This window comes from Juglans regia, chromosome 7 (genome assembly GCF_001411555.2).
Source record: "Juglans regia cultivar Chandler chromosome 7, Walnut 2.0, whole genome shotgun sequence".
NCBI classification, from domain to species: Eukaryota; Viridiplantae; Streptophyta; class Magnoliopsida; order Fagales; family Juglandaceae; genus Juglans; species Juglans regia.
In genome coordinates, this window is record NC_049907.1 from 38,149,093 (window position 1) to 38,220,859 (window position 71,767).

General features: G+C 36.4%; 6 protein-coding genes and 1 long non-coding RNA gene across 9 annotated transcripts; 5 read left to right on the forward strand and 2 right to left on the reverse strand.

Moving 5' to 3' along the window:
- The first annotated feature begins 446 nt into the window (after positions 1-446).
- Positions 447-2,177, forward strand: LOC108980693 (E3 ubiquitin-protein ligase BRE1A-like). Its single transcript, XM_018951695.2, has 2 exons — positions 447-1,198; positions 1,825-2,177. Exons 1-2 carry the CDS (start codon positions 760-762, stop codon positions 2,049-2,051), a joined length of 666 nt encoding a protein of 221 aa, XP_018807240.1. The 5' UTR covers positions 447-759; the 3' UTR covers positions 2,052-2,177.
- A 2,054-nt stretch (positions 2,178-4,231) lies between these two features.
- LOC118348984 lies at positions 4,232-8,079 on the reverse strand. Of its 2 annotated transcripts, none has more exons than XM_035691740.1 (5): positions 7,964-8,079; positions 7,246-7,606; positions 6,289-6,394; positions 5,662-5,752; positions 4,232-4,387 (listed from the first exon to the last, which is right to left on the reverse strand). In XM_035691740.1, exons 3-5 carry the CDS (start codon positions 6,382-6,384, stop codon positions 4,266-4,268), a joined length of 309 nt encoding a protein of 102 aa, XP_035547633.1. In that variant the 5' UTR covers positions 6,385-6,394; positions 7,246-7,606; positions 7,964-8,079; the 3' UTR covers positions 4,232-4,265. The 2 variants fall into 2 exon arrangements, with proteins under 2 accessions (XP_035547633.1, XP_035547632.1); XM_035691739.1 differs by having other exon boundaries at positions 6,289-6,402.
- Positions 8,080-8,119: 40 nt separating this feature from the next.
- Positions 8,120-11,904, reverse strand: LOC108980694. 2 transcript variants are annotated; one of them, XR_004801904.1, is made up of 6 exons: positions 11,661-11,904; positions 10,828-11,025; positions 10,520-10,673; positions 9,622-9,707; positions 9,427-9,494; positions 8,120-9,119 (listed from the first exon to the last, which is right to left on the reverse strand). It is a non-coding gene; the product is annotated as an uncharacterized LOC108980694 (long non-coding RNA). The 2 variants fall into 2 exon arrangements; XR_004801903.1 differs by having other exon boundaries at positions 9,601-9,707.
- Positions 11,905-21,266: 9,362 nt separating this feature from the next.
- On the forward strand, positions 21,267-23,700 carry LOC118348940. Its single transcript, XM_035691533.1, has 5 exons — positions 21,267-22,248; positions 22,399-22,594; positions 22,706-22,793; positions 22,903-23,302; positions 23,498-23,700. The coding sequence occupies exons 1-5, from the start codon at positions 21,267-21,269 to the stop codon at positions 23,698-23,700; spliced, it is 1,869 nt and encodes a 622-aa protein (XP_035547426.1).
- A 26,996-nt stretch (positions 23,701-50,696) lies between these two features.
- On the forward strand, positions 50,697-54,296 carry LOC108984567 (beta-amylase 1, chloroplastic-like). The gene is made up of 4 exons (XM_018956573.2): positions 50,697-51,475; positions 52,563-52,773; positions 53,000-53,110; positions 53,192-54,296. The coding sequence occupies exons 1-4, from the start codon at positions 50,865-50,867 to the stop codon at positions 53,996-53,998; spliced, it is 1,740 nt and encodes a 579-aa protein (XP_018812118.2). The 5' UTR covers positions 50,697-50,864; the 3' UTR covers positions 53,999-54,296.
- Positions 54,297-55,421: 1,125 nt separating this feature from the next.
- On the forward strand, positions 55,422-56,354 carry LOC109016336 (late embryogenesis abundant protein 2-like). The gene is made up of 3 exons (XM_018961952.2): positions 55,422-55,564; positions 55,701-55,835; positions 56,091-56,354. Exons 1-3 carry the CDS (start codon positions 55,511-55,513, stop codon positions 56,169-56,171), a joined length of 270 nt encoding a protein of 89 aa, XP_018817497.1. The 5' UTR covers positions 55,422-55,510; the 3' UTR covers positions 56,172-56,354.
- Positions 56,355-65,151: 8,797 nt separating this feature from the next.
- LOC108988635 (late embryogenesis abundant protein 2-like) lies at positions 65,152-65,901 on the forward strand. The gene is made up of 3 exons (XM_018961951.2): positions 65,152-65,294; positions 65,431-65,565; positions 65,820-65,901. The coding sequence occupies exons 1-3, from the start codon at positions 65,241-65,243 to the stop codon at positions 65,898-65,900; spliced, it is 270 nt and encodes an 89-aa protein (XP_018817496.1). The 5' UTR covers positions 65,152-65,240; the 3' UTR covers position 65,901.
- The last annotated feature ends 5,866 nt before the right edge of the window (positions 65,902-71,767 follow it).

Genomic DNA, 71,767 nt, shown 5'->3' on the forward strand with positions numbered 1-71,767 from the left:
AAGTTTGGCAAAGAATGAATTGTGAAAATTAATAATTTTTTTAGGTTGTACCTCGTTTTAAGGTTATGTTTGGATGTTGAACTGAGTTGAATTGAGTTGAGATGATAAAATATTATTAGAATATTATTTTTTAATATTATTATTATTTTAAAATTTAAAAAAATTAAATTTTTTATTATATTTTGTATTAAAATTTTAAAAAATTATAATAATAAATTAAGATGAATTGAGAGATGTTTAATAAGTAAACTCAACCTAAATCAGCAGTTGGAGGGTGATTTTCATTAGGAATGTGTACTGTCACATCCACGAGAGTGCAACTGTGGAAGGATGCTTTTAAGTACAAATCGCCATGATGAAATTGCAAGGAAAATAAAACTCGCAGGACCCCCCGGCCGGGGCCTCCTTTGGGAGCAGGCAATAATTGGAGGTGATCTCTACCCCACGCTCCTAGACAAAAATCGCATGTGACTCAGGATGTCTCCATTTATATTTGCTTACAGGTCATTTAAGTTTCCAATCTATCGAAGACAGTCGTCTTCACGAGCCTCATTGATGCTTCCATTAATGATTAAGCAACAGTGACTGGAGATACCTGAGGTCGAGTAGAGTATATATTAGGCGGAGTTCTAAGTTCAGGTCTATTAATGGAGGGAGCCTTAGGGGAAGATCATGAATTTATGTCATCCACACTTCTATTCTAGTTTTCTGTAAGATTAAAAGAACAAGTGATCCCATCGCCGAGTTAAAGTAACTGAGATGGGTGTGCATGCGAGCAAGAACAAGAACAAGAATTTGTTTGACAAAGACGTTAGCGGGTTGATGGAGAAGACAGGGTTTCTGCAGAAAGAAATGAGGGAGATGATTTGTGAGAGGGAGAAAGAGAGCAAGGGTTATGAGCGAGACATGATGATTTTTGCATTCAAGGAGGCGGAGTGGAAGCAAGAGAGGAAGAGGCTAAGAGGAGAGGTGAAGAGCTTGAGGAAGATGGTGGAAGAGAAAGAGGATAAGATCAGAGGGATGGGGGAGAAGAAGAGTGATCAGATCAAAGAGTGGGAAATGTTGGGAACCAGCTTCATGATGGAGCAAATGAGGGAGGAGAGAGCTCGGCGAGATGAGACTGTGGAGAAGTGGAAGCAGCTATATCTTGCCATTAAGATGGAGCTTGATGATCTCATTCAGAGAACACATGATCATGGTACGTACACTCTCTCTCTCTCTCTTTCTAATGTATATGTATATATGTGCTCACACACTATTCAGAAATTCTAATTCATGATTCAGTTGCTGTTGTTCATGTATTGGGATAGGGGTGAAGAGAATGTTTTTCGGTTACCCCGCATGAAAGAATGCCTCAATTATTCAGCTAAAAAAAAAGGAAATTAAGAATGTCTCAGTTTATGTCTTTCCTTCAGAATATTCACTCTTTAAACCCTTCTAAGCATATGAAACGTGCTTTAAGGAAAGAAGAATGTGAATGAAATTGTACTTACAGTAATGCAATGGCCTTGGTTAATCTATATAGAATAATATTCATCCTGTCTATACCCAAAGTCTAATAAATATTGGTGAGATCATTGGCCACATAATCATGGTTTCAGTGAAACTGAAATGCAGAAAACATGATATAATTCACTGCATATGCACTTTAACGACAAACAAAGTGGGACACTGGGTGCATATTTCTTAGTTGGATCTGTCAAAACTTGGGTCCCAATCTTCTGCAAGAACCCACATGAGAGAATAGGTTTTGAAGAAAAAGAAAAAAAGTACTCCCAAGATCATGATGAATGATTACGGGTAACTTGCTGCTTTGTACTGCAGGGGATGTGCAGAATTGGAGAGCAGAAGAGGAAGAAGAGATGATGATAGAAGAGTTACAGAGGGAACTCAATGCCAAGGAAGAGACCATCAAAGCACTGAAAGCGAGAGTAGCTTCTATGGAGCATGAAGAATACAAGAAAGAGCGAGAGATTGACATATTGAGGCAAAGTTTACGAATCATGAGCAGCCAGAAGACGGCTTCGCGTGTCACCAAGAATCTTCCCTAAAGTAGGATTGTACTTTGGCAATAAAAAAAAGTTATAACATTGTCGGTGCGGGTGCTAACAGTACATTTATGCTTTGAAACAATTTTCTAAGTGAAATTTACCAAAAAGATGTTGGATTATTTCTAATATTTCCTTCAATTATTTGATTTTGACTTCTTTTGAAGTTTTCTTTCAATGTGATTTTTTATTAATCCCACGTCTAAAAGACAAGCAAATTTTAGTGATTTACAAGTAAATAAATTTCACAATATATAAATTGGAATGTAAAGATAGACACAAAATGGTAGTGTCATCCAGTGCAAAGCACTAACCGCACGCCGAGACACGGAAGTATTGATGTTTTAGACGCACTTAGGACTTGTCGAAATGGTTTTAATTCAAACAAAAAATATATTTTTTCATCTTTTTTGACAGTTACTTCATACATTTATAATAGAAATTATTTTATTTAAATTCAAATTAAAGATTACAACTGCTGCTATTACATATATTCATTCTAAAATTAGTATTCAGAATTTACAATCTGCACACTATATAAACACTGTTTTATAATGAGAACAAAATTGTTAAATTCTCTTTTACAGAACTCAATTCTTGAGTAGGAGGTAATATTTGTCTAAAAAACAGATTAATAATCGTCTCACTATTTCCTATTTTCAATCTCTGTTTGCTCTTTTTTTTTTTTTTTTCTAACAAAAAATTAGAAATCCAAAAGAACAGTTTTTTTTTTGCTCGAAAAAGAACAGTTGAACGTGGTGGGGGACGGTAGTTGCGCATACGAGAACAAATTCTATGCGGGAAGCCTAAAAGAGGGGAGAATGAGTGCTATTTTTTAAAAAAAATAAAAATAAAAATAAAAATCTATTGCAAATATACATTGATATGACGCAGAATCATGTTATTTTGTGGTTAATTGGACTCAAAAAGTATGAGGAAGTACAAGAAAATCACCATATTACATAGAACAAATTAGTAGAAGATATGAGTCTATGACGTTGCTTGGGTTAAGAAATAGACATGTTTGGGTAACTACAAAATTTTTTATAACTTCTCAAGCATTACTTAAATACAAAAAAATATATATATTTCAAATTGTAAATTTTTCATCTAATTATTATCTAATTATTAATTAAACACAAAAATCGATAATAATTTTACAAATTAAAAAACAAAAATTATATTGAAACAAATTTTTAACTTTATCTATTATATCTTTTTCAAAAATTCGAATATAATATTTATTTTTAAATTTTTTTTTACTTATTTATAAAAAAAAAATTATTCAACTTTTTTGCTTTCATTTTTCAAAACCTAATATCAAACAAATTTTTATAATTCTCAAATATTTTCAAACATTATTGGTATCCAAACATTCCCGATTCATCTAATGCTCATGAACATGATAAAGTACATTAAATAATTTTTTAAAACAACATTTGGATCTCTCTTTTTTTTTTTTTTTAATTTCCATTCAAATCAAGGAAGTTCTATTTTTGACCGAAACCAGTCCCAGCTATATCCTAAACATTCCGTATTGCCAAGGTATATATCATACCACGTGCCAAGGGATCTTACCTTTAAATTCAACTTTAAACTCATGGACACATGTTGGTATATTATCTGGCCATGTTCGAGTCGTATTATTATCTGACACGATAATGTAATTGCACCGGATATGGATGCTTTAAGCTGTGGTTCCTAAGTTTGAGAGGTGACATGCAAAGAAAACCACATGATACACCTCATTATCTATGTACGTCAAATATGGGTGACAGCCTTTACAAAAGTACTACTGATCTCTAAGATCATAAAATGACAAAGATTCATTTCCTTCTTTATGTCATATCGATAAACGAGTGCACCCTTCTTTTTCAAACACAAGGTCCACTTACTCACGAGAAAAGCTACATCCGCTATGGCTTTGGGATGCTACTTAATTTTGTCCATCCAAATATAAGTAGGTTCTTTATAATTTCCCCGAAGCACCCAAGTAATTAAACATTATCCTTTTTCAAGTACTTCGTGATCAGGCATGCCTAGATGATCACTCCCAAATCTAAAAGATTTCTCGTTTGTATTCACAGTCCATCTCAATTTATATCAAATCATCTCATTACTATTCACTATTATTTAACAACTTTTACTTATAAATCTTATTACTATTTATAACTCATCTTACTATTATTCACAACCTATCTCAACTCATTTTCGAATCTAAACGAATTCAAAAAATAAAAGGAAGACAAGTTCGGACCTTCCCAAGGAGTGAATCAGCTCACTGTGGGACAAAATCTGCAGCTGGAGACCATCTCCAATTCGAGCCGCCTCGTTATTTCCTGTGGAAATATAATATACCATCGCATTTATTTATAACTGAGAGAGTACAAAAGAGAGCTAGTTATATCTGTTTATTGTCTGTCACCTCAGGCTCAAGTAACTGCTAAACTACGGTCTGGGCGCTTTATACGCCAATGAAATAGTTGTGTTATTTTCTTTTATTTATTTTTTTGTTTTGCAAACAATTACAGGCTAGAAATCCATGTTTCGTAATCGAAGAAACTTTAAATTATAGTTGTATCGTTCGTCTGTAAATTTCTTTTGCCCATCGGGCCATCACTCATCAGCATTCTAAGGATGTACCATGTGGGATCCAATTAGTTCATCCACATAGAGAGCGACTTCTTCAATCGCCCTTCAAATGAAGGTCACGAGTTTCTCTTAGGTCACTCGTTCAAAAAGTTGAAGATTCATCCCTTGAATGAAAGTTTAAAGGAAGCTCATGGCTCAAGTATCTAACTGGAGATCAATCCCTTGCATCTCAACAGAGGTCAATCCCCGGCTCGCATACATAAAAGTAAACATGCATGTGGATGCAAGCACATGAGAAAGGCTTCCTGTAATTTTACAAGCTCAAAGAATGTGGTCTGTTGGTAAAATCGGTGGAAACATGTTACAATCACGAAGAATGGCCCATTTTTCTTGGCGGATAAATATTCAAATAAAAAAACAAGAAGAGTTTATGATGAAGGTCCATATCATAGACAGACTAGTTTAATCCATGACATGTGAATCAACTGCATTGAGCAAAGTTAACAAATTCATGCACACTGGCAATGGACTTGGCATGCCTTCATGCCTTCGCTAAATAAAGTGCTCACAAAGTTTTGCTTCAAAGCTTCATGTGAATGCTACCAAAAAACATTCGACAGTTTTCATATAAAGCTACTATTTTTTGTTCCCTTATCAACAACAACAAAAGCAAAATAAAAAGAAAAGAATAGAACAACGAGTCCCTAGCAATGAGTCAAAAGCAACTATCAGTTTTACAAACATCATTTTAGGAAAGGAAAAAGTTAAACATGCAACCAACAAACAAGCAGCATCATTCAGGCTGCAAAACCTATGTTTGAGGCAAATAATACTAATCTATCAAACACATCAGTATTCTATTTTTTTATAAGTCATCGATATTTGTTAAAAGGTACTAGGGACGCAACCCATGTAAACTGAGAGTATACATAGGAGAATGCCTTGTTAAAAATGCATAAATCTACACAGGAGTAAAAGCTTCTAAGGAGGAACACCATCATACTTAAACAGTTAAACCTACCTTGAGCATTTTTTTCAGCAAGAAAACGAGATGCTGCACAATTTGTGGTGTGAGAACAATCATGCTGGAGGATCCCAATTAGTTTCCCTTCCTGCATTTACACCAAAACAAATTTTAAAAGAAAAATGGAATTTGGTCAATAAAAAAGTTTAACTTGTTATGAACCATAAGAGAAAAAGTAAAGCAAAAACAAAATCAATCACACATGAATGCAAGATTTACGTGGCTCGGTGCACAGAGCTTCAGAGGATTTTATTTAGATGACAAATCAAAGATACAGTGTGGCCGTACAAGGGTTTAATACAATTTATAGCAAACCCTATTTAGTGGGTAAGGTCGGATTAATAAACCCTAGTCTGCAGGTTGGGTCGGAGCAAGGGCCAAAACAGGTCAAATTCCCCCCCCCCCCTCCCCTCCCATCGGCCCAAGCCAAAGCCAATATGGCCCAAGCCTAAAAGACTACAACGAATTATTGTCAAGTCGGTCCATCAAATTGGGCCACACACAAACAGAACCAGGCTCCACACAAACAAGCCCAACATAACTTGCCTATTAAAAAAAATGAAAAATGAAGTATTAAGCTATAGATACCCAAATACAAAGATGCACATGCCAAGTCTTGTTTACCTTAGTCCCATAGATCAGGGCACCTCCAACTGATGGATGAAAGCAGGCTACGTTGACCTCATCCTCAGCACTAGGAAGAACTCTCACAAGTTCCATATCAGAAACTCTGTAAACCTAATTGGTGAAAATTAGTTTTTCAATGAAGACTACTCATAAAGCAGAGTGATGTACATGGCTAGACAAGACACAAATCATAGTCTTGGGTAGCGAAGTTCTGTAAACATACATGTCCAAGAATAACCCCTCCATCACCACCCCCACTCTTGAGAAGTGAACTATTGCGTCGACCGTAAGCAAGTAACAAGTGCTCCAATGTAGGAGAGAAGTAAGGACATAAAAATGAACGTTTTTAATACAAGACAGGCACAGCTTCCAGTTTATAAATACAATTGATGAATCTTTAATGCTTGTAAAAATAGGTATTTATTGTGTCACAACACCAGTTTAAATTATAGCATTGCCATTAGATGCAAAAAAGATAAATCAAATGTAAAATCTGCGGGCTTACACACCTCACTTCTTACTAAAACAACTAAATCTTCACCAAGCAGAAAAAGTTGCCAAAAATTTTAGGGACAGTTAATATTCATTTACACATGCCATTTGATTGTGAAGAAAAAACTGCTAAATATATGCAATTCAAAATTTTAATAACAAAGGAAAAAATTCAAGGTTGATATAACTGAGCAAAATTTCTTGCACACCAAAAGATACCTTTCAAGAGTACAAAGAATATTTCTTACCGTTGACATTACCAACTCATATAATTATAAACTATTTCTGTTTTTATTTTCCATAAGAATGCATGCATTCATTTGTTAGAGAAGGCTGACCCGTATCATGTGAGACAAATGAAACTATATATCCAATCATTAGAGATTATCCAATCTCCCAAAAGCATATCACCCCCTCCAACAAAAAAAGAAAAAGAAAAAGAGGCACCAGAAAGCAACTGACCTGAATTGAAGTTAATCAATGGGCAGCCAGTATTGCCCGTGATGCAAGCACTGAACCAAATCTAGATAAACAAGCATAAATTATCAGGCAGAAGTAAAAGGAAAAGCATAAATCAAAACCCGAAAAAGACATGACACATGAGTAGGTTTAAGCTTTACGTTGCCTCTTTGAGGGAATATATCCGAAACTCATATAGAACTTCGCGAGCTGAAATTGGATGCCGTGGGGATGTTGCAGCCACTGTAATTTTGTTGTGGACCTGGCCTTGCAATCCTGGATCAGCTTCCAGATGAGACAGCACACATGCCAAACACAGGCTGCTAAAAATCTCCCACAAGGTGAAAAATGAGCACCCATTTCACTGCAAACATATCTGGACAAGTAAACATCCCTCTGATGTATGTATCGTGTATCATACACATTATATATATATATATATATAGTTTGATAAGTTAGTCTACACATTAATGTTACTAAAAGAAGAAAGGCAGAAAAGGTATCTAGTTCCATAATGGGGGAAACAAGGATAGTTGGAATAATATCAATATCTCTATCTTCAAGCTAAATGTTACTCCAAGAAAGAACTACGTTCAGATAAGTAGAATTACCAAAAAGTCCTACTTCCATCTACAGATTTCTGAATGTTTATGGTAGCAACAAGCTCAAAACAGAGTTTAAAAGATAAAAATAGAAGAACTCTATTATTTAATGGTTATACCTACAAAGTACAGCATGCGGTATAATTAAGCGACACTTTTCTGCTTCAAGAAGAACACATGGATCTTTAACATCATGCGGCCATATTCTTAGCTTCACAGTGCAAGGTAACTCCGCAACAGCCATTGAGGTTGCAAGTTCAGATTGGATTCTGCTTGTAGGGAGCTGAGGATCACTTCCATCACATGGAATGTGATTGAAGTTAAAACCTTCATTGGATCCAATCTGGACCTTATGCGAGAATGTAAAGAATGCTGATGGGAACTAGATCTTCCAGTAACTCTAGATTGGCTGACACTGATCGGCATAACTGAAGGAGCCATAAGATTTTTCATTTCACTAAATGTTGATAAACTCTCATGGGCTGAAGCATTGACTGAGCCCATGGTGCATTCCGCAGCTTGACTCTGTCCAATTAACCACCCCGGCAAGGAAGGTAGCTCCCAATACATTTTTTTTAAATGGCAAGGGAACCACCCCACGGCAGAGCCCTTAGGACTCACCCATGAAACCTAAACTCCCGGGGAGCTAGCACAACAACCCACCGCTATGACCTCCCACTTAAATCACAATTTGATCCCAGGGGGAATCGAACCTGTGACATGGGGCTTGTGCATAATAGTTCACCCTTACCACTTGGGCTACCCGTGGGTGGGTAGGTAGCTCCCAATACATTGCATCACCAAAAGGAAAGAAGTGATCATTTCTCTCTTTCGGATGCACTTCCACCATCTCCATGGCATCCATAGCAGATTGAGGAATTGCATCATCTGTTTCACTCATTAAAGAATCATTTCCCGTATCCTCTGGCACAGGTGATGAGTTATTAGGATCAATAGGAGACAATAAAAGTTCATACTGGCCTGATAGAGTGGAATATCTCAGAGGCCGCACTGAAGCAGAAGGATCCACTCTCTGTTGCACACTAGCCAAACCTGCATCCCCCCATATGTAGGCTGCAAAGATGTTCTCCCATAATCTTTAGCAAATGAAGGCCACACCAAAAAGTGTGAAGACATAAGAGGAAGTTCATCTTCCAAACAAGGAAGACCACTGGAATGAACATCAGCCAAGTATACAGTGGGTGGAGGATAATGCAAGTAACCTGGAGAAGTTGCAAGTGTCTTTGAGCAATCTGATGAGTCAAGGTCATTGACCTGCAAATCAGCACAATATCAGAACCAAAAAGAGAGAACATGAAAGGCCAAAAGGCATATAGTGGTCTGATACCGCAAAGAGAGGTTACTTTGGCAGTTAAAACATTAAAACAAAAGGGGCTGCATGTGGGTGCAAATGCACACCCGAAGAGACCGGGGTGTTTTCAGTACAATGGCTGGTGTAGATGTCTCTGCTCTCCAGCCATAATACCATATATATAGCTAATAAAGAAATTATAAACTATTGTAATTAAAGAATAAGTCAACATTAGACACTATGTAAAATCCAAAGCTAAAAAATCTTCACCTTGTGACCTGAAGCCACAGCAAGAAGCTCCCCCCATGCATGGAACTCAATAGAAGCGATAGGACGATCTGTGAGGAGAAAAGGAAATTAACTGTCATATCCATATGTAAATTATACAATTTCAACATGATATTCTTCTCCAAATGCTATATAAAAACCCATAGAAGAAATTACAAAGATCATGTGATCCTATACACTGCAGTATTAGCATCCCACAAACGAACTTCATGATCCAAGCTTCCACTCACAAGTATTTCAGGATATAAGGGATGAAACCTAACCTGCAAAAGTTCCACCGGAATATGAGAATGAGAGAAGCATAGCACGCAGAAAATTCATAGAATAGGTTTATGTTATGTAACACATTGTATCTAACGGTGTGCATGCATTCTTGTAATGAGCATGAAAAGGAGCTCATTTGACAGGCTTGTTTGAAGAGTGAGATTAGATGAGAATTTTGTAAATAGTAATAAGAAAGTTTGTAAATAGTAGTGAGATAGTTTGAGTTTAGTATTTTTTGGGTTATGGGAAATGAGAGAGAAAAAGTTGAATTAAAAATATTATAAAGTTAAAATATTGTTATAATATAGTTTTATAATATTATTTTTGTTTGAAAATTTGAAAAAGTTGAATTGTTTTTTATTTTTTGTTTGAAGGTTTGGAAAAGTTGTAATGATTAGGTTGAAAAATTTGTAATGATTAGTTTGAAAATGTTTGTATTTGAATTATGTTTGGGAAGGAGATGAGATGAGATAAGATGAAAATTTTGAGATGAGATCTATTTCCAAATAAGCCAATTTTTTCTAACAGGCAATCACCATATGATAGATTCCCATATGGCATACATGATAGAAAATCATATTACTAGTTTAAATAATAATTCTTTCCTTCAAAAGCCAAATACAGTGTCACGACAGCAAGACTTTAGTATGTATCATGGAACAGACAACGTTTATAGCATATTCTACCCGCCTAACTATGAACAATAAGAATAGAGCCTATAATAATCTTCACGGTATGGTCTCCACTGGAGGAATAAAAACACAAGACTATTTTAAAAATTAAGCATCTATACGCAAATCTTTGTCCCAACCTTTATAAGGTATAAGATAGACTATAATGGAATCTCACTGCATAGAAGCAACCGTTCTTCCATCGGAGCTGAAGGTTGCTGCAATAGTTGACCTTGGAGGAGGTAATAGTGGACAATATTTGGCTGATAAATGCCACAACATTCTGCCTCCACCCTGAAGATATACAACGGCTCAATAAGATTAAACAGATATCCTTATACGAAATACCCAAACCAATAACAGATATATTGTGCGTGTGAGTGAATGAGTGTGCGTGCGTGTATGTGTATATATATCAGACGAGCACAATAAAGAATGCGGACCATACCATGAGACAAAACCTTGCTATACACGAGCACAACAAATAATGTAGACAATACGACCTTGCCTTGCATCTTGTACTGCATGCCTTGACCCAAAGGAATCACATCGAGGTTTAGAAGCTTCTCCCCATAATACTTTTAGTGAGTGCTTCGTTCAAGGTGAAACCTCTCTTCGTGCCAGGAGTTGAAACACATTGCCGCCACTAGCAAAACAAACAATACGGATTAGCAAAAGCAACACCCAACATATTTGGATTTATTGTGACTGATACTAGTCCCGACACATACAAACAAGCTCATTTATAATTTTTTTTTATAGAAAAAAAAAAAGCGAATAATAAATACATCTGCCACCGCCACCTCAATCAAACACCCTGGCCTAATTTAACTACAACAGATTTAAAAATGCTATGCTACGTTTTCCCAGACTTAATGAGTTTCAAGCAGGAATTTCGGTAATATGCACAGAACAATAATCCATGGTGTACTAACCTAGAGATCGACAACTATCGGCCTATCGGTTTTTGCAATTTCAGCCAGACTGAACAAAATCTGGCTGCAACTGATATATGCGGGAATTCGGGTCAATTTGGAAGCAATTGCAAGAAACGAATATCTAACAATTCAGAATAATAATAATTATAATGTTCAATTAAGAGAAAAACATTAAAATTTCCCAAAAAAAACTCCAACAGTACGTCGAAATGAAAACCACTTCTTCGAATCTGATCGAAACTTAAGATCTTCGCCAAGAGCGGAGCATTTTAGGAATGCGAATTCAGAGGACAACCGACAAACGTAAGGAATAAAAATGAGCTCAAATTGTCAATCATTTCACCTGTTACTTTGACTTCGGGCGGCTCGGCGCAGGCAGAGGAGAACGAGTCTGTGCAATTAAGTTCAAAAGTAAGGGACAGAGAGTTGTGAGAGCAGTGACGGCTTGGGACTTCAGTGAAAAAAAAACCCGTTGGTCTCGCTACTTATCTTTCTTTCTTTCTTTTTTCCTTCTCTTATTTTTTCCCGCTCTGGAATACTGTGAATGATTCGCCGTTGGACAGAAATGCTCCGGCTTGAAGCATCAAGTTACGGACACCATGCTATTGCAGTGACTAGCCGCCAAATGGCCTCGTACCGACATAGTTATTTTACCGACACGTTTCAAATTTTCAGACTCCTCGATTAATGTAACAAAATCCATCAAAATTAGTGCTAATTACTTATAATTTTACTAACGGTACAAGATTTATTTCATTAATTTTATTTTAAAATTTAAAATTTTTAACATATTAATAAATAATATGTGTAGAATAAAAAATTATCTATATATATATTATTTAACGTTTCTCTTAAAAAAATTCGCATAAATTTCAAAATTTACATCATCACTTTTCATTTTATTAATGATCATGAAAACAGTCAGAGAAATGATATTTATAATTATGGAATACGTAAATACCACTCAATTTTTTTTTTTAAAAAAATATGAGATCAATAAAAAAAATTAATTTTTTAATAATAAATTTCACTATTTTTTAAAATGATTATATAATATTTATACTCTATAACTATACGTAATATTTCTCAATAATTATCATAATAAAAAATATATTCATGAAACAAAACCTTTTTAAACATGAGATTTTCGCTGAATGATGTTTATAAGAATAAGATCTCAATCCAAAGTTAATAGGAGAGTCGGGGGTTGATACGAGAAAAATAATCCGCCTTATAAAGAGAAAAAAGAAAAGAAAAGAAAAGAAAAAAAAAAAAGATATCAACGACCCTCAATTATCTTGTCTTGTCAAGACAAATAAGTTAACAAGATTTAATGGATTTTTTTTTTCCTTTTAGGCATGTTCATTGATCAATAATTTAATATATAGTCATATTTAGAGTGTAACTCGGACCGGAGCCCGCTCTGGTCCGAGAGAGTGATAGATCAAAATTTTTTTATCCATTATTTTCTTTGTATCGGACTGGACCAAACATTCATAGAGACTGGATCAGACCGTTAGTTATCGGTCTAGTCTAATTATTTTTATTTTATTTTATATTTTAAAAAAATTAATACAAATATAATTATTTAAATTACTAAATTAAAATTAAGTGAATTATTAATATAAATTATGTAATTAACTAATTAAGAAATATTTTGCTATAATTATATTTATGATATTAATAGTTACTACTTATTAATTTAGATTTTACTCCTTAGTATGCATAATTATTAAAAATGTCATACATTTTATATATGGTTAATGAATATCAAATAATTTTATTATACATAGATTATTCATATTTACTTACAACTTAGATATTTTAAAAAAATTATGTAGTTATTTTAATTAAGTATAAAAAGATTATTTTTATCACAGTCCACAGATGGAGACTACTTTGCAGGCCTAAATGAAACAGCAGTGTTTCATTAATAAATGAAACGGAGCATTTCACTAACTAAGGACGTGAAAATAATCCCAGAAAACCCTTCCCTCAAGAGAGAAAATTCTCTTCCTTCCTCCCTTAGATGAACTTGCCCCATCGTCCTCACAATCACTACAAGAAAATCGCTCTATTGCGGTGATTTTTGGTCTGCTGCAATAAATGTCGCCGCAATAAATCATTATTTACGGCGATACATTTGGTCGACGCGGCTTCCAACCGGTGCCAATAATTGTCCTTTTTTTGCGGCGAGTTTATACTTTTTTGAGGCGAAAATTGTCGCCGTAGAAAATATCCTTAATTTTACAGCGATTTTAACGTTAATTACGGCGAATTAACGTGCCGCAAAATCCCAAAATCTTCTGCCGACGCATAAGTTCGCTGCGAATCTGATTTTAATGTAAACGCGCGCGCCAATACCCATATCGATTTTCAGACTTCCCCCCAAATCCCTATTTCCCCCCAAATCCCGATTTCCTTCGTCCCCATTTTGGCCTACGCCAGAGCTCTCTCGCCCCTGTTCGCGCCCGTCGATTCTGGAGCAAAAATTCATCCCAGGCCCCTCATTCCAGACTTGAAGCAGCAGCGGAGTCAGTGCCTCCCCGCGGTCCGTTTCCGAGTGATTGTTTTGGGAGGGCCAGTATCGGCGGTCCAGATCGTCCATCGACACTTGTAAGTGGTTCCCTTTAAGAAATTGCTCTCCCCCTTCATCCTCGCATGAGCTGCTTATTGCAAAAATTATGCATTTTGGATAATACTGATTAAGAGTGTGTCGAACATTGTGGTCAAGTCTTAATGGATTTGTTGATCTCTAGCTTATGCATTCTGGTTTCTAAGTGATAATTTTTTTTTGTTGATCTGTAGCTTATGGATTTTGAGTTCTGATTGGTTTATTCATCAACCCTTCACTGGTGCATTGTTTGTGTTTGTGTTTTAGTCGACTGTCTTTGAAGTTCCAAACTATTATATGTAAACTTTATCTGTTGTAAATTTTATCTTACTATTTCCTACAAATATATTCCCCAACTGAGATATAATTTAATCTCTTGTAAATATGTAAACTATTTCCAGAACTATTTCACCATCAAGAAACGGAATGGGAGAAATATACAAAACCTCCTCCAACTATCATCAAATTTAAAATCACCTCTCAAACTATTATATTAATTTCAGACAATCATACTGCAAACTATTCAAAAATTATAGTGTATTCCCTTTTCCCTCAAATGAAGATATTGCCTTTAGAACGAATAAAGTCAGGGTGATGCTACACCCACTGATAAGTCTCCCCGAACAGCCTATTTCTTTTTTAGACCTCTTAAATATTTTTAAAAGTAAAAATATTATCAAGTCATTAAAAAACACTTCTTTAACTATTAAGCAAAAACAAATACTAATAGATAAGAATCCTCGATAGCACTCATTAAATTAGAACATATTCTCCTAATGCACTCTATTAAATTCCAAAATTGATTTTGGCATTTGAAAAAAAAAAACCCTATATATATTATCTCCCATCTAATCTCCAACAATATTTATAGCACTCATTTCATGGAAAGGTCACCATAGATCATGAAAATCAAACATATAGATCATTGTGAAAAGATGTACTGCCCAAGAAATCTGGGCAAACTTACTTTCTTTGCCCTACATCAAGCGCAAGCTGGGCAACTGCCCAAACTGTAGATGCTATATAAATGTATATATATATATATATAATATATCATATATGAGGGTTTTAGTAGACATCGATGTGACGTCCCGTTCGCAAATCTTCTCTCCATGAGGTTATTCCCTAGAAAGTCATATATACCTAACCATAATGTAATGTGTGTAATTACGTATATACCACCTTCTTTTAGTCTATGATCGATCGGTTCATTATCAACGACCCGGCCCTTGTATAATTTTTAAAAGGGTAATCTATATTTTTCTGGCCTAGCTAGATAGTAGTAGTACTATAAGATCACCGTATGTAATTTCTTACTGATGAGTTTAAATTATATATATTGATCAGCTATATATATATATATGTATGTACATATATAATTGCTTATAAAGTTCATGATCAGAGACAGATCAATCGACATGCATAAACACTTCACAACCTATATATCTAGCTTATTTGGGTTTGAATAGGAACTAGATAATAGATATATAATATATGACATGATTTCACTGTTTAATTAATATTTGATCATTAACATTAAAGTACTCCAAAATCTTGATGAACTACATATAAACTGGTGGAGTAATGGCTAGTGGAGTAGGCGGTGTAATATCGATCGATCTTATTGCTTCGGACAGCATATCAAATCAGAAGTGATTTTTCATGCAAGTAGTACTAGGATATATGATCATGATCAGCAGTACTGAGCTGATCACGTACTTAGACATGAACACATGGGAAAAAAAAAATATATCGATATATATATATATATATATAGTAGTACTTAATATATACTGAAGCCATAGGGAATTTGAGACGTAAGAAAGCTAGATAACTATGCTTGGACTTACGTCATATTATATATATATAATATATTCCGTCTATTCTTCCCATGAATATCCATTTCTGTGCATACACATCCATATATGATGTGTATATATCCATATATGATTAAAGCATATATGATGTGTATATACTGAAGCCATAGGGAATTTTACTGGCTAGCTGGCTTGTGAATTGATTAAAGCATATATGATGTGTATATATGCAAAATATAATGATGACCTATATAAATTTTTGGCCCTGCATGCACAGCAGCAGTTTGTCTTCCCGGCACCACCCATTACAGACCAATAAAAATTACAAAAAAATTATTAGAAAAGTGCCATGGATTACAAGCATACCAAGCTTTAATCAATTCACAAGCCAGCTAGCCAGTACTTATATTGGTGGTTGGGACAATTTTACTCAATTGCTTTCTGCTTAGTGTTGCAGAAAGGAAAAAAATTTGAAAAAAAAAAATCACAGAAAAGCTGAGTAGTACTATTACTGGACCTGCATTATGCATGCTCCCACACCTTTCTCATGAAATCTTCTATGCCATTAATATACATATACATGTATTTCTGGCCTTTCCCTTATACAATATAATAATATATTGTGCTGGATAATGCATTTTGGATTGTTTTAGTATTAAATATCTGAAGCAACTACAAACCCACTACCCTCTCTCACTCTCTCTCTCTCTCTCTCTATATATATATATTTATATATATACACACACACACACAGGACCTAATCACAAAGTTGCATCTGTTGCTTCATATAAGTAAAATGGAAGAGGCAAAGTCATGAGGAAACACGTGGTGCTTGATTTTAGGGTGAAAAAAAAATTGTTATCCCATAAACAAAGAACAAGGAGATTGTATAAAAGTGTTTTGGCCTGTTTAAATCACATATTCTCAGCCTTTGTGCTGAAATTGATGTTTGTGGTCTAATGCTTTAAATATTTGTTTTATGAGATTTATAGTTGAAAATAGTGTTTTTATATTGAAATTTTGAGGGAATCGAGCAATAGATATATATATATATATATATATATCTATTGCTGTAAAACTAATCATGAGACATCATTTTGTAATATTTGAAATGGATCTTGATTATTATTTTCATAATTGTAATCACACGTAAAAACATCCATACCAGTTTTGTTCTTACCATTATCAACTAATTATTATTGGAAAAATAATGTTACATTTTGTCATGATTTATGCAAGCATCTCGTCCTCATTTTGAACATAAAAGTGAAATCCTCCATTAAACGAGGTAATTAAGTATGTAGCTTTAGAACAATAAAAGTCAAATAAAATAAATTTGTACTTTTTACTTGGTGGCTTAATCATATCTTATAGATAGTGAGTCACTAAGTGATTGCATTAATTAATATGAATCTCTTTTGTATTTTGGACTCTAGCAACTCTAGGGATAACCAAAATAGCATGTTTTTGCTTTCTCAAGCTTTTTGGATATTTTGTTTTGATGTTCTTAGCTTTTGGAAAACCAACTAAAATTAACTAATATTTTCTGCCATGAAAATCCTGAGAAGGTGCAACCAACTATAAATCACTTCTTTAACCATACAGGTTCGGCTTCAATGGTTGAGGCAATTTCTAAATAGGCTTGTGTGAATCTTGATATGGATAAGCTTGAAGTTGATGGATGCATGGTAGCAGTTAAATGGTGGCTTTTGTTTTTCTAGTATGTATTTTAAGGGTCAACAAGCCTAGTGGTTTGGGGGTTTTGAACGTCCAACCTTGAATCCTATGGTCCCAAAAGATCAAGGATAGTGCCATTCGACCATAACAAGTGTATGCAACATTTAAATAGTACTTGTCTGATATATGAAAGCCAATGACTTTGTAGATAACATTGCAAAGGAATTTCCTATATATGATCAATTTGGATGAATTTTTCACTCTCATTAAACTTCTTGCTATTACTACATTTTATGGAAATCTACAAAGAAGGTTCTTGGGTACTTGCAAAGCACTGCATGCTTCTATGCTGACGTCTATCCAATGGGACCTTCTACAACCTGTCAAAACAGGGTGGTTTTGCCTGCCAATTCTAGTGCACAAGTCTAGAGCATAAATGTGGGTAGGTATATGTATATATATAGGTATATATATAGAAGAGGAGAAAAAAAGATAGAAAAGATATGAGAAAAGAGAATCACATAAGTCAGCATAAATGTGGGAAGGTATTTAAATATCTATATATATGGTTTTATATGTATATATATATATATATATAGGAGGCGAAAAAAGATAGGAAAGAGAATTTCAATTTGAAATTAGATTAATGGTCCATTAGTGTATTGTAAAAATAAAGTCAAGATCCCTCCACTAACTATATTAGAAAAGTAAAAAAACAGCCACACAAATATACTGGAAAATGATATTATTTACTCCCTTATAATGAGATAAATGTGACATAATTCTTGTCATTTGGGAGTTTTTCATTTTCATTTTCATTTTCATCGATCTTTAATCATATATGGGAGTTTGATTTCATGTAATATTTTGATTAGCAGTCCTAAATGTGCCGTACGAACTTTAACACTTTTATAAGACTGAGATAAATAAATACATATATTTATTTACATGGTTCATACAACATTTATTACTCTAGCTGTCTGTATGAATTACTGATCAGCCAACATTATGTGTTCAAGAAATTAGTTAGGTATAATATGTTTATATATCTCCTGCAAAAAACCTTTTTAATCACCAACATTCTTATTGCACTATTAATATATAGAAATATGCAAATGAAATACTTATGATGCAAACAAATTGATCATCATCAAAAGCATGAAGCACTAACATAAATTTATGGTCGGTTTGATTGATATTTGTTTGGTTGGTAGCTGCTTGTTAGTGCAGATGAACCCTAAATCAAATGTTTATTATACATGCAAGGTAAGTAGGCAATCTAGGAAAACTGTTCCTTTTGTTCAGCTCAAACTTGATATCCTAAAACTGCATCCAACCCAAAATGATCTGTACTTGTAGCACTATTTCCTATTTTTTTAAAATATTTAAAAATAGGAAAAAAATGGTTAAAAAAACAGGAAAAATATAACTAGTGTCTTTGCACTTATCAATTTGAATTCTTCAATTGATCATCAGTACTTGTAGCACTATTTCCCCTTTTCTTAACAATGCAATACTTATTTTAAAAATGATTTTTATTCAAAATGATTTTTATTTTGAATTTTCCAACGTCTAATCTCAAACAAAATTTCAAAATTCTAATATATTTTCAAACATTTTTTTACAACCAATCACGGCCTAAATAAAAAAGTACTCCCCAAAAATGCCATCATGCCTTAATATCTAACAAGTGTAATGCTTTTCTTCCTTCCTCTCGTTTGCTTTTGTCCTTTCTCTATAAGTTTTTTTTGGGTGCTTTAACTCTTTTGTTTATACGTTTTTTTTATAAAAAGAATTGAATTAAAAAAAATCATAGGTTATTGTAATTCACTAGTTGGTTTCGATTTTAAAGGGTTACAAGTCCCTTTTTTTCATCGTGATATTCTCCAATGGTCATCAATTATCAAGTTTATAGCAGTTTTTTCCTTTATTGTATACTTGTTTGGATCTTTTGAACTCCCAGAACTTGAAGTACATATCACCTGTTACTGATAATTGATGACCTTGCCTTTTAAGTACGCGAATTTTTCTCAGCGCTTGGGTGCCTTCTTTTTTTTTTATCAACGCTTATAACTGTCTTCCATGGGGTTGACAATTAAATGCCTTGGGAAGGGGGACGAATTGGGTGGTTTGGCATGGGATCATACTGGTCATGTTTTTTTCACTTAATCTCCTAATTTTTTTGCATTTACATCGTAACAACTTGTAACTAACACACACTAACTGAGTTCGATTGCCTTTCAGTTTTAGGTCCTGCATATTAATCTTGGAGGTTATATATATGTATCTATCAACTTATATGTCATGCTGAGTTTGATAAGTTTCTACTACTTCATCATGATCATGTTAGGTTACAAGACTGTTAAACAAATTACATGATTTTGTTATTTGTGGCATATCATAAATTATTATTAATATGTATTGATATTAAGTTTGAAATCCACATGCATGATCACTTCCTCGTGCTAAATCCTTTGTGAGGTGATTTTTTCTCACCTCATAAATCTCTCTTTACACTTTCTTATTCCATATGTATATAGAACATCGTAATAACCTTTTCCATATCATCGTTCACCGAGACGAATAAAGAATTTGACGAGTCTTGACTTATTTTTAGATGGACAAAAGCTGGATGAATTTGGGTGATAGACTTGTATCACCTGCATATGCTGAAGGGGTTAAAAATTTCCTCACAATGGCACGAAACCATTGTGAGGGGAGTGATCGCATTCGGTGTCCCTGCCGTATATGTTCTAATAACCTCTTCTTGCCTATATTTGAGGTGGAGTCTCACTTGTTCATAAAAGGGATCAATCCAAATTACACACAGTGGATATTTCATGGGGAGGAGGACACACTCCCCATCATTGACGATGACACCGCTCCCGGGGTTGGAGTTGAAGACAACTACATTGATGACATCGACCGTATGTTAGATGACATCCGGGCAGGCACATTCGGAGATGCTCCTGAAGACAACACTACAACGCCAACTCAACCATCAATGCCACATCCCTCCCCAAGCTCAACTTTTGACCAACTACTAGAGGATGCTCGACGTCCTCTATTCGACGGCTGCACTAAATTCTCAAAACTCTCATTCATTGTGAAGTTGTTACATATTAAAACGCTCGGTGGGTGGTCAATCAAGTCTTTCGATATGCTCATAAGCCTTCTGCGGTCTGCCTTTCCTGATGCTAAATTGCCTAGTTCATATGAGGAGGCAAGGTCATTGGAGCGAGGGTTGGATTTCAAGTACCACAAAATACACGCATGCCCCAACGACTGCATTTTATTTTGGAAGGAATATGCTAATCTTAATGAGTGCCCTATATGTAAGGCTTCGCGTTGGATGCCAAATACACATGGGTCACGAGTGATCCCACAAAAAGTGCTTTGGCATTTTCCTTTGAAGCCAAGATTGCAGCATCTCTTTGTGACAGACAAGATAGTATGTGATATGAGATGGCATAAAGAGCAGCGGGTACCCGATGAGGGTAGTATGAGACATCCTGCTGACTCTCAGTCCTGACAGACATTTGATCAAGCCCATTGTTGGTTTGCTAGGGATGCTCGCAATGTTAGGCTCGGTCTAGCAAGCGACGGCTTCAATCCCTTCAACAACCTAGCAAAACCGTATAGCATTTGGCCAGTGATTCTTGTCCCGTATAACTTGCCGCCGTGGTTATGCATGAAAGACCAGTTCTTCATGACATCGCTCATTATCCCTGGCCCAAAATCACCAGAGAATGACATTGATGTGTATTTGTAACCGTTAATTGATGAGTTGCTTGAACTCTGGGAACATGGGGTACCTACATATGATGCTTCCACAAAGGAAATGTTCATGTTGCATGCTGCATTATTGTGGACAATTAATGACTTCCCTGCTTATGGAAATCTTTCTGGGTGGTCAACAAAAGGGAAATTGGCATGTCCTTCTTGCAATGCAAGCACAGATTCTAATTGGTTGAAGTATGGCAGAAAACAGTGTTATATGGGACATCGACGTCTATTACCTGCAGGTCACGTGTGGCGGACAAGAAAAGGGTTGTTCAACGGTAAAGAAGATCATCGCATGCCACCAAATTGGGTTGACGGACATGGTCTCTTAACTCAACTACAAATGCTTGGAGATGTCCAATTTGAAAAATCTTGTAGGAAGAGAAAACGCACTGCAGAACAGTTGAACTGGACAAAGAAAAGCATATTCTTCAAACTACCTTATTGGTCAATGTTGCGGCTTCGACATAATCTAGATGTTATGCATATTGAGAATAACATTTCCGATAGCATATTGGGCACTTTAATGGACATGCCTGGCAAAAAAAAAGATAATATAAACTCTCGGCGTGATATGGAGAACTTGGGCTTCAGAAAAGAATTGCATCTTAAGTCTGAAGGTGGACGTGTTACAATGCCACGTGCATTGTACACATTACATGGAGATGAAAGGCATAAATTATGTGAGTGGCTTGCTGGGGTTAAATTTCCAGATGGGTTTGCCTCCAATGTCACGCATTGTGTATCTGTACGTGATTGCAAAATCACTGGCCTCAAAAGCCATGACCATCATGTTTTCTTGCAACGACTGCTTCCTATTGCTGGTGGGGGGTTCTTAAGGAGTGATATTGCATTGGCGTTGACTGAACTTAGCAGTTTCTTCAAAGAGTTGTGCGCCCGAACCCTAGATGTGAATCGCTTATCCCAGCTTCAACTTGATATCGTCACCATTCTATGCAAATTAGAGATGATATTTCCTCCTTTTTTCGATATTATGGTCCACCTAGCTGTCCATTTACCGGGTGAGGCCATACTCGGAGGTCCAGTTCAATATCGGTGGATGTATCCGTTCGAAAGGTATCTCGGAAAATTCAAGCGGTATGTTAAGAATAAAGCTCGTCCAGAAGGTTCAATAGCGGAAGCCTACATTCACATCGAGTGTTTGACATTTTGCTCCATGTATCTCCAAGATGTTGAGACGAAGTTTAATCGAGCGGACCGCAACATTGATGGTGGAGAAGATGGTACGATAGATGGTTTCAAAGTTTTCAACCAAAGACTTCGTCCATTGGGTATAGCTCGTAATGTGCAATTACAAGATAAACTCCGCACCTCGGCCATATGGTATGTGCTGAACAACTGTATCGAGATTGGACCTTATCTCGAGTAAGCAATCATGACTTCCTTTGTGCTTTTCCGCAATGACCTACTACTATCTTGTAGACTTTACGTAACTGGGGTTAATATTGATTGGCCGATTGTGTTCTCCAAATGCAGGGAGCACTATGACAAATGTAGGGAGTCAAACCCAAATTCTGTTGATCGCACGCATCAAAATGAGTTTCCAAGTTGGTTCAAGCAACGTGTAAGTTAGCAATGGCGTATATTCTATCTACTTAACATTAACCCGACCTTGCTTTTGAGTATGTATTTCAAAGTATAAGTTCAAAACTTAGCCCGATCGATATGTGTAGGTTCAAGACCAACGTACAGGAAACCCACCACGAGTGTCTGCTGATTTGTATGCGTTAGCTTGTGGTCCAGACCCTTGGGTTGCATCATATGCTGCCTGCATTATAAATGGTAAACGGTTCCATACGAAGCAGCTTGAACTTCGCCGACGATCACAAAATTCAGGGGTGTTGGTAACTGGTGACGAAGATACTAATAACGTAGACTTTTATGGTGTTCTTAATGATGTTGTGGAGTTACACTACATGGGAGGTCGTCGAGTGTACTTGTTCAGTTGTGATTGGTTTGATGTTGGTGATAAGAAGCGTGGGGTACGAGTAGACGATCATATAACTAGTGTCAACATGGACAGAACTTGGTACAAGAACGAACCATTTGTGTTGGCATGCCAGGCTTCCCAGTGTTTTTACATTAGAGATATAAGGTCGAAGGGAAACTGGTATGTTGTGCAGAAGTATAATAATAGGAATGTGTATGACATTCCAGCAGTGCCAAGGGTTCCAGATGATATTGATGATGAATCAAGTGAGGATGATGTATATCAAGAAAATGAGCCATCATTTGATTATCCACTTTTACATTGTGATGCATATCCAGTATCAACTCCACTTAGTAGGACTGATATAGAACCTATCCACATTGATGCACGAGGCCATATGGCGGTTGGTGGTGAATGCATCAATTCAACAGACTTTATTGATGATGGAATGGTTCCATCTTGTTCCGGAGATGGTTATGGTGATTGGGAATATTCGGATGAAGATGACCTATCCACCGATGAAGAATCGGAGTCAGAATAGGCATCTGCCAACCATTGGAAACCAGGTGAACACCGCATCATCAAAAAGAGTCAACCTTCATGGTTGATTGGTGAATTATTAAGTAAAAAAATAAATTAGAAAAGTTCAAAATATCTAATTGTAACAAGGAATAGTATTTTCCTTGTCAATTGATTATTGAAATGTTCTGCACCTCAGTTGTGAGATATAGTTTCTCATGGTTGATTGGTGACCTTTTCAAGTTATAATGCACTTGCCGATTGTGATATGTGTACAGTTTGGGTTTTACTGATAAAAAAAGCCTAATATCTAATTGGATATTAGAATGAACTCTCTGAAATTCTATTGCAAATACAATTGGATGCATCTCATCTGTCTGTCTATTACTGAAGAGGTAAAGAATGTTCTGCTGTTGTTTATGACCTTTCACTGGACAGAGTTCGTACCATTTTCTGTTTTTAATTACTGCATTTGTTAAAGCGTTGTGTATCAAATATAATATTATTTACATTGAATTTTCTGATTATAAAGAATTAAAGGTGCAATGAGAGTACCCAAGTTAAGCAGTATTGCATTTTTTAATGTTCTAATATATATAAATGGTTTTTTTATACGTTAGTAACTGTTTATTATTCCATTATCAGCATTTGCCTTGAATCCTTCTCATGTGATAGTGATCCTTCGACAGTATTATATACATATTGCATTTCTGTACCTATCTTCTCTTGAGTTAGTATTCATATATATGGTTGTCGTGGTTATGTTTCCTCTAAATAATTTCATGTAATTAACGTTTGCTATTGTTTAATCTCAGGTGGACGTAAATAGGAGACATTTGGTTTGAGTGTTCAAGGGAAAATCCATATTAATCTCATCTCAACCCATGGAGTTAACGAGGAGCATAAACGGTCCTTGTAGATCCTTGCCTAGTGTACGAGGAGCCCGTCCCCGGAAATATGTGCCGTATAGATGTAGTGCACGTAGGCCACGTGGAGTCCGCATTGGAGACGCTAGTTCAGATGATGAAACGCAACCTCCAAGCCATCCATTGGAGACTCCTTGTGCGAACCCATGCCTAGAGACCGAGGCAAACAGAGAACCCTCCCCGAGGGGAGAACCGGATTCTGTTCAACATATTCAGATCGGTCTAGTTGACAATGATGCACAAGGTGATTTAAGGATACTATATCATTGTCATCTACACTTGCTTTAAACAAATGAGACCCCTAACGCACCCTTATTGTTTTCATGTTATACAGGTGAGGATGTCTCGTCTGTGCCTGGAGATCAGCAAGCACAGACAAGACGTGGTCGCGGGCCAGCGAAGTGTACTGAATTTGAAAAACTACGTAAGCATGGGAAAGTGCTGTTGAAGATAAATTGTGGAGAAACAGCACCATGTTGCGAGAATGCGAACATGTTTACAACACGTTTAAGCTGGATCATTAAACATCACTGCAACATGAGTTACCCAAGATGGAGTGATGTACCCCAAGAGCATAAAGATGAATTGATCGATCGTGTTCGGGTAAGACTTTTATACACTTTGATGTTGATCATTAAAGATTTATACCATATCTAATTAACGCCATATCACCCTAAATTTTAATGGGCTATGTAGGGTGATTTTGAATTGGATTGGGACTTAGAGAACCATCAATTGGCTGTGACTAAACAGCTTCGTAAGCGCTTTAATGCCTTCCACCACCAACTGCATCAGATATATATGTCATATGGCAGCCATGACGAGGCATTGGCGACTGGGACTAGTTTGGTCACCCCCCTAGTATGGTTTAAGCTATGTGAACCATTGTTTTTAATTTCGTACCGTACCGGCCGGTACGGCCGAAATTTTTCGTTTCGGCCGTCCGGCCGGTACAGGTACTAGATATATACCGTACCGGCCAAAATACCGGCCGTTTCGGCCTAAATTTCGGCCTGTACCGGCCTATATTTCGTCCGGTACCGGCCGATATTTCGGCCTGTGTTTTTTTTTTTTCGTTTTTTCAAACTACAAGTTTATTTTTTGACCCCCAATTTTGGATTAGACTATTTATAATTTATATGTATGTATGTATTTATATATAATTTATTCATATATAAACTATTATTTTAGAATATAATTGTTATATATATTTATATATATAATTTATTCATATATCGACTATCCCGAAACGGTACACGAAACGGTACCGGTACCGAAATATTTCGTTCCAGTGTCTTGACCGGTACGCCATCCGGTACGGTATTCAAAACATTGATGTGAACGATGGGGTAGTGAGGCCTTCCAGGTATGCATTCTGCATGTTCAATCCAAACCCTCGCGTTGGATGAGATATTTATTACTCTATTTACATTTGATTAAAATGATGGTTTTTCATGACAGAAAATAGCAAGTCAAAATCGGGACAATAGAAGGATGCTGAAAATTAACCATACAACTGGTCGGAAATCCTTTGTGAGGATGCTAGAACAAAAGGTATAAAATTTGAAAGCTCATATCATGCCAATCATGGCAACCACACACTAACATAATGTTTAATATAGGACGTAGATTTTCGCGAAATATATATATATATATATATATATCCCCATGCTTTCTCTGATATATGATTGCATTTGCATTTTGTTTAGCATTTGTTTGGTTAGTCATGTTATTAGTGATTAAGCTATACATGCCATATGTAATATAGTATTGATTGAATATGTTACATGCACACTTACCACACACATGTAGCGTGCTGAAAATGCAAATTTGGTGGACTTCTACAAGGAAACCCACTGGTCCAAGAAGAAAGAAAAATTTGTTACACCTGCCACCGAAGACATTTATGTGAGTATATTCTACCTTGATATTTTGTATGTTAAATGCAATGATGGTTCAATTTATTTGACTACTATCTTAAAAATGCATTATTAGGACATAAAAGTCCATAATCGGTTCATTATGTCCAATTGCAGAAGGATATGGTAGGAAAGCTGGATAATCTAGAACCAGCTAAACGAACTGACGAAGCAGCTGCGGGTGTCTTTAGAGAGGTGCTTGGGCATCGACCGGGATATGCAAGAGGCTTGGGAGAGATGGTGATCCCCGAGTCTACAAGACAGCGGTCATTAGCACGAGAGAAAGAGTATATTGCTTTGATTGAAAAACATAAAAAAGAGGCTGAAGCATCCAAGAGTGAGATGGAGTCAATGAAGGCAAACATGGAGGTTATGATGGAGAAACAAAATGAAACCGATCGTATGTTGAGGGCCATCTTAGCTGCGAACCCGTCCCTCAGTGAGTCTCTTGAGGAGATTTTTTGTGGGAAAATATGGGAAGGTTTTTTGTAGTATTTTGTGGTGCATTTTTGGACATTGATGGTGGATTGACAAGCATTATATATATAGAATATCTATCCAATGGGAGGTTATATATATATATATATATATATATATTTTGTGGGAGCAAGCTGGGTTGGGAAAGCACATGTTTTGGCACATTAGATAGGTATGATAATATCAAGTGCAAATTATCAGATGATGTTAGGCCTCATTGAACATGAGTCAAACATGTAAGTAAATAACTTGCCACCGCCTTCACTATACATATCGATTGGGTGTATACGAATGCTGAACAACATTTGGTTGCTTGTTGTACAGGCTAATTCATACCATATTGTATGTACATGGATGTGAATGGGAGGGGTCGGCCTACGCCAGAGCCTAAGACGTGTCCTAGAATTTTGTAATCCTCTTCAACTTATATGTTATGTACTGATGGTAAGTGGATAAGTATTTTGTCTAATGCTTGACTGGACAAAAGCATCTTGCCCAAATTCACGGAAGGGCTACAAGTAGGTGATGTCTTCATTCCCCTATGCGATTTACTTCTACTATGGTTTCTACTTTTTGAATGCGTTTCTTTCTAAACATTATGTACATTGACCATAGTTTGGTTTTGCAAACTGGATTATGCAATTATGGAAAATGAATCATTTTGATGTTCGGTTAGTGTCTTAACTTGATAGACCTTGAGGGGCTGAGTTCATAAAAGTTTAAACTTTTATGATTATTGATTCTTTAACATTTGATTAGCAGTTTGTCTTCCCTATGAAACATCTATTTTGAGTCCTAGGAAACTCAAAACATTTGTTTCAGTTTTTGGGCTCCATGTGCAGATTTTGGCTGCACATTTAAAGGCAAGGTGGTGCCAATTTGTGTTAGCTTGATAACAAGTGTAATATTTGTGTTTTTAAGTTTAAGTTCGTAGAATTATGAGACATCCTTTGGACACCTGTACCTTTTCTATTTTAACCTTCTCTGGGATGAGTATTGATATGTCCATTTGATTGCAAACTTTGTGTACAAAATTATGTTATAGTTTTCAAGAGTTGGGAACTTTATGATGGATGTATAAGTGTGGTGGGTGTCGAACTTAACTTTCTTTATGTTTAATAGGATGTTCGTAGAAGTGATGGAGAAATGGCTTCAAAAGCATGAAGTAACTTCAGATCATACGAGGCTTCTGGACAGGTAAAAAAACACTAAGTGTAGTCTGGTTTCTTGTACAATTTAGTTATGTTGAGTTGTTTTAGAGTAGAGCTTGATAGTTTTTATTACTCTCAGCAGCTTGATAGTTGATCCACCTTCATTGTTAGAAGAAAAGAAATTGTGGAATGAAACATTAGAGGCCAGTTAATTAATGGAATTAAATGGATGAGATGTCTTTCTTTAATCGTCGTACTGACAGAAAAGTAGCTTGTAGATCTGGATTCTAGTTAATTATCATAGATTGGAGGTACAAGTTCTAAGCAATTTAGTATCAAATCATAACTTGCCATTCACATTCATTGATTAATGCAATGGCTCTTAATCGATCCCATTGAGGTAGCTAGAGTCTCTCCCAAATAACAAGTGTCTGTAATTCTAAAAGAAACTGCCACATGCAGACACATTGATGATCATGAAACTGCAACAACAAGATCAGCATGCATATTCAATATCTAAACTCAAATTTGTTTTGAGTTCTAGCTTTTTTTGCAGTCAGTAGTACTAGTGCCGTTGAAACATGATAAAGAGCAGGATTAATTAGCTGGTACTTATAATTTCACTCAAATCTAGGCCTGCATGCATCTAGGGCTTCGCATAAATTTACTTACTGATGATTGAGGGCCGGGGGCGACTAATGACTATATAAAAGCCAACATTATCTTGGGCTTGATGCTCAATATTATTGATCACTCATCCCTAGCTAGCTAGCCTCTTAATTAGCTTCAGCAAACCACCATATATATATATATATATATATATATATATATAACAACAAATTACAAACATGCATATGTTTTGAGCTACTGATCATAAATATGGAAAACGCTATAAATATGTTTTGATAATTCTATGATTGGGAAGGTGGAAAGTTAGGCGAAGGAAAACTTCATAGAAAGAAATTATTTTTCGAAATGAATCAGAACAAGTGCAAGAATTTCCAGAACAGCAGTGAGAGATTAGGTTCACAAAGATTCAAAACAAATAAAAAAACTGAAAAAAAAAACAAAAAAACATGCAGCTTGTGATCAGTAGAGAACGAATGTCGTGTTTAGCTGAAATATCTATATATCTAGCTGCTAGAGCTAATACTTTGAAGTTCCAAAGTCAACATGAGCTAGCCATATATACATTTGATACCAGTTTATTTTTTATGCATGTGGTATATGCAAATATAATGTACCACATGATCTAATACAGATCATGTGGATCTTGAATACATATATATACTTCCATTTTAATACCTTTGTTAATTAGATTAACAATAAAATCCACTATTAGGTAGCTAGCTAGGTAGAAAAGAAATCATGGTTCATGTACATGATTTCTTTTCCTCTTTTGGTTTTCAATTGTATTAATAGGTTTTACATAATTTCTACCAAGAAATCGTGAGTTTTATGTATTTATATAGAACTATATGAAGTAGAAGGCAGTGTACTCCACTGCAGATTTCCTATTAATTGCCCCATTATTTGTTCATGTACACCATTTGTTTTTATATTAATAGCAGATTTTCATTTTATGGATATTTCTTTTGTGCAACGAATGTAGAAGGCAGTGTAAAAATTTGCGGCGATAACCCTATTCTTTGCATTTTCATCGATCTTTGCCCCTCAATATACAAGTCATCGCAAATCATCAACGATCGATATCTCAAAGTTGCGGATGAACACCACCCAAGCAAGCATATTTTTTATATTTGTTTATACTTGTATCACTTGGATTGTGGATGTTTGATCTGTACTTTAAAGTTGTAAGAGACATGCATTAGCTGCTCCCATTTGTAAGACTTTATTGCCTTCCATTAATGCACCATATGCCAGTTTATAGTAACCTTAAAGGGTATGATGTATTGCTGATGTATTGGATGAGAATTTGAATTTATATTAATGTACAACATTTTATGCATACAAGACTTGGATTAAAGTACTATTTGGTAATGTTGTGAATCAGTTGGAGCAGGGAATTAGGTACCCACTACAAATTTTGCATTCTGTACGTATACTGCATAATTTAGGATCAAAAAACTATTTTCGGCGATTTCAAATTCGCCGCTATTGACATTTTCAAATGTTTTTGCGGCGAAAAAACAAGGACGCCAAAGCAATCAGACCAGCGTGTCCCTTTTTGCGGCGATTAAAACTTCGTTGCCGAAAACATAATATTCATTTTGCGGCGAACATAATTGGACGCCAAAAACAAAGTCATATAACGAGGTTTTTGCGGCGCCTTAAAGTCGCCGCAAATAAGCTTGGGGCCGCACTTTGCGGCGAAACAAGTCGCCGCAAATAAGCTTGGGGCCGCGACTTGCGGCGAAATAAGTCGCCGCAAATAAGCTTGGGGCCGCGACTTGCGGCGTGAAGAATATCGCTGCCATAAATTATGAACTATTTACGGCGATTGTTTGGATATTTGCAACAATCTAAACTGCTGCAAATACTTTTTCGCAGCAATAGAAGAGCGAAATATCATCATTATTTACGGCGAAATTAAATTTATTTGCGGGGGAAACAATCGCTGCAAATAAAAATTTGTCGCGACGAATTTTTCATTTCGCTGGCGAATTTTTTAAAAGGCGCAACAACTGCGACGGACAGCCGACGCAGTACAAATCGCTGCAAATACTTATTTGCAGCGATTTTGTGCATTATTAGCAGCGAGTTTAGGCGCTGGGAAAGGCGCTGTTTCTTGTAGTGAATAAGAATTAGAGAAATGCTTGAGATCCCGAAAATGGGTCCCAAAAATTTATCTCGAAACATTTTTTTTTACTTAATGATTAAGGAATTTTTTTTAATGATGTTGTGAATTTTTTATTTTTTTTAAAATGTTTAGAATGATTAAAAAAATACATAAAAAAAAAAAAAAAAAGAAAAAAGAAAAAAGAAAAACTGAAATACTATTCGGGACATCTTCGGGACACTCATTTCGGTGACTATAGCACCACTCTAAAAACTATTCTAGTTCAATTCCCATTCAACGGAATGCTCTGCTAAAATGTGCCATTCTGCGTGACTCTCACTCTCTCAAATCTCTCTCTGTGAGAACACGAAATCCAGTTGAAGCGAAACTGCCATGACGAATTGGATCTCGTCCAAACTCAAAGCCGTTGACAGTATTCTCCAACATGCAATTATTTTGCCTTATTCTCTCTTCGTTTCGAAACGTTTCTTATTTTTTCTTTGTTTTCTGTGTCTAATTCTAAAGAAGACAGAAAAATAAAAGCAGTTTAATTGATAGTGTCTAACATTTTTGATCCAATGCAAAATCTCTTGAGAGGACTAAGCTGTTGTCAAATGAGTAAATGAGAAATCTGCACTCTACTTGTTTGTGAAAATTTGTAAGTGGGTTCCATGCGGTTATTCATGCTTACAGTGTATGTGTTTGAATAACTTTTTTATTATGCAAATTGGTGTTATATCATCAAGTTGATGGCCAAATGGCCAAAAGTAGGAGTGTAATCGATCCGGTCTGATTTTAGATAAAATTTAGGACCGAACTGGTATGTACCGGTTTTATATTTTTCAAAACCGATTACGCATCGGTTACCCTCATAAACCAGTACTTCCGATTTTATCGATTTTCGGTCCAATTTTCTGATTTTTTTTTAAATATAAGTTTGACATTTTGTCATTAAAAATCTGTTTATAAAAATTTAAAAAAAAAAAATTTGATTTAAAAAAATCTGTTTTAACTTTTAACTTTTACTAAAAAAGCCTACTTTACTACAAAAAAATATGATTAACTAAAATCTGTTTTACTAAAAAGTAAAAACTGTTTTCCAAAAAATTGTTTTACTAAAAAAAATCTGTTATAAGCTTATAAATATAACTATTACAAAAACTAAAAAAAAGTTTATAAATATAACTACTACAAGCTTAGTACTTACACATATTTTTTAAAGCAGTCACAAGAAACTCGAGAATGAACATCAACAAGCCTATAAGACTATGGAATAAAATAAGTTTAAAAGTCTAAATTAGAAATCCAAAAATCCAACAAATTACAAGTTCAAAAAATTACAAGTCCAAACACTTGAAAGTTTGAATTACAAATAAAAAAGTCCAACAAATTTTAAGTCCAAATTAGAAGTCCAAATTACAATAACTTAGAACATAAATAAAATAAAAAAAAAAAAAACCTTCAACTAGAACCAATAGCTATGCACCAAGCCACCAACTCCAATAGTCCATTCAACAATCTTTGCAATTGTATGAAAATAAATGAAGCAATTAATTCCAATAAAAGTTAGTAATTACATTAAATAATAAAAAAAAATTAAGGAAATATGTTATATAAGTTGACATACCTTAAATTTAATTATCTCTAACGAAAGAAGTAGATCTTGAAGAACTCTCTAGGTCTTCCATGAGCTCTACACAAAAGGGAAAAAAATAAATATAATAATTAAAACAAATTACTAATATGATTTACACTTTAGAGATAGTTAAAGAAAATGTGAATTATGCTATATACATGTATCAATTTTCTCAAACTCCTCAACATCATCCATTAAAGTGCAAATGTTATCGAGACAGAAGAACAGAGCCAATTTTGTGTACAAATAAGGGCTTCTACCATAAGTGGAGATAGGCTACTGCAGAAAGGATCAAGTACTCAACCTGTTGTGCTAAAGAGGCCACTGTAGATATCGGAACTACAAGAACATCCCACGCAACTCTTGAAAGCATGCGATATCTAATGGAGTTGACCTTCCACCAAGTCAACAAGTCGAATTTCACATCATCTTCTTCACATTTTTCACATAAATATCTCTCCAATTCATATTTAGTCTCCAAAGAGTTCTCCGACTCCAAACACTTCTTAATTTGTGCATGAATTAATGATTTGAAATCACCTTGACCTACCCCAGCAGTTGAACTTGTACTACTAGTCCTTCTCTCGCTTGATTGGCTCATAGTTTGATCTCTCAACATTACTTCCATCATTTTCACAATAACTATCATATAAACACATTTTGAACTATTATCCTCATATATTCCTTCAAAAATATTTGTTAGACAATGCATTTTATATCGAGAATCAAGAACCAACCCAACATACAACAAAAAGATTCATTTTTTCAATATTTTCCCAATACTTCTCACTTTTAAATTTCATACTAAATGCTATTGTCCTCAAATTATGAGGCCCTTCCACACACTCCAAATTAATTGCAGCTTAAATTGTTGCTAGCTTAAATACAAAACTGTTGCAAGTGACATAATTGGTCCTCGAGAAACGCAAGATTGCATCGCAAAAAAGTTTTAAAAATTTTACAAACAACCTACTCTTATCTCAATCATCCATGGTTAGAGGCCCTAACTTGGATGCCCCTCATTTACCCAACTCACTAACACCATCATCATCCTCACTATCATTCTCCCCAACACTCTTAACATATCCCAGATCTTCATCCTCTAGTCGTTGAAATGTTTTTTAAAACTTTTCAGCCCTATCCAACATCATATAAGTGGAGTTCCAACGGGTTGCTACATCTAAGCATATACTACTTTTACAAGTAATATTCTCACTGTCACAACATTACTTAAATGTGTTCCACCTTTGTGGAGATGATTTCACATACTTCACAACTCTTCTAATTTTTGCAATTGATTGATCATATTGTTTCAACCCATCCCGAACAATCAAGTTCAATATATGAGCACAACATCTCATATGCAAGAACTCATGTTCCAAAATCGTATCCCTTCTATTTCTTGTCTTTTTTTTTTTCAGATACGAAACTATCCCATTATTTGAACTTGCATTATCAAGTGTAATTGTAAATATTTTGGGCTCTCATATTCAAGCAAACACATTTTAATTTGTTTACCTAGTGTCTCACCCTTATGGTTTTAAACCTTGCAAAAACTGATAATTCTTTTTGTGCATGTTCCTATCTTCATAAATAAAATGTGCAGTGAGACACATGTAATTAAAATTTTACACAAATGTCCATATATCCATGGTTAGACAAATGCGCTGCCCCTTAAGAGTACTTTTCAGCTTGTCTTTCTCTCTCAAATAAAGTTTATAAATATCTTTTGCAACCGTTACATGTGATGGAATCGCATTCCATATAGGTTGCACAACAAGCATGAATTTCTTAAACCCCTCCCCTTCCATATGCTTAAAAGGAAGCTCATCAACAACCAACATTTCTACTAAGGCTTCTCTACACGTCTCAATACTAAAAGCAATAGATACAAGCCCCCTACTGCTTGATCCAGACTAGAAACCCAATATAGATTGGTTTCTATCCATTTTCCTAAGTGGAGACTTCTTACATGTTTTTTCCAAGTGCCCCAACATTGATTTTGTGTCATTTATATTAGGATTACAAGCATTAGTCATCCCACAAAGGTTACATGAAGCTATAGGTTTCGACTTACCCTCAATATGAATTTTTGTAAAATAATCTCAAACTACATATCTTTTCCTACCAGTAGATGGCTTGCTTACATTAGATTTGGGAGAAAACGGATCATTAGTCGTCATTGATTCCATAGTCCTTTGACTCATTTTCACTGTAGGTTGAATATTGCCATGTGTCTCTATTTCATTTGAAGGATCCATTTGTGATTTTGTTGTAAGAAAAATAAACAGAAAATCGTTGAGCCTTCACAAAGTACTACAAAAAATACCGTCGATTTAACATATAATTTTGTTATAAATTATAAATATGAAGTTTGTCATTATTCTTTTCTTGTGAAACTGGAAAAACTGTTTGGTAATCTGTCACTCAAGTTTCAACGTGACAAGTAAGGTAAAAACTGAAGAAAACATAGTAAATTTGGTGTCGAGTTTGTTGAAGTTTATTTGGTAAATTCTGAGAAGGGAAACTAAAAGGAAAAAAAAAAAAAAAATCACAAAACACAATTTCACAAACCCAATCAAAATAAAATTCGGATTTAAAAAACCCTAATATCACAAATATCATCCATCATAATGTCAAAGTAATTTCACAAATCCAATCACAAAACTCTAATATCACAAACACAATAATAAACACAATAACAAAAAATTCTAAATTTCGAATTCAAAAACCCTAATATCACAGATTCACAAAACTGAAAACCCAATCACAAAAATCCCAATATCACAAAAATCAATCACAAAAACCCTAATATCACAAAACCCAATCACAAAAATCCTAGTATGTAATTTCAAAAATAAAAAATAAAAAATTTACCGTTGAGGGGGCAGACTTGGCACATAGACATGGGCTGAGAGAGTTGAGAACCTCAAAGAACAGAGAGTGCGAGACGACAGAGTTGAGAGCGAGAGACGAGAGACGAGAGATTATCAGGCAGAGAGTGAGTGGACGAGAGAGTCAGAGGCGAGCCGTGAGAGCAGTGAGCACTGAGAAGAGTTTGAGAAGTGAGAGGCTATCCACTCACGAAGTTACGACGATTTTAGGGTTTAGTTGTAGGGAAAACGGCGCCGTTTGGCGTATTTATAAAATATTTGATTATTTTCATTTTTCAATGTGTTTTTTTTTTAAATGATAATTAAAATTTATATATATTTGTAATACATTTAATAGACTTAAGACTATAGTGATTTAGTATAACTATATATATATTTGTAATACATTTAATATATTATAGTCTAATATATTATATATTAGACTATATAATATATATTTATAATACATTTAATATACTATAGTCTAATAGTATTAATATTAGCCTATTAGTATAGTTATATATTAGTATTAGTTATAGTGATTTATTATAACTATATTAGTATAAGTATAACTAGAGTCTATATTAAACTATTAGTATTAGTTAAATAGTTATAGACTTATATATTAGTATAGCTATATAATATATTAGACTATATAATAGTATTAATATTAGACTATTAGTATAGTTATATATTAGTATTAGTTATAGTGATTTAGTATAAGTATAACTATTATATTAGTATAAGTATAATTATAGTCTATATTAAACTATTATATTAGTTAAATAGTTATAGACTTATATATTAGTATAGTTATTAGTTATATATTAGTTTAGTTATAAACTATATATTAGTATTAGTTATAAACTTATATATTAGTATAGCTATATAAATTATTAGACTATAATAATATAAGAATATTAATATTAGACTATTAGTATAGCTATATATTAGTATTAGTATTAGTTATAAACTATATATTAATATAGCTATATAATTTATGATCAATTAAATTTTTATTTTTAAGATTAAACTTTTATTTTATAATAACATTATCTTATATATAATTATATTAATAACATGTGATCAAAAAAATTACAAATGTTCATATTTAACATGAACATTTTATGTTATAATTTATAAATTATAATATGAAATAATTTATATATGATATAGAATTATATATATTATATATAAAATTTTCACATATAATTATACATTATATATAAAACTTATATATATATATATAATATTTTGTATAATTTTAATTTTTTATAAAACTTATATATAAAATATTAATTTATATATATATTTTTATCAATGGGTCCGGTCCGGGAAATCCTAAAACCGGAACCGGACCGGTTCCAGCCGGTTTATGCATTATAAGAACCGGTCCAACCAATCTGGTCCGAATCGATTTTCTGGTTTAAATTTATATCCCCTGCCAGAAGTATATCATCAAGTTTCAGAGTGGTCAATTGCTATTTGCTAGATACTTATTTGACATGTGTTTTGGACATGCAAATCACATGCTTTCTCATTTATTTATTTTTTTATGTGCAGATTTCTGCGCAAAACTTGACCATGAAATGGCTTAGGAGTTACAAGATAAAGGTAATGAATCATATAGATAATCATAGCTGGGATTTTTTTGGCTAGAGTTATTAAAGAAGAAAATTGTATTACTCATACAGAGTTGGGACTTTTTCTGCTAGAGTTTGGCTAGAGTTTATTGTATTACTCAATAAAAACAGTTTGGTTAGAGTTATTAAACATGAAACATCAGCCTCTTAGCCCAACCCCACAAAATCCTTAGGGTTCTTCCCAGCATCAAAGAATGTTCGAATTTGGAATCTAAAAAGTGTCCCAAAAAGAATATTTTTTTTTATGTATTTTTTTAATCATCATAAATATTTAAAAAAAAATAAAAAATTTATAATATTATTAAAAAATATTTTTTAATTATTCAATAAAAAAAAATATCATTCGAGATATTTTTTGAATCCCAAATTCAAACCAAAGCATTTCATCTCAAAGTATTAGTTATTTTTTTTGGCTACCTTTTAGCTTTTTTTTTTTTTTGTTTGTATGTTCAAAAGTTTAATTATGGCTACTAAATTTTGTTAGTGATCCTCCTGGGTGCACATATGCTGCTGTGGGCCCTGTGTATTCGAAAGGAGCACCTCAGTTGTCAGTGGGGTAGTTTGCTGCTTTCCTTCGATGCTGGAGCGTCCGATGAGTTGTCGATGGTGGAGGACCCAGATGCACGGCACACAGAGGGAGAGGGAAACCAAAATTCGTTTTCACATTTTTGGGCTCATTTTTTATTTGGAAATAAGGCTATTTGGTCAATTTTATGATAAAAATGGAGATAATTTTGTCTATTCTACGTAGTCAAATATAAATAATAAAGTATGTATAAATGTATGATATATTAACTATTTATATATAATGACATGATTTATTATTTATTATTAATTGATAGTATATATTATTTTATATTTTATACGATCAATGATAATAAATTAGATATAATTTTCATTATTAACTTATATAATAATTATATAAAAATAATATATTAAATTATTAAAAATATTTTAAAAATATATATAGAGTTTGGTTTGGTCTGGTTCAGTTCAAAATTTATAGACTTTAAGATTGGACTGAATTTTTTCGATCCACAATTTGTAGGATTGAAACCGACTGTTCTCAATTTTGGTCCAATTCAGTCCAAACCAAACTATTATTTTTTCATTCCGAACCGAACTCTTTACACCCATAAATGTTAGATTTTAGGACGCTTCCAAATCATTAATCATACCTATAGGTTACTCATTTTGTGATTCAAACCCGTGAAATAATTTTTATTTTTATTTTTATATAATTGTTGAAAATTAAATCATTAAATCATAAATTTTATAACTATTGAATATTAATTTCATAAATACATATTTTTTAAGATCACATCAGCTTTTACGATTTTTATTTTTATTTTTAGTTGTTGGGATTAGATTAATGGGTTTTTGCCATTACCCATTCTAGTCTTAAAAAAAAATCCTGCCTTTAGACTTAAAAAGGGGCTAAAGTCTGCTCTCGGCTACGGGCAATGTAACGATTTTAAGTTGCGGTTTGGATTTTAGATAAAAGATGAAATTTAAATAAAATATTATTTTTATTTTAAATTTAAAAAAATTGAATTATTTATTATAATTTACGTAAAAATTTAAAAAAATTATAATAATAAGATAAGATGATATGAAATACTTTCACTATCCAAACGAGACAAATTAACATTACTCTCTAAGTGTGCTCCACTAATAAGATGAAATTACTTTAAGATGCAGAAGATGAACAACAAATGGAACAATTGCAACTCAGGCCTTATTTGAATAATGAGGTGATTTCAACTCATTTCAGCTTCGTTTGGCTACTGAACTCAACTGAGTTCTGTTTAAAATCTTCATTTGGCTACTGAACTCAATTGAGTTCTGTTTAATTTTAAGTTGAATCTAACATCTAAACACTCAACTATCAAATTACCAAAGTCATCTTAACTCAAAATTTTTTTACACATGGGACCTACAACTTTTTTTAACTTAAAACATTTTTATACGTGAGACACACAATTTTTTCAATTTTTCATAAAAAGTACTAAATTCATCTTAATATCTAAACATATTTTAAACTCAGTTTAGATGGATCCCACATAATTCTCTTTACTGCTCAACTCACTACTATTTATAAAGAACTCAACTAAGCTGAGCTCAGTTCAACATCTAAATGCAGCCTCATCTCACCTATTATAGGCTGGTTTGTTTTCACAAAGTATCTCAACTCATCTTATTTAATCATTACAACTTTCTCAAACTTTCAAACAAAATACAATAAACAATTTAATTTTTTCAGATCTCAAAACAAAATTAATGTTAACAAATTATATTCTAAGAGCACTTTCAATGGTTTCTTTATCCTATCTTTTAAAATATATCACCAAAATTCATTTTTTCTATTTTACATACTGACTTTGACAATATGTCATACATCAGCTTATCTATTTTTTCTTTATATCATTTAAATATTATATTTTTTAATGTTTTTAATCTATTTCAAATATTATATTCTCTACACATTATATTTTTCAAATATTTCTCTATAATCGTATATTTTGATATTTGCAATATTTTTTTATGTATAATGTAATATTTTAAATTACTTAAAAAAAAGAGTAAAACGATAAAAAAATACCTGCATTTATTATTAACAATATCAAAATTTCTACATACATAAAAGTCGAAGGGACTATAAACAAAGTGTTAGAGAGAAGATGAGAGAAAAGAGAGTGGGGACTATGCAAAAATGATAAAATGGTTAAAATGAAAATAAGATAAAAAGAAAAGATGATGAAATGAGAGAGAAATGATAAAAAATTGTTTAGAGAAATGAACTATAACCTCTACATGTAGATGCTTTATTGTAACTGAATGTAAAATTGAAATATAAAAAATGATCCAAGGATGGGACTTTTGACCATCTTTCTTTATATTTTAAAGAAAAATGTATTTTACAAGAGCCATTGTGAGTGCTTTAACAATATTTTATTCAATTTTTAACTTTTATCTCATATCATCTGTGTAACCAAACGATGCTATAAACTTTCCCAAAATTTTAAATAAAATATAATAAATAATATAACTTTTTCAAATTTTAAAATAAAAATTATATTATAATAATATTTATTTAACTTTTAATTTTTAATTTTCATCTCAATTTAACTTAACTCAACTCATCCTCGAAAGCTCCCAATCATTAATTATAGCTTGACTATCAATAATTAAGGCTTTGTTAGGATACAGAAACAGTTTTATCTAATCATTATAATTTTTTTAAATTTTCACACAAAATATAATAAATAATTCAGCTTTTTTAAATTTTAAAAAAATAATAATAATACTAAATAATATTTTATTCAACTTTCATTTAAAATCATTTCATTTAATCTGTCTAAATGTCTAAATATCATATCAGATCTGTTGTAATGTTTGAACTGGTTTTTACAAATGTTGGCACTGTAAAAATCGCACAACAAGTCAAAAAGAGAGAAAATCATTCACGGCCCACTGTGGTGAGTTGGGCCTCGATCAATGTTGTTTGGAGCCCCCAGCGGTGTTATGGTTTGACTGTACGGTGACAGTGCGTATGTCCATGGTAGATAAGTGTAGAGAAAATAAAGAGAGATAAAAAGATTTACGTGATTCGACACTAGGCCTACATTCACGAGAGATTGGAGAGGGGAGTTTCCACTATAATATATTTGTTTATAGTTACTCATGGTCTCTCACATTTCACTAGGGGGTAGCAATATGTGACATGACTCGTTAACCCTACACAAACACGACACAATAAAAGTGGGTTAAGGTTTAGACTTAACGGGTTCGGGTTAAAACGGGTTAACTCGTTAATATACGATTACTTAACGGGTCAACTTGTTATGACCCGTTAAGAAAAATGAATTTACCTTTATACTCTTAGACCTAAAATTCAAAAAACTCTAAACTACCTAAGCCACGCCACCCCCCTCAATTTTTTAACTTTTTTTTTTCTAACCTTTATTTTTCTCACAGTCACGCCGCGCCCCCCTCATCTCTTTATCTTCAACCCATGGCCCCGCAACGACTCCCTCTCCCCTTAGTTCTCATCTCATGCTGGCCCCCTCCACGCCGATCTTCATCGACTTCAACCTAGTACCCTGTTGCCCACGGCTCTACCACACAAAGTCCAAAGGTGATCGAATTTCTTTCTCTTCTTTTCTTTCTTTTTCTAGTTTATGAGATTTTGAATTTTGAAAGAGGGATGGGGAGCTTTGGAGTTTACTAGTTTACTGATCCAAGCAGATCTTGAAGATACTTCATTGGGCATTTTTTTTCTCAAATCCTCTCAGAAATAAGAATCTCTTCTCACGGTGACGTTGCCCCTCTTCAACCCAGAAATTGTTTCTTATGTTTTTTTTTGGGTTTACTTTTTCTTGGTTCATTTTCTGTTGGGTTTCTATATCTGCTATTCAATCTCGATTGGTTCAATCTATTTCTTAGTCTTTTACATGCTTCTACCTAAGTGATACATGATGAAAGTACGCATGATAATCAATCATTAGGATTTGAAGAATCTATCAATTAAACTGTAAGCGTAGTATTTTGTTTCCTCAAAATCTTATTTTTTTAGAGGTGTTACATTATGTGAAAGAATATAATGATAGAAAATACATGGTGGGTAACCAGCAAATACGCCTGAATTGTCACAGGGGCTAACAATTTTTAGTTGCTATGTTCGATTGAGAGCTATTAAGTTGATTTACTGGATATTTAGTTTTTGAGGTAGGCCTTTCATTTTGATATCAGTAATATATTGTGGAGAGGAGCTGTGAGTCTCTGTTGATGGAAACATGGGGCCATTGGACTGAATATTTGTTATTGGATAAGGAACCTTAAGGATTATTTGATGGATATCTTCCAAGTAATTTCTTTCATTTGGAATTTTGATGTGTCGAATGGGGAAGCTCTTCTAACAATGATTATTATGGAATTGATTTATTATTGATATTTTTTTTAGATACCTCTGGAAGATACTTTTGTGAGCAAAGGAAAGGAAAGCCATATGAAATCATTTGCTATTGACCATCTACACATAGGCTTGATATTAATTGACATGTCGGATGCATGTGACTCCTTACCTGCTTCTTTTAATGTTCGTCTGTATTATTTTAATTTTCAGGCTCTGGCTACTTAATATTGGGAAGTGTAGATTCGTTTGGTCACCTTATCGTGTTCTGATGAACTCTGCTTCGTTGAGATTTATTTGCATGATTTCATTGCTTCATCTGCTAGTGTACTACAGCTAACTATATGGGACTTAAGAATGAAAGGAAATGGGGGTTGTCTACAACGTATATGAAGTTCCCCTCGTGACATCTTCTATGTTGTCTGTTGCTTGGTTTTGACAGTTTTCTTGAGGGGTTCTATGTTTTTCATTAGACGCCGTATTTTATCTATTTACGTTTTTAAATTTGTAAAAACTAAAGCACAATAATATTATTTGATATAAAACTTTATTGATGCATTTTTTTAATAGAAACACAAGAAGTTAAATTGGATGAGTTAACCGAAAATGTAATGGAGTTGGAGATCAACAAGGGCAAGGAGGACGCTCCACTTCCTTCTTCAAGTTTTAAATTTGTTTAAATTTGTGTTTTTATCATATTTGGGATTGTAACATTAATATGTCCTGTGTGTTTTGTTTATTATATTTGAGATGTAATTTTAATATTATTACAATGTGTATAGATCATATTTGTGTATTTATCATATTTAGTACTGTTGGGATATTGTTTGGATTGTAATTTCAGGTTTGTAATTAGCTTTTTATTTTTTATAGATATTATTTATATTTTTATATTTATATAAAATCAATCAAGTCAAACGAATCACTATCTCGTCTGTTAAAGCAATTAACGTAAGCGGGTTGGAATGAGTCAGGTCGTATCGTGTCATGCCATGTCAATCTTATTCATTAACGGGCCGTGTCTTGTCAACCCGTTATCTTACTGTGTCGTGTTCGGGTTTGAAATTTTAACACGAAATCCTTAAAGGATTGTGTTTGTATTGACCCATTAAGTGTAATGTACATACCTTAGTATACCTTGACACGACACGAACACAATCTGTTAACATGATTTGACACCCCTGAATTCTCACTGTACAAAGAAAGCTGGAGATCCATTTGTTGGAGAAGAAAATCCCACTGGTGCGCTTCGTTCCCAGGAAGAAGAAGAAGAGGAAGAAGACGAAGTTGAGAGAGGTAGCCCTGGCCATCTGGCTGAAGGCCTTTTATCCATCCCTGTTGCGTGTGTCAGTTAGCAATGATGGGACCGGCCCTTTCTGTGTGTCAGCTCCCTTTTCCCCATACTTCCCTCTGACCGGTTCCGATTCCACTAGCCACCTGCTTTCTCCTTGGCCTACCTTGTCCCCCACTTCCACCCCTTTATCTAGTCCTCTAACGTGGCCTTGTGCCTGGGCCCAATCTTGGGCTCTGCATTTATCCCTCCATAGAAGTTTGCGATTCTTAAGGTCAACCTATTCAAAAGTCCTTGAGAATCTTTAGGATAAAATAGGCAACATAGAGTCGTCAACAAAATGATCAGCTTGTGTTATAAGGCCGGGAATGTCACGTATGATGTGAGTGTGAGCATGGAGCTCGGATGCGGTGGCTGGCTCGACCACGTTTGGTGTGATCGGAGCTCGGGTGTTTGTTGTTATTTGTAAAGTGTATGTACGTTTGATGCCTTTGTTTTGTTGTTAGGGTTGCATTTTGTGTGAAGTAACCCACGCAAAGCGGTCAAAGGGCTCGTCGAACTCCTGGGTCCACTTTAGACGGTTATCGAGCCAGTCGGCTCGTTCCTGAAGGTAACCCGCGCTAGGCGGTTGTGGAGTAATAGAGGGACAATAATGTATTAAATAAGCAAAAAGTTGAGTCAAATTTGGAACAAAATCACGTTACATGCTAGTTTAATACATTACAAAGAAAGAAGGAAAGTTTGATGCATGATTTAAAAAAGAAAAAGAAAAAGAAAAGAAAGAAAAGAGTCTTTTCACGAGGACACTGACATCTTTCTCCCTCTCTTGTTGTCTCCCTCTCTCTTTCTCTCTTTGTTTTCTTTTCCAGCCCTAGTCTATAGTGATCAACCGCACGAAACAGAAGGGGATAACCAACTCATGGAATATTCGGGAAAGAGAGTGGAGTAGAGGTTGGTGCGGGAGCATAAGAAGGGGAAGTATTCGTGTGAAAATGGAGTCTTTTTTTGGACAGAAGGGATTGTCAGGAAAATTGTGGTTGTGTTGTGCTTTTCCACTGAACATAATTGGATGATGCTTTATTTTTTCTTCTCTTTGGTGGTTCGAAAACACACTATGTATGAGTAAATTTTCTAAAACCTAGGCTCAGAATTTCTTTGAGCGGTTGGAGTTTTCTAGGGTTTGTGATTTCTATTGTGCTTAGCAAGTAGTATCCATAAAGTTTTATTCTCAGCTATTATTTAATGACATTCTAGAGTTCACTTACATATCCTTGATCTATCGTTGACTGAAGGGCACGGTGTATTTTTAGTTCGTGTGAGACTTTGGTTTTGTTAGCTCACCCAACGACAATTTGGTGTCAATTTACTGGAGGTATTTCAGAGTTTATTTTGAGCGTGAATCATATATATTAACCAGACATTTTGTCCATGACCGAAATGATGTTTGAAGGAAATTGAGAAAGTCTACCCTCCTTGTGGAACGAATCCGTGAGAAGGAACCCGCAACCTAAGTGTTTGACAAAAAGTCCCTTAGATATTGAAAATGTTGTTTTAGTTTTCTTTTTTTTTTTTAATTTATTTATTGAATCTGTAAATACCAAGTGTTGTTGAAAGACTTTCCAAAAAGATTTTGTAGAATAGAAGCATTGTTCAAGTAGAAGGGAAATGAAGATTAAATCACATCATCTCATCTCATTGCATACCAAGTCAAACTCAATAGTTTAAAGGCTGGTCTCCGCTTGCTTTTTTTCATCACCATTCTCTCTAAGTTTGAATAAATAAGCATCCTCATTTTAAACACCATAACTCAGTTCTTTGAAAAGTTTTAATCCTTGGGAAATCGACCTTGGTACTCTTCCTAGAAACAATTACATATCTTCTGCACTTGGGAGACACTTTAATTGATGAGACATGGAGCTCGGAGGCCTATTAACCAATGTTTTGAATACCGTTTCGATGACCGTTTCAGTCGAGACATTGAAACGAGATATTTCGATACTAGTACCATTTCAGAATAGTCTATGTATAAATAAATTATATTCCAAAATAATATTATATATATATGAATAAATTATATATAAATAGTCTGGTCTAAATTGGTTGTCCAAGAATGAGAAAGAAATGAAAAAAAAGTAAAGGTCGAAATCCGAAATATCAGTTGGTACAGGCCGATACGGCCGAATTCTGGCAGGTATGAAACTCGGCTCTTCTCTATACTGACTACCTGGATGGTACGGCATATTTTGGTTGTATCGGCTGGTACGAAACGGTATTAAAAACCTTGATGTTAACTCCGAGGGCTCGTTCCCAAAGGTAGCCTGCTGGCAGCGGTTATGCACCATGGTGAGTCTAGACACTCAGCTTGTAGCATGAAGGCCGGCGAGTCCTGCGACTCGTGTCTGACTAGTTGTGAAGGAGCAGGGTTCAGGAGGCCTTGACCCTTAGCCAATGCATTGTAACCAGTCGAGGGACTGGGTTTGTGTTGCACGAAGGTCGGCAAGTCAAGGAACTTGTGTTCGACTGGCTGTGAAGGGGAAAACTCGAGAGGCTTCGGCCCTTAACCAATGTATCGCGACCGTGTATTGCATGAAGGTCAGCGAGTTAGGTGGCTCGTGTTCAACTGGCTGTGAAGGGGCAAGGCTCGGGAGGCCCTGACCCTTAGCCAATGCATTGTGGCCAGCCGATGAACTGGGCTTGTGGTGCACGAAGGTCTGCAAGTTAAGAGACTTGTGTTCGATTGGCTGTGAAGGGAAAGCTCGAGAGGCTTTGGCTTTTAGCCAATGCATCGTGACCATGTATTGCACAAGGTCGGCGAGTCAAGCAACTCGTGTTCAACTAGCTGTGAAGGGGCAGAGCTCGAGAGGCCCTGACCCTTAGCCAATGTATCGTGGCCAGTCGAGAGATTGAGCTTGTGGTGCATGAAGGTTGGCAAGTCAATTGACTTGTGTTCGACTGGCTGTAAAGGGGAAAGCTCGAGAGGTTTTGGCTCTTAACCAATGCATCACGACCATGTAATGCATGAAGGTCGGCGAGTCAAGCGACTTGTGTCCTATTGGCTATGAAGGGGCAGAGCTCGGGAGGCCCTGGCCCTTTAGCCAATGCATCGTGGTAGCCAAGGGTCTGGGTTTGTGGTGCATGAAAGTCAGCAAGTCAAGGGACTTATGTTCGACTGACTGTGAAGGGGAAAGCTCGAGAGGCTTTAGCCCTTAGCCAATGCATCGCGACCATTGTGAAGGGACAAAGCTTGGGAGGCCCGAGCCTTTAGCCAATGCATCGTGGCTAGTCGAGGGATTGGGCTTGTGGTGCGAAGTGTTAGTCTAAGCTGAATTACTCTGCCAGAGCGCGGCGATGGTTGGAGATGGGTCACTGTTGGGGTTCGACTAATAATAGTCCGAGTGCGCTCGCTGGGAGAGTCCGGGTGAGCCTTCTGAGAGAGCCCACTGGGAGAGCCTGGGTGAGTTGGCTGGGAGAGTCCGCTGGGCGAGCTTGGTGGGAGAGCCCAGGTGAACCCACTGGGAGAGTCCGTTAGGGGAGCCCGGGCGAGCCCGTTGGGAGAGTCCTTTGTGGCGCAACAGAGTCCCAAGCAATGTAGGGTCCGGGAGAGTTAATTGGGTGAGCCTGCTGGGAGAACCCAGGTGGGAGAGTCTGCTGGGAGAGTCTGCTCGGAGAGTCCTGTGTGGGGCAACAGAGTCCCGAGCCGTGTAGGGTTGTCCCATGCAAAGAGTCTTAAGCTGTGCATGACTGTTCGAGTCATGTGGGCCCGAGTGGTGAGTGGTATGTCCATGGGGAGGATAAATCCGAAGGTTGAACCGAATGGACTGGGGTCTTGATCACTATATCATGAAACACTGAGTTGATGAACCGAGGGGGAGGGTGAGCTAGTCGAGTCCGAGCACATGGTGGAGTCCATGCACATGGTGCTTACCTAGCTTTGAGGAGTTTGAGTTGAGTGTTCGAGGGGGAGAGTCCAGAGCTGGTCGAGTGGTAGAGGAGGAGCTACCGAGTCCCATTCCATTGAGGGGCTGTCGAGAGGCATTAAGTCATGGGGGAGGGGCTCGATCATAGGGTTGCCGAGCTGTCGGGTGGCACCATGCTGTGGAGGGGGGGATCAGTGGTTCTGTTCCCGAGCTAGATGACTGGTGCCCGAGCGGTGGGTGAGTGGTGTCCGAGCAGTTGGGCTGCCGAGTTGACGCTTCTCGAGTTGGTGGTTCTTGAACGAGCGCATGGCTTCTGGGCAGATGGGTCTTCGTGCTAATGAGCGACTGCCGAAGAGGTGACCACCATGACTTTGGCAAATAATGTCGGCGGCCCTGGTTCGTAAGTGGTGTCCGTTCACCTTGTGGCCATCCTTTGGCCGTGGGTCCGAGACCATCTCAGGTGCACAGGACTGTGCTCTTGCAGGGATGCTAGTGTGAGGCCACCGAAGAAGTTGGACCCTCAGGCGAAAGCGGTGGTGACCAGCGGACCACCTGGTTGTCGCAGTTGTTCCCATTGTGCCGCGGCGGTCTTGGGCTGCGAGGCCTTCAGACGGTGCAAGACTACGGTTTTGTGGTCGTTTCGTTGGAGTTGCCTCCCTAGTGGGGGGGGGGGGTTGGTCGGCGATGCACCGGCAGAAACAGATGACGCCAGTGAACCACATGCCAAGCGCTGGCGCCCTCTCTCGCTGCATCGCGGTTGGGTTGTGCCTTGGACCCCGTGTACACGGGGCATACTATTCACAACCTTTGTGATAGGGGCCGTGGTTGTGGGGTCAGAAACTATTGGCAGTCTGAATAGGGATTGTCAGCGTCACAATTGGGCTCGTCGCTCGAATTTACGTGATTCGATATTAAACTTACATCTATAAAGGATTAGAGAGGAGAGTTTTTACTATAATATATTTATTTACAATTACTCATACCTCTCAAATCTCACTATATAAAAAAAAAATAAGAAATTCATTTATTAAATAAGAAGATCCCACTAATCAGAAGAGGAAGAAGACGAAATTGAGAGAGAGTCTAGTCATTTAGCTAAAGGCCTTTTATCCATCTTTATTCTGCGTGTCAATCGATAACAATAGAACCAGTCCCTTACGTGTCATCTTTCTTTTCCCATACTTCCCTTTGACCAATTCTGATTCCACCTGCCCCTCCTAACTTGTCCCCCACTCCCACCCCCTTTATCTAGTCCTCTAACGTGACCTGATGGCATGGCCAAATCTTGAGTTTTGCATTTTATCCCCCCAAAACAAAAAGATTTCATCCTGGCTTGACCGCTCGATCATTGTTTTCATTATAAAGAAAAAAAGTTGATGCTTATTGTAAAATAATAAATTAATTTATTGATATTGTCACAAAACACAAACAAATAGAAATGAGATATAATATATTATATATAAAAAATTATTACCTTACAACTCTTTTATATTTCTATACCATTATGTAAAATAAACCTTCTTTTATTATTATTAAATTATCATTTATTCTTCTAAAAAATTAATGAATTCGCTTAATGGTCGGAAAAGTACTTCAATCTTGGCCCACCAGCTCGATCGATCAAGGCCACTCATCTTCTTCAAAAAAGACCAGAAAAGTTTCCAGATCCCAATGAGATGTACCCAAAGATGAAACTCAGCTAACCTGTCCGACCTTCACTGACTGACGGTGGTACAAATCACCAGGCAGCTTCCTCCGTCCATTGACCGTCACGTGTCAACGGAGTTGAGTCTGTCTTATCTTTTATATAGTGGTCATATCCACGTAATATATTTTATAAAATAAAAATATTTTTACAAAATGATATTAATTTTATAAAAAAAAAAAATCCTAGTCTCACAACTCAAACTTATAATTAAAGATGACTTCAACTTATCATTATAATTTTTTTAAATTTTAATACAAAATATAATAAATAATTTAATTTTTTCAAATTCTAAAATAATAATAATATTAAAAAAATAATATTCTAATAATATTTTATCATCTCAACTCAACTCAACTCAACTCAACTCATTTCAACATTCAAACACAACCTAAGTGTTACCGCTCGAATTTTTTTTATTTCTTTTTAATTTTTATTTTTACTTACTAATAAAAGAATGAAATATTTTTTAATAATATTATGATTTTATTATTTTTAAATATTAAAAAATATTAAAAAATACATCAAAGATAAAACAAAAAACAAAAAAACCTAATTAGAATTAGCAGTGGCTCTTAGCTGAGAGCGGTGGGGGTAGATTCATTTATAAAAAGAATAGTGATTGAAATACTATTTTATTGCTATTCATATATTATTTAGGTGTATTCTAAATTTTTTTATCATTTTTTAAGTATTTTTTTAATATTAAAAAATTAAAAATATATAATTTTATTAATACTTGTTGTTTTAATTATTAAATAAAATAAAATATAAAATATAAAAAAATAATAAATAAATAGTAGTAGAATAGTAACCTATCATCATTCTTATAAAAATATTTATCTTTTAAAAATATTGTTATGTAAGAATACTCTCATTAGATTAGTTAAAAGCTAAATTCATTAAGTACTTAGCTATTAGAGAGCAAATAAGCTCACAATAGATTAGCTAAATTTTAAATGTTTAGAATTTAGTTACAGTGACTTTTAAATTTTTTTTCAAATTTAAATGTTACTGTACATATATAAAATACATATTTTATTATTATTTTTCTTTATATTTCTTTTTATTATATATTTTATCACAATTGATATATTAATTTGAGTCAATCATATATTAATTTAATAAGAATATGATTATTAATTAATATATAATAGGTAGAATAGTAAAATATGATAAAATAAAATAAATTAATAATTAAAAAAATTAAATATTTTTAAAATTATTAATTATTAATTATTATATAATGAATAAATATATAATCTAATATGTAGATTTGATGTGAATAATTAAAATTAAATTTATTTTATATTATGTTATTATTATATAATAAAAAAATAACTATTTTAATATAAAAATTTATGTAAATAAAATAATTAAAAATAATTAAAAATTAAAATTTTCTTACATTTATAATAAAATATTCTTTAATTTTAACTATTCTAACTGGGGTGCTCTAAAATATTATAAAAAATAAAGTGTTTATATTTTTCATCTTTAATTTTCGTGACGTCGGAGCAGACGTAGAAAACAAAAGTGATATACAACCCGTTTGTCCCCAATCTTCCGGACACGTGACCAGTCTCTTTCTCACACGTGTTCCCAACTTCCCACCGCCTCCCCCAAAATCTTCAATTCAAAGCGCCTACATCGCGTTCGCTGGAACCTTCACGCGCAATAACATCTCTACCGTCATCCTCACGTATCGTAGCCGTCGCCTTATCTACTGCACCTCTTCCGCCACGTGTAGTATACACGTGGCGCATGATTTACGGTTGTGAAAGAGTGAAAATATAATAATCCTATCCGATCTCAGCTATATAAATGCCAGAGCTCCTCCTTCGCTTACTTTCTCATTACTCAGGTTCGAATTCCTGAAGCTAACTGTAAAGCGTACGGCAAACTTAGTAACTTACTCTCGATTTTCAAAACTTTCCCACGCGTTCTTTTCTCTACATTTCTGCTTCGGTTCCATTTTTCAGCAATTGCAATACAAATGTCCCTGAGCATGACGCACCAGATCGGGGCCCTCGCCGGAACACCGATTCCAGTGGAGACCGGGACCATAACCGGAGAGCCTACGGCGACTTTGAGCGCATCCGCTGTGTGGAAACCTCCGGGGTCGAGTCTCAGATGCAGGGTCCAAAAACCAGACATTGGCGACGCGATATCTCCGCCGGTGAGCCCTTGCCGGTCTCCAATTCTTGGGGCGACCCGGCCGGATCTATCGGTGGCCTGTCGAGCATTCGCGACGGAGCTGAAAGAACCGGAAACGGAGGTTTCCGCGAGGGAGTACAGGGAGGGGGTTGCACAGGATAAGGGGAACGGGGTCCCAGTCTACGTAATGATGCCTCTGGATAGCGTGACGATGAACAACACGGTGAACAGGAGGAAGGCGATGAACGCGAGCTTGCAGGCTCTGAAGAGCGCTGGGGTTGAGGGCGTGATGATGGACGTGTGGTGGGGATTGGTGGAGAGGGACGCGCCGGGTGCGTACAACTGGGGAGGCTACACCGAGCTCCTCGAAATGGCAAAGAAGCACGGTCTCAAGGTCCAGGCCGTCATGTCGTTTCACCAATGTGGCGGAAACGTCGGTGACTCCGTCACGTGCGTATCGTTTCTCCCCTCTCTCTAGCATTTTACTATTCAAATCGATTTTTCCGCTTATTTTTTAAGTCCGTCTTAGTTTGGGGAACGTGGGGGTCGGGCATACGCAACGTGGGGTTTATTTTAGGCCACATACGTCAAGGATGTGCGGAGCTCACAGCAGCTTGGCAAAAATATGTGAAAAGTAAATTTAGGAGTGATTTGAATTTTGAGATTAGATTAGTTGGTTTGGAAATAGGGAAATAAAAGTTGAATTATTTATTATATTTTATGTAAAATTAAATTTTTTTTTTTTAAATTTAAAAAAATTAAATTATTTATTATATTTTGTGTAAAAATTTAATAAAATTGTAACGATGAGATAAAATGAGATGAGATAAAATGAATTAAGGTGAATAAAGATAGCACGAATACCATTGAGACCTTAGCTTTTCACATTTACGTGCTTACCTGCTTTTCACGTAGAGTAATATTGATAATAGGCAGATTTTTCAAAAGTGGAGTTTGAGTTATAGTTCTAAAACCGTAGTTTGCTACCTTCAACTAAATCCTGATTTGTTTTCAAAGTTAAAATTTTAAATTTTAAATTTTTTTTATCTCATTATTATAATTTTTTAAAATTTTTATATGAAATAAAATAAATAATTTAATTTTTTTAAATTTTAAAATAAAAATAATATTAAAAAAATATATTTTTAATTTTAATTTTAATTTATTTCATCTCATCGAAAATAAACGTAGTCTAAATATTTAGAAAAAAGTTATATTGCCTCCCAAGTTGTAATGCTTAAGTGTACGACAAATTTTTTTTTTTTTATTTTTTTTACTTAGTGATTAAGTATGTTATTTTAAATATATTGATGTATTTTTTTTAAATATTTAAATATATTAAAAAATGTGAAAAAAAAAAAATTAACGATAATTAGGAGCGGCGTTACTCAGACGACACAGTAACACATGAGGGGAGGATAAGATTATGAGTAAATAATTAAGTTTATTTAAGATTTAAGCCTTCAATTATTGATATTGTTTTGGAGTAGTTACGAGTTCATTGGTCCGTTTGAAAATTACTTCGCTTCGCTTGCAGTATTCCTTTGCCAAAGTGGGTTGTGGAAGAGACTGATAGAGATCCGGACCTTGCATACACTGATCAATGGGGGAGAAGGAATTATGAGTATGTATCACTTGGTTGTGATACCCTCCCAGTACTCAAGGGCCGAACACCTGTCCAGTGTTATGCTGACTTCATGCGTGCCTTCAGAGATAACTTTAAACACTTACTTGGTGACACCATCGTGGTAATAATTCATCCTCACCAATATTGTATCTTTATTTTTTGTTTTTGGTGCGCAATAGTTTTGCAAACTGTGGTCTGTGCAATTCAAGACTTCCAAGGGTCAGGAATGGCCTAAATTGTGCAGTGCCAAAGGGCTAATCCCTTTTTTTCGTTTGAATTAAGAGTTTGGTGTCATATACCATGAATCAAAATTATTGGCTAAATGGTTTGTGATTTGTTCCATTTAGGAAATCCAAGTCGGAATGGGTCCTGCAGGGGAGCTCCGATATCCTTCCTATCCAGAGCAGAATGGGACATGGAAGTTCCCAGGAATCGGTGCCTTCCAGTGTTATGACAAGGTATTTTACAATCTCTTTCTTTGTTCATGCCATTAACATGCAGATTTCCAGTCCTTAGCTAATACTCATAAAATGATGCAGTATATGCTGAGTAGCTTGAAAGCTGCTGCTGAAGCTGCCAGTAAGCCGGAATGGGGCAGCACAGGCCCCACTGATGCTGGCCAGTACAACAATTGGCCAGAAGATACCCGATTTTTCAAAAAAGAAGGTGGAGGTTGGGAAGGCCCTTATGGTGAATTCTTTCTGGGCTGGTACTCCCAGATGCTTCTAGACCATGGGGAGAGAATACTTGCATCAGCCAAGTCGATCTTTGAGAATACAGGTGTTAAGATTTCGGTCAAGGTTGCAGGCATCCACTGGCACTACGGGACTCGATCCCACGCCCCTGAGCTTACAGCTGGGTATTATAACACTCGATTCCGAGATGGTTACCTTCCTATTGCCCAGATGTTGGCCCGTCATGGTGCGATCTTCAATTTTACTTGTATTGAGATGCGTGATCATGAGCAGCCACAGGATGCCCTTTGTGCACCTGAGAAGCTTGTCAGGCAAGTGGCTTTAGCCACTCAGAAAGCACAGGTCCCACTTGCTGGGGAAAATGCATTGCCTCGCTATGATGAAGATGCACATAAGCAGATCCTTCAGGCATCGTCATTGAATATAGAAGGCGATTCGCAGGACAGAGAGATGTGTGCATTCACGTACTTGAGGATGAACCCGCAGTTGTTCCAAGAGGGTAACTGGAGGCGGTTCGTGGCATTTGTGAAGAAGATGAAGGAAGGAAAGGATGCCCACAGGTGCCGGGAGCAGGTGGAGCGGGAAGCTGAGCATTTTGTGCATGTTACCCAACCTTTGGTGCAGGAAGCCGCTGTTGCTCTTATGCACTAAGAATTTTAGGTCGGGCCTGCTTTTGAACTTGGGATACTGGGGGGTAGAACAAAGTCATATAGTGGCAAATGATGGTCTCTGCCCTGTTCGTGTTCTATAGCTCTTTTCTTTAATTTTATCATGTATGGAAATGTCTAATGTTGTCGGGCAATTATAGGTTATGGAAGTGTATAATGTTGTCTTATCAGATGGGGATTATAGGGTTTGTTGTTCAATACCCAAATCCCACTGTCTTTTCTCTCTTGACTGGATAATACGTAATTATATATCTATACTCCTTTATCTCGTTACACTCTAATTTGATGTGAGTTAATGTCAAATAATCTGTTCTCAGAGCACGATTGTGCAATTGGTGCCAAAATGCATTGATATCGACTATTTCATTTTGAAGTGTGTATTGACGTTTAAAGATTTGTGAGGGCTCGGCAGTTTTGGGGGCAACTTTGAGATGTAATCCTCCAGCAGGGTGTGCAGTTGTGGAATCACATGCAGACAGTTGACTTCCATGCTTCTATATAACTCTTCTATGTTTATAGGAGATTGTGGATACCGATAGCGTTCAGTTCCTCGTGATCTTTCTTACAAATCGGCCAACCAAAATCAATGACAAGATCATCCATACATGCTTCTAATACACAAGAACATGAGGTCCATAAATCATTATTGACCAACATTTCCCCTAAAAAAAAAAAAAAAAAAAAAAATCTGGCCAAGGAAAATGATAAATTTACAATTACTCTACAACTACTTTACAAGTCTACTTAAAATGAACGGTAGTTAAGTAAAATTGAAATTACTTTTTAATGAAGTGTTACTATTACATTAGTTGATTTAAAATAAATTATAAACTAGTTGTAAATTAGTTGTAGGTGTATCATTACTCATTTGGAAAAGCTCTTCGGCCTTAACATTTAGGATTTGGAGATTTTGTCACGAATTTGTTCACATCCACGGCATGTAATTTTGTAGCATGCAAATAAGAGAGTATTATTTTTTTTATCTTCAAGTTTATTATCTCTTGTCCCATTAATTGATGGACACATTTTAAGATTTCATATGAAAAATTTATTTAGGATGTGAGACGTTAGTCGATATGATCAGAGATGATAAAATTGAATATAAATAATAATATTCTTCTTCAGACAACAACCATTTCTCCTCTTCTTCCTTTGGTTACTAGCGGTTCAGCAATTCTTGGTGTTTGTTGCATGGTTTCCGTTTCCTCCATGCTCTGTAGTTCTGGACTATATGCACCCACAGTAAGATCCGGTCACCCAAATGCCCATTTCAAAGGCAGAAATACACGCTCTGCACCTTCGGTAAACCAAACACGTGTGTGCCCAGGAAAATCTCCCAATTCCCACGTGTCATTTCTCTATGTACTCCTAGCTGCTATAAATACAATTCAAACAAACAGAGAATTGCAACGTTGAGATCAAGGATACAAAATTTGGTTATATAGTAATTCAGGCATTGTAGTATTTTGTTTTGGTTCTTAACTTCATAGCAAATATGTCCAGTGAAAAGCAAAATCTCAAGGCAGGGGAATCCCACGGCCAGTGCCAGGTAGGAATATAATAAACGTGCATATATATATATATATATATATAGATGTAAATCTATCTAGCTACTTAGAACCCTTTTCAGCTAAGTACGTGTATATAAGTATGCCTGTCAATTGAGCATTTTATTGGGGATGCAGGAGAAGGCTGAAGAGTGGATGCAATCCACAAAGGATACAGCCAATGCAGCCATGGACAAGACTGCTGATGCAACTCAATCAGCTAAGAACGCTGCCCCAGAAAACAAGGAGCAAGCTGCCGGCTTCCTCCAGCAGGTTGTCTTTCATTCCTTTTTTTTTTTTTACCCCGTCTTCTGCCTCTAGGACCCTCCTCACTTTTTGAAGTGTCTGGGTGTGTGTTTTGGGGTTCGTATCATGTCAATTTGCAATAAAAACCTATATGAAACACGGGATTCTAGCCGCACATCACAATGTTAGGACTATTTTCCAGCTTTTTTTAAAAAAAGTATTTTCCAGCTTGATTACGCCGGATCGAGCTTCACACACAGTGCAATATTTTTGTTGTTACAGACAGGAGAGCAGGTAAAAGGCATGGCTCAGGGCGCTGTGGACACTGTGAAGAGCACACTTGGAGTGGGTGACAAGAAATGAAACAAAACCAGTACGGCATACTGCATTGGTCGACTCTCGTAATGCATGCACGCTGCATGCATTGTTGGATTTAGTTTTTCTCTATCGGTTGTACTAAAGCCTTTTGATTTTCATACTTTTGCCAGCTTCTTCATTGTAATAGCTAGCCAGATGCAATAAAGGCTTTTTTTTTTTCCTTTCACATAATGGGGCTCAACCATTTTTTTTTTTTTTTAAAAAGCAGACACTTCATCCAATTTATTGAGATATGCCTTAGGTTAGGGGTGATAAACGGTCCGGTCGGACCGACCACTCCGTTTGGGACCGGACCGGACCGGACTGAGACTTAGACCGGTCCGGTCCATATTTTAGAAGATTGAAAAGTTTTAATCCGGTCCACGGTCCAGGATTTTTTCGGACCGGACCGGACCGAATGAAAAAAATATATATATATACATATTATATATATTTTATATATAATAATTGTACAATTAACAATATAAATTTTTAAATATATTATTAATACTTGCTAATATTCTATAAATCAACAATATTTTATATATATCTTCATCTAACCTATCACTATTAACAATATAAAATTTTAAATATATTATTAACACTTGTTAATATTCTATGAATTAACTAATATATAATATCAATTAGTTAATTATATAGTAATTATATAAATTAATAATATAATTTTCATCTAATTTATTATCATTGACCATATAAAATATTTTTTTATTAAGTTTGTTACATAATCCACATTAATAAGTCACTTAATTTAATTTAGTATTTTAAATAAATTTTTTTATTAATTTTTTAAAAAAATACAAAAAATTAGGCCGGACCGACTTGACCGGGTCCGGTCCCTTTAGGTGTTTAGTCCGGTTCGGTTCGGAGAAATGATGGACCGAAAATATTTAATCCATCGCCGGACCGGACCGGACCATTTGCAACCCTACTTTAGGTGGAGGATAACATGTTACAGGACCCATTCTGGACTTAACAGGACACAAAAGAAAATTACCCATAAACGATAAAGAACCCAAAAACTACTAACGGATACGTAAATAAGGAAGGTTTAACTTATCCGTTCGAATGAGACCTCAAAGTTTCCTAGGGACTTGCATTAGATTATACCATACTTGATCTTTCCTCTGAACACCTAGTTTTGCTAGAAAATCGGTTGGAGTATTTCCTTATCGGAAGACATGTTGGAGTATTTCCTGACTTCCTCCCAATATTCTTCAAGGTACCAAACTTTACATCTAGCTCAGCTAATCCACCTAACCACCATCAAGGAGTCGATATCGACATCTACCCTATAAATCTTCTGTTTTTGACACAGCTTTAGACCATGCAGGATGGCCTTTAACTCAATTGCATTATTGCTGCCAATACCCAAGTCTACCGAGAAGGCAAAAATCAGATTAACTTGGTCATTTCGGAGAAGACCTCTTGCGTCTGAAGCTCCTGGATTAGAGATGTTGCTTCCATCCATCTTGAGCTTATATCTCCTCTGTTGAGGCCTAGTCCACCAGGCCACTTGTATGCATTTAGCCTTAATTGGTATAACATCAATATTCATCCCATTCAGCATTTCTTGATCCCCACGTACCTGCTTTCGATAATTTGAGGACTCCTTCATCAACCTAGCCATCCAGTATCTTATTGCTTGTCAAACTTCTTCTTGTGACTCCATTTATCCTACCATTCGTGCCCTACATCTCCTCAACCACAACCTCCATGTAATTATCAAAGAAAGAAGACCGCAACTTACACCCATCTGGGAGGAACGAGAAGCATGCCAGAACCATAAAAGCATATTATCCTTCCACGTTAACTCCTCCCGAAAATTAATTCTCAGTTACTGCACGCATCTCCTCCATAGTTGTTGGGCAAAATCTCCAGCATAAAGAATATGGTTAATATCCTCATAACCACCTCCATGACAGCGATTACATTTAGATACCACCGAAATCTCTATCCTCCTCAGTTTGTCATCCACATTAATACTACCATTCCATGCTTTCCATACCATAATAGAGATTTTTTTTTTGTTTTGTAATAGTTTATGCCAAACTCACGCCGACCAAGGAATCTCTGGTGCCTTCACACGCAGGCACTCCCAAGCACTTCGAACTGAGAACTTCCTGTCTACGGAAGTAGTCCATATGATCAGGTCACGTCCCTCTAGAGGGTCTCCCAAAGCTTCAAGTATTTCCTCCATTTTTTCCCCTCCCACCAGACACTCCATTAGCTGTACATCCCATACGTTATCTATTTTGCACTCACATATTCTTATCCTAGGGAAATCGGTTATTTCTAGAGTGTCAGCCAAAGGACCATCACCCATTCAAGAGTCCAACCAGAAATTGACGTTGCCTCTGCGCACTTTCCAGCGGGATAGTTCTAAAACATGCGGGATTTGCTTCATCACCATTTTCTAAAAACGAGTGCCTTTCGTGTTCTCCATAAGGGATAAATGATTTTCCCTCGCATATTTTTCCCGAAAGAAACATGCCCATAGCGAATCATCCTTGAGCATGTTTCAAGCGAACTTTATATGTAAGAACTTTTGCGTCTCCTCTAGATCTCGTAGACCTAAACCCCCTTTAGAAATCGGCTTACAAATTTTATGCCACACGTACCATTTCTTTTTAGGCGACCCATCCACTTCACCCCAATAAAATGTGCTAAGTATGCCGTTAATATTGGCAAAAACCGACTTAGGCACCTGTAAAACCGAAAGAAGATAAACTTGTATACTTGATAAATCATGCTTGAGAAGAATAAGTTTATCACCTACTGAGAGTAGTTTGGCCTTCCACCCACTTACTTTTTCATGGATCTTGTGTATGAGTTCTTCCAGGTGTCTATTAGTTAATTTGCCGCTAACTATATATGTTCACCCCTAAGTATTTAAACGGAAAGCTTCATTCTTCAAAGCCCGTAATCTTGAGGACTTCTCTTCTTGTAGCTGGAGTAATGTGTTTTGAGAACAAAATGGCCGAATTTTCCTTATTTGTATTTTGCCCAGACCACTGTTCATACAACTCCAGGACCTTTAATAGACTTCTTTGTTCCATTAGTGAAAATCACTATGTCATCCGCATATAACAAGTGGAGGATTGATGGTGTATCTCTAGCTTGAGAGAAGCCTCCAATAGATCCATTCTCAAAATTCCTTTTTAGCGTCCTTGTGAAGACTTCCTCCATTAGGATGAATAAATAAGGCGATAGGGGGGTCCCCTGTCGAAGTCCTCTTTCCCCCCTTAAAGAAGCATTTTAGAGTTCTATTTAGGAGAATGAAATACTATTGTGTTGTAATACAATTCTTGATTAACCCACAAACCTCTTTCGAAAGGCCAAAGGATTCCAGAACATGTGACAAAAAATTCCAATTCATGCGATCGTACGCTTTGGACATGTCCACTTTCAGTATCACATTACCTCCGAACTTTTTTTTATGAATGGATTGGGCCATTTCTGCTTATGTTTCAAAAATGCTTCTCTTGGAAATGAAGGCTCATTGTTCCACAGATATGACTCTCGGCAGTAGATGTGCGATCCATGCTACAATTATTTTAGAACATATTTTATAAACCATGAAGCATAGGCTTATAGGCCTACATTTCTCAAACCCGGTGGGCTGCTATACTTTGGGAATGAGAGTCACATAGGATGCTAGGGGTGAAAAACCGACTTATCGGTTCGGTTTAGAGTTGAAACCGAGACCGCACCGATACACTGAAAAAAAAAATATCTCGATCGAAACCGGCCGGTGAAGGGGAAGAAAACCGTCGACGTCGGTCTCGGTTTTCTACCGGTCGGTTCGTCGGTGTCGTCGGCGGCGTGAAGAGAGAGAGAGAGAGGAACGAGAAACACAGAAACCGAACCGGAAAACTTCGGTTTGAGGAAAGTTACACGTAAACTCAAACTCCATCATCACAGATTCACAAAATTACAAGATATACAACAAATATCAAATGATTCACAACAAATATCACATTATCACAACACTATTGGTACCCTCTCTGAGAAAAATAAAAGAACCGTGGTCCCCATCAACAAACCTCAACAAATCGGAGATGGAAGCTTGAAACAAAACAAATGGATGAAACGGCACAAATGGATGGAGGGAGAGAGGGACGGCATCGGAGAGAGAGGGAGCTGAGACAGAGACAAGAGAATCTGAGAGAGGGAGCTGAGACGCAGAACGGCGCAAGGAGATGAGAACGAGAAAGGGGAAGGGGGATTTTAACCTAATCATGAAACGTCATCGTTTGGTCTCAACCAAACGACGCCGTTTGCTTTTTTTTTTTTTTCAACTACGTGGATTAAAACGATGTCGTTTCACTCATTTAAGTGAAACGGCGTCGTTTCTTATAGGTATAAAATGAAAAAAAAAAAAAATAGAATCGGTCGGCCGGTTCATCGGTTTTTCCCTGGGTCGAACCGAGACCGAACCGGAAAACTTCAGTTTCAGCAAATATCTACCGCACGCCGGCCGGTTCTTCACCGGTTGCGGCTGGTTCCTGACTCCGGCGGTCGGTTCCAGTCGGTTGCGGCCGGTTTGGTCGGTTCCTGTACACCCCTATAGGATGCTGTATAAAACCTTGGGAGTTGTTTTCCTTCAAAAAATTCCTTTACGACAACCACCACATCCCCTTGTACAAATTTCCAGCATGTTCTGAAAAAACCCAAACCAAATTTGTCTAGTCCCGGACTACTTTCCACTGGGATACTGAAAAGGGCCTGGCGAATTTTTTCCACTACAGGGCACTTGGTGATTTCTTTGTTCTCCTCTACCGTTATTTCTTTGTCAATTAACGAGCTCGACTCTGGAAGGTCCCCCTCGCCTCTGTTACTCAATAACTCTTGGAAATATTGGACATCTAATTCATGAACTGCCGTAGGAGAATCGTATAAAGTTCCATCCACTTTGATCATTTGATTTACTTGAATTTGCTGCCTTCTCTTCAAAACCAAGTGGAAAATCGTGTATTGTTATCACCTTCTTTTAGCCATTTAACTTTGGCTTTTGCACAAGCATAGACTCATACCTGTTCTTCAAGATATCCAGCTCAAGTTTTGAGATTAAAAAGTCTTGTTCCACCGTTTCTTCATATTTTTCTTGTAGGCAAGTTTCTAGCAATTCAATCCTCAGTTCTATATCTCAGATCATTATTTCAACACATCCAAATATCTCATTGTTCCATGTTTTAAAGGCTTGTTTCATTCGCTTAAGTTTAAATGCCAAATTCTCCAATCCTCTACTACGCCCTTCCTCCTTCCAACATTGTTTGACATATGGGAAAAACTCCTTGTGTTCCATCCACATCTGTTAGAAACGGAACGGGGATGACCCATACCTTTGGGACTTCTGATCACAGAAGACTATCATTGGCGAGTGATCCGAGGTGCTACGCCCCAAGTAAGTCAACAACGTTTGAGGAAACTAGTCTAAAAGCTTAGTATTATAAAAAACCTCAATCTAGCTGAGTCTAACTCCTTGCTAATCTTTCTTGCCCATTACACCAAGTTAGCCTCTTACCTTGGAAATTTAATTCCAGTAACCCACACCCATTGATCTTGGAATTAAATTCCTCCAACACTTTCAGAGGGCAAGGAGCCTCGCTTTTGTTCATCGTTAGTTTGTATAACATCAAAGTCCCCGAAGACCATCTAGGGTAAGTTTTTCTGCTCCTCCTCCTCTAAATCCCTCCATAACTGTCTACGAAGCCCATAATTACATTTAGCATTTACGAATGTAATTAGGAATTCCGTTCTCCCCTCCAACATATTTACCGAAATGAATTGATCCCTCATTCGCTAGATGCTCACGTTTACACTTTCTTCCCATAATAGTCAAAGTTTCCCAGCCTTAGCTTGGTTAGACCAACCATTCTCTAGCCACAGGTACTTCTTTAGATTGCCCATTTTCCTCTCATCAACAAAAGGCTCTGCTAGTGCTACTATTTTGGGATTAAACTTTTTAATCAGCTTCTTCAACCTTCCCCTTAATGTACCCAAGCCTCTGATATTCCAGTACAAATTGCGCCTCTCATAAATTAAGTTTTGAGGGGCGGGTGATTACCCGCTTTGTGTTTCTAGACGTGCTTAGTTCTCCCTTAGCTTCTCTTATCTTTGCTCCATTATTTCCTTCCTTTGACAAATAATATTTTTCTTTCCCTACTACTTTTTTAATCCCATCCCCCTCAAAATCATACAAGGATTAGAACTCTTCCATTATTTCCCCATCCTGTTTCTCATGCCTCGAATCATCCAAAGGCATGTCTCCAATTAGAACAATATCCTCCTTTCTTCCGTCTTGTGTTTGTGCTTCATGTTCCCCTCTATGCCCATCGCCAAACAATTGTTTCAAACTATCTAGTACAATCTCTTGCATTTCCAAAACACAATCTCCCCTGTAAACAGGGGAGTTCAAGCTAAAGGACCCTCATTCCTACCCAACCTACTCTTGCGTGTAATCCCGTAAGTCTTTTCTTCCTTGTGCATCTTGCATATCATTTAAACCTTGCATATCTGGGTTTTATTTCTCTACCAAGTTTCCCTCTACTTGCATTTCATTCTCCCTTTCACCCCATGCAGTTTGTTCCAGGGCTTCCCAATCTTTATCACATTTCTTCCTACCGTGTTATCGTTCACCCTTGCAACGTTTGGACCCCTTCTTACTTCCTAGTACTCCTTGAAAACCCTATGTTTCCCTACTTTTGCAAGGTCTCTATTGCTATTGCCTTTCCTACAAGTCCGTGAGTTATGGCCCTACATTTTACAGAACAGACAGAACGCTGGCAAGGTCTCAAACTCCACCACATGCTTAAAGCCAGACCTCAGTGCCCTATCCAAAAGTGATCCATCTGCTATCGAGAGAAATCCATTTCCAAGCAAACTCTTGCGCCTTCCTTTCTGATCGCATATCGTGTAGAGTTATTAGATTGAATAAAGTTTTCAAGCGGTGCCATCAGTATCTTGAGAATGGAATCATGATAAAAATTTGGTGGTAAACTTGGAAACATTACCCAGACCGAGACTATCGGAGATTCCTCCTCTTCCGTGTAACCCGGCATCCAGTGAAAAACTCTATAAGGCACACCATTTATCTCACTTGTCTCTCGTGAAAAAGCTTTGTTGAAATCATCCTCCAATGTTAAACGTACAAAAACGTTTCGTTTTTTGCTCATTGAAGAGACGACCACGGTCTCCACTAGCCCCCATCTATTCCGTATGAATAATCGTACTACATCTAGTGTAGGCCTCTGCCTAAGAAACTTCAAGACCAATGAATATCTGAATGGAGCTACCGACACTGCCATTTCTTTCCTTCAAAACATCAAACAAACTTGACCGTCTATGATTTTGGAGGGCCTCATCGGGAGGTTAACTTCTGGCAAAGGCTGAGGGACAGCCATGACCAAGTTAGCGAAGGATCTAGTCTTTGTTGCCAGCGTGGGGCCTCCACGAGGGGCCATGGCAATAGCCATGACAGCACGAGGTCCCTCAAACGAGGAGGCCTAAAAATCTCACTTTTGTCTTTGTTCTATCTTTTTCTCTCTCCCTCTTTTCCTCTCAGTAGATGCAACTAATGCTTAAAAATAATGCAAAACGTAATAATAATACTTTTTTTTTTTTTTTTTTGTGCAAAAAGCTGCTTGAATTATATGTTTAACCTTCGTTGATATGTTAATGCATGGCCAATATAATTAATTGTCATGCGGCCAATCCAATTCAAGTAGCACATTGACGTGCCTGCGCACATTCTCTAACTCCTATATATCATTGGTGTGGGCCGTTCGAATTGCATGCTCGATCATGTTTCTTGACTCTTTATATATAAACAATTTCTTTCTTTTCAACAAGTTCTTTCTTCAACAATTTTTGAGTGATCTCTAAAATGGACAACATTTCATAGAATATTAATTATCTAATGAATACAAAAAAAAGAATAATATTAGATACAATTATAAAGTATGTAAGTTCAGCACACTTATTTTAAAAAAAAAAGTGAGATCCAATATTAAAAAATAATTTTTTTTATGTGTATACCAGGTTTCCTCACTTTTCTTAAAAAAATATACATGAAACTTACAAATTTTAAAACTGCAAAAATAATTTGAAATATCATTAATTACTATTACTCTAAAAATAAACTCAAATTTAACACTTTTGAAAAAGAACTTAGAAGACCCCAAATACTTTGGAATCGAAAAACCCAAATACTTGCCTGGGTTTACTAGTTCCTATTGGAAAGCCCAATATTATTTTCAAAAGAAATGCTCGGTGACTTTTAGAGCATTGACATTGGATTAGCTATTTCAAAAATTAAAATTTAGCTCATATGTCACTTTTTGACTTTTAGCTAATCGCTCATAACTTGAACTCTAAATTGGATTAGTCATCACACTCTCTATAATAATAAATTATTATTTTTATTATTATTTATACTTCTTTAATTATTTTCATAATCTCCAATAACCTCCAACAATTATATTCATTTTCATTTTCACGATCCAACAATCTATAAAATTAGCATATCTAATTGACAAGTTTATTATCTCTTGTCCCATTAATTGATGGACACATTTTAAGCGATTTCATATGCTATTGAAAAAATTTATTTAGGATGTGAGACGTTAGTCGACATGATCAGAGATATGATAAAATTGAATATAAATAATAATATTCTTCTTCAGACAACAACCATTTCTCCTCTTCTTCCTTTGGTTACTAGCGGTTCAGCAATTCTTGGTGTTTGTTGGATGGTTTCCGTTTCCTCCATGCTCTGTAGTTCTGGACTATATGCACCCACAGTAAGATCCGGTCACCCAAATGCCCATTTCAAAGGCAGAAATACACGCTCTGCACCTTCGGTAAACCAAACACGTGTGTGCCCAGGAAAATCTCCCAATTCCCACGTGTCATTTCTCTATGTACTCCTAGCTGCTATAAATACAATTCAAACAAACAGAGAATTGCAACGTTGAGATCAAGGATACAAAATTTGGTTATATAGTAATTCAGGCATTGTAGTATTTTGTTTTGGTTCTTAACTTCATAGCAAATATGTCCAGTGAAAAGCAAAATCTCAAGGCAGGGGAATCCCACGGCCAGTGCCAGGTAGGAATATAATAAACGTGCATATATATATATATATATATATAGATGTAAATCTATCTAGCTACTTAGAACCCTTTTCAGCTAAGTACGTGTATATAAGTATGCCTGTCAATTGAGCATTTTATTGGGGATGCAGGAGAAGGCTGAAGAGTGGATGCAATCCACAAAGGATACAGCCAATGCAGCCATGGACAAGACTGCTGATGCAACTCAATCAGCTAAGAACGCTGCCCCAGAAAACAAGGAGCAAGCTGCCGGCTTCCTCCAGCAGGTTGTCTTTCATTCCTTTTTTTTTTTTACCCCCGTCTTCTGCCTCTAGGACCCTCCTCACTTTTTGAAGTGTCTGGGTGTGTGTTTTGGGGTTCGTATCATGTCAATTTGCAATAAAAACCTATATGAAACACGGGATTCTAGCCGCACATCACAATGTTAGGACTATTTTCCAGCTTTTTTTAAAAAAGTATTTTCCAGCTTGATTACGCCGGATCGAGCTTCACACACAGTGCAATATTTTTGTTGTTACAGACAGGAGAGCAGGTAAAAGGCATGGCTCAGGGCGCTGTGGACACTGTGAAGTGCACACTTGGAGTGGGTGACAAGAAATGAAACAAAACCAGTACGGCCTATTGCATGGGTCGACTCTCGTAATGCATGCACGCTGCATGAATTGTTGGATTTAGTTTTTCTCTAGGTTTTTGCTTTCACATGGTCTGATCTCTCTTTTCAAAAGAACTCTTTAGTCGGTTGTATTAAAGCCTTTTGATTTTCATACTTTTGCCAGCTTCTTCATTGTAATAGCTAGCCAGATGGAATAAAGGCGTTTTTTTTTTTTCCCTTTGACATAATGGTGTTCAACCATTTTTTTTTTTTTTTTAAAGCGAACAGTTTGTCGAATTTATTGAGATATGCCTCACTTTAGGTGGAGGAAAACCATGTTACAGGACCCATTCTGGACTTAACAGGACACAAAAGAAAATTACCTATAAACGATAAAGAACCCAAAAACTACTAACAGATGCGTAAATAAGGAAGGTTTAACTTATCCGTTCGAATGAGACCTCGAAGTTTCCTAGGGACTTGCATTAGATTATACCATACTTTATCTTTCCCCTGAACACCTAGTTTTGCTAGAAAATCGACTGGAGTATTTCCTTCTCGGAAGACATGCTGGATGGAATAGTCTCATTCTCTGAGTATTTTCCTGACTTCCTCCCAATATTCTTCAAAGTACCAAACTCCACATTTAGCTCTGCTAATCCACCTAACCACCATCAAGGAGTCGATTTCGACATCTACCTTGTAAATCCTATGTTTTTGACACAGCTTTAGACTATGCATGATGGCCTTTAACTCAGTTGCATTATTGCTGCCAAAACCCAAGTCTATCGAGAAGGCAAAAATCAGATTGACTTGGTCATTTCAGAGAAGACCTCCTGCGTCTGAAGCTCCTGGATTAGAGATGCTGCTTCCATCTGTATTGAGCTTATATCTCCACTGTTGAGGCTTAGTCCACATGGCCACTTGTATGCATTTAGCCTTAACTGGTATAACATCAACATTCATCCCATTCTGCATTTCTTGATCCCCACGTACCTGCTTCCGATAATTTGAGGACTCCTTCATCCACCTAGCCATCCAGTATCTTATCGCTTGCCGTACTTCTTCTTGTGACTCCATGTATCCTTCCATTCGTGCCTTACATCTCCTCAACCACAACCTCCATGTAATTATTGAAGGAAGAACACCCCAACTTACACGCATCTGGGAGGAATGAGAAGCACGCCGAAACCATAAAAGCATATTATCCTTCCACGTTAACTCCTCCCGAAAATTAATTCCCAATTGCTGCATGCATCTCCTCTATGGTTGTTGGGCAAAATCTCCAGCATAAAGGACATTGTTAATATCCTCATAACCACCTCCATGACAGCAGTTACATTTAGATACCACCAGAATCTTTATCCTCCTCAGTTTGTCATCCACATTAATACTACTCTTCCATGCTTTCCATACCATAATAGAGATTTTTTTTGGTAATAGTTATGCCAAACTCACGCCGACCAAGGAGTCTCTGGTGCCTTCACACGCAGGCACTCCCAAGCACTTCGAACTGAGAACTTCCTGTCTACGGAGGAAGTCCATATGATCAGGTGACATCCCTCCCGAGGGTCTCCCAAAGCTTTAAGTATTTCTTCCATTTTTTCCCCTCCCACCAGACGCTCCATTAGCTGTACATCCCATACGTTATCTATTTTGCACTCACATATTCTGATCCTAGGGAAATCGATTATCTCTAGAGTGTCAGCCAGAGGACCATCACCCATCCAAGAGTCCAACCAGAAATTGACGTTGCCTTTGCGCACTTTCCAGAGGGATAGTTCTAAAACATGCGGGATTTGCTTCATCACCATTCTCCAAAAACGAGTGCCTTTCGTGTTCTCTAGAAGGGATAAATGATTTTCCCTCGCATATTTTTCCCGAAAGAAACATGCCCGTAGCAAATCATCCTTGAGTATGTTCCGAGCGAATTTCATATGTAAGGACTTTTGCGTCTCCTCTAGATCCCGTAGACCTAAACCTTCTTCAGAAACTGGCTTACAAATTTTTTTCTACGCGCACCATTTCTTTTTTGGCGACCCATCCACTTCACACCAAAAAAATGTGCTAAGTATGCCATTAATATTGGCAAACACCGACTTAGGCACCTATAAAACCGAAAGAAGATAGACTGGCATACTTGATAAAACATGCTTGAGAATAATAAGTTTACCTTCTACCGAGAGTAGTCTGGTCATCCACCCACTTACTTTTTCATGGATCTTGTGTATGAGTTCTTCCAGGTGTCCACTAGTTAATTTGCCGGTAACTATGTTCACCCCTAAATATTTAAACGGAAAGCTTCCTTCTTCAAAGCCCGTAATCTCTAGGACTTCTCTTCTTGTAGCTGGAGCAATGTGTTTTGAGAACAAAATGGCCGACTTTGCCTTATTTACTTTTTGCCCAGACCACTGTTCATACAACTCCAGGACTTTTAACAGCGCTTTAATAGACATCTTTGTTCCATTAGTGAAAATCACTATATCATCCGCATATAACAAGCGGGAGATTGACGGCGTACCTCTAGCTTGAGAGAAGCCTCCAATAGATCCATTCTCAAAATTCCTTTTTAGCTTCCTTGTGAAGACTTCCTCCATCAGGATGAATAAATAAGGCGATAGGAGGTCCCCCTATCGAAGTCCTCTTTCCCCCTTAAAGAAGCATTTGACAGTTCCATTTAGAAGAATAAAATACCATTGTGTTGTAATACAATTCTTGATCAACCCATAAACTTCTTTCGAAAGGCCAAAGGATGCCAGAACATGTAACAAAAAATTCCAATTCACGCGATCTTATGCTTTGGACATGTTCATTTTCAGTATCACATTACCTCCGAACTTTTTTTTATGAATGGACTGGGCCATTTCTTGAGTCAGGCTTATGTTTTCGAAAATGCTTCTCTTAGGAATGAAGGCTTCTTGTTCCTGAGATATTACTCTCGACAGTAGGTGTGCGATCCATGCTACAATAATTTTAGAGCATATTTTATAAACCACGGAGCATAGGCTTATACCCCTAAATTTCTCAAACCCAGTGGGCTGTTGTACTTTGGGAATGAAAGTCACATTGGATGCTGTATAAAACCTTTGGAGTTGTTTTCCTTCAAAAAAATTCCTTTACGCTACCCACCAGATCCCCTTGTACAAATTCCCAGCATGCTCTAAAAAAACCTGAACCAAATCCGTCTAGTCCCGGACTACTTTCCACTGGGATACTGAAAAGGGCCTGCCGAATTTCTTCCACTGCAGGGCACTTGGTGATTTCTTTGTTCTCCTCTACCGTTATTTCTTTGTCAATTAACGGGCTCAACTCTGGAAGTTCCCCCTCGTCTCTGTTACTCAATAACTCTTGGAAATATCGAACAACTCCTTCATGGACTGGCTCAGGGGAATCGTATAAAGTTCCATCCACTTTGATCATTTGATTTACATGAATTTGCTGCCTTCTCTTCAAAACCAAGTGGAAAATCGTGTATTGGTATCACCTTCTTTTAGCCATGTAACTTTGGTTTTTTGCGCAAGCATAGACTCCTCTCTGTTCTTCAAGATATCCAGCTCAAGTTTTGAGATTAAAAGGTCCTGTTCCACCGTTTCTTCATATTTTTCTTGTAGGCAAGTTTCTAGCAATTCAATCCTCAATTCTATATCATGAATCATTATTTCAACACGTCCAAATATCTCTTTGTTCCATGTTTTAAAGGCTTGTTTCATTCGCTTCAGTTTAAATGTCAAATTCTCCAATCCTCAACCATGCCCTTCTTCCTTCCATCATTGTTTGACATATGGGAAAGATTCCTTGTGGTCCACCCACATATGTTGGAAACGGAATGGGGATGGCCCATACCTTTGGGACATCTGATCGCAGGACACTATCATTGGCGAGTGATCTGAGGTGCTACACCCCAAGTAAGTAAACAACGTTTGAGGAAGCAAGTCTAAAAGCTTAGTATTATAAAAACCTCAATCTAGCTGAGCCCAACTCCTTGCTAATTCTTCTTGCCAATTACACCAAGTTAGCCTCTTTCCTTGGAAATTTAATTCCAGTAACCCACACCCATTGATCCAGGAATTAAATTCCTCCAACGCTTTCAGAGGGCGAGGAGCACCCCCCCTTCGTTCATCATCAATTCGTATAACATCAAAGTCCCCTAAGACCATCCAGGGTAAGTTTTCTGCTCCTTCTCCTCTAAATCCCTCCATAACTGTCTATGAAGCCCATAATTACATTTAGCATGTACAAATGTAATTAGGAATTTCGTTCTCCCCTCCACATCTTTACCGAAATGAATTGATTGCTCATTCACTCAATGCTTACGTTTACACTTTTATCCCATAACAGTCAAAGTTTCCCAGCCTTAGCTTGGTTAGACCAACCATTCTCCAACCACATGTACTTCTTTAGATTGCCCATTTTCCTCTCATCAACGAAAGGCTCTCCTAGGGCCACTACTTTGGGATTAAAATTTTTAATTAGCTTCTTTAACCATTCCCATAATGTGCCCAAGCCTCTGATGTTCCAGTACAAAATTGCGCTTCTCATAAATTAAGTTTTGAGGGGCAGTTGATTACCCGCTTTGTGCTTCTAGATGTGCTCAGTTCTCCCATAGCTTCTCTTCTCTTTGCTCCATTATTTTCTTCCTCCGAAAAATAATCTTTCTTTCCCTACTACTGTTTTAATCTCATCCCCCTCAAAATCATACAAGGATTAGAACTCTTCCATTATTTCCCCATCTTGTTTTTCATGCCCCGAATCATCCAAAGGCACGTCTCCAATTAGGACAACATCCTCCTCTCTTCCGTCTTGTGTTTGTGCTTCATATTCCCCTCTATGCCCATCGCCAAACAATTGTTTCAAACTATCTAGTACAATCTATTGCATTTCCAAAACACAATCTCCCATGTAAACAGGGGAGTTCAAGCTAAGGGACTTGTTCCTGCCCAACCTGCTCTTGTGTGTCATCCCGTAAGTCTTTTCTTTCTTGTGCATCTTGCATATCATTTGGCATATCAGGGTTTTCTTTCTCTTCCAAGTTCCCCTCTACTTGCATTTCATTCTCCCCTTCACCCCATGCAGTTTATTCCAGGGCTTCCACAGCCCCAATCTCTATCACATTTCTTCCTACCGTGTTATCGTTCACCCCTGCAACGTTTGGACCCCTTCTTACTTCCCGGTACTCCTTGACAACCCTATGTTTCCCTACATTTTCAAGGTCTCTGTTGCTATTGCCTTTCCTACAAGTCCGTGAGTTATGGCCCTGCATTTTACAGGACAGACAGAATGCTAGCAGGGTCTCAAACACCACCTCCAGCTTAAAGCCAGACCTCAGTGCCCTTATCCAAAAGTGATCCATCTATTGTTGAGAGAAATCCATTTCCAAGCAAACTCTTGCACCATCCGTTCTGGTCGCACATCGTTTAAAGTTATCAAATCGAATAAAGTTCCCAAGCAATGCTATCAGTATCCTGAGAATAGAATCATGATAAAAATTTGGTGGTAAACTTGGAAACATTACCTAGATTAGGACTATCGGAGATTCCTCCTCTTTCGTGTAACCCGGCGTCCAGTGGAAAACACTTTAAGGCACACCATTTATCTCACTTGTCTCTCGTAAAAAAGTTTTGTTGAATTCATCCTCCAATGTTAAACGTACAAAAACGTTTATGTTTTTGCTCATTGAAGAGACGACCACAGTCCCCACAAGCCCCCATCTATTCCGTATGAATAATCTTACTGCATCTAGTGTAGGCCTCTGCCTGAGAAACTTCAAGACCAATGAATACCTGAATGGAGCTGCTGACACTGCCATTTCCTCCTTTGAAAACATAAAACAAACTTGACCGTCTATGATTTTGGAGGGCCTCATCGGGAGCTTAACT

Bases quoted from the DNA above. Each gene is read 5' to 3' on its own strand.
- LOC108980693 (XM_018951695.2), top strand. From the start codon at position 760: ATGGGTGTGCATGCGAGCAAGAACAAGAACAAGAATTTGTTTGACAAA. The intron at 1,199-1,824 runs GTACGTACACTC...TTTGTACTGCAG, and splicing joins TCAGAGAACACATGATCATG to GGGATGTGCAGAATTGGAGA.
- LOC118348984 (XM_035691740.1), bottom strand. From the start codon at position 6,384: ATGGAACTTGTGAGAGTTCTTCCTAGTGCTGAGGATGAGGTCAACGTA. The intron at 5,753-6,288 runs GTAAACAAGACT...GTGTAAATGCAG, and splicing joins CCCTGATCTATGGGACTAAG to GAAGGGAAACTAATTGGGAT. The intron at 4,388-5,661 runs GTAGGTTTAACT...ATATTTCCACAG, and splicing joins TGCTGAAAAAAATGCTCAAG to GAAATAACGAGGCGGCTCGA.
- LOC118348940 (XM_035691533.1), top strand. From the start codon at position 21,267: ATGTTCATGTTGCATGCTGCATTATTGTGGACAATTAATGACTTCCCT. The intron at 22,794-22,902 runs GTAAGTTAGCAA...CGATATGTGTAG, and splicing joins CAAGTTGGTTCAAGCAACGT to GTTCAAGACCAACGTACAGG. The intron at 23,303-23,497 runs GTTTTTACATTA...ATGCATATCCAG, and splicing joins GGCATGCCAGGCTTCCCAGT to TATCAACTCCACTTAGTAGG.
- LOC108984567 (XM_018956573.2), top strand. From the start codon at position 50,865: ATGTCCCTGAGCATGACGCACCAGATCGGGGCCCTCGCCGGAACACCG. The intron at 52,774-52,999 runs GTAATAATTCAT...TGTTCCATTTAG, and splicing joins TACTTGGTGACACCATCGTG to GAAATCCAAGTCGGAATGGG. The intron at 53,111-53,191 runs GTATTTTACAAT...AAAATGATGCAG, and splicing joins CCTTCCAGTGTTATGACAAG to TATATGCTGAGTAGCTTGAA.
- LOC109016336 (XM_018961952.2), top strand. From the start codon at position 55,511: ATGTCCAGTGAAAAGCAAAATCTCAAGGCAGGGGAATCCCACGGCCAG. The intron at 55,565-55,700 runs GTAGGAATATAA...TTGGGGATGCAG, and splicing joins AATCCCACGGCCAGTGCCAG to GAGAAGGCTGAAGAGTGGAT. The intron at 55,836-56,090 runs GTTGTCTTTCAT...TTGTTGTTACAG, and splicing joins CTGCCGGCTTCCTCCAGCAG to ACAGGAGAGCAGGTAAAAGG.
- LOC108988635 (XM_018961951.2), top strand. From the start codon at position 65,241: ATGTCCAGTGAAAAGCAAAATCTCAAGGCAGGGGAATCCCACGGCCAG. The intron at 65,295-65,430 runs GTAGGAATATAA...TTGGGGATGCAG, and splicing joins AATCCCACGGCCAGTGCCAG to GAGAAGGCTGAAGAGTGGAT. The intron at 65,566-65,819 runs GTTGTCTTTCAT...TTGTTGTTACAG, and splicing joins CTGCCGGCTTCCTCCAGCAG to ACAGGAGAGCAGGTAAAAGG.